The 72,089-nt window shown below is 43.3% G+C and overlaps 1 protein-coding gene across 1 annotated transcript; it reads left to right on the top strand.

Moving 5' to 3' along the window:
* Nucleotides 1-24,754: 24,754 nt before the first annotated feature.
* Nucleotides 24,755-27,866, top strand: LOC119295535 (nicotianamine aminotransferase 1-like). The gene is made up of 8 exons (XM_037573965.1): nt 24,755-25,038; nt 25,127-25,416; nt 26,022-26,370; nt 26,566-26,778; nt 26,864-26,923; nt 27,003-27,158; nt 27,239-27,332; nt 27,522-27,866. The coding sequence occupies exons 1-8, from the start codon at nt 25,021-25,023 to the stop codon at nt 27,659-27,661; spliced, it is 1,320 nt and encodes a 439-aa protein (XP_037429862.1). The 5' UTR covers nt 24,755-25,020; the 3' UTR covers nt 27,662-27,866.
* The last annotated feature ends 44,223 nt before the right edge of the window (nt 27,867-72,089 follow it).

Here is a 72,089-nt window from a genome sequence, read left to right as displayed (position 1 = left end):
ACGATGTACATTATTTACCGTTGTTATTTGAATGATATGTCAAGGCGTATGTATACAAGTAGTCCGATAAGAAAAATAGGACTATTTGACATGTCCTAACCAAGAGCGAGCTGCGTGCGGGTATGTAAAAATAGGTATTGCGATCGTTATCAGAGACCACCTGGGTATTCCCTCGTACGTCAAAGCTTCTTGCCTCCTTGGTGTTTCCGTCCCGTGATGGGTCCGATAATCAGGTTATCAGAAGAGCCTCAAGAAGATAGGGACCTGAAAGAAGGAAAAGGGTGAAGGTATACGGGTCCTGTGGCGGTTGAGCCACATTGTGGACCGCATTGTAGTTGTGCCTCCGCCAATGCCCATGGTATTTTAAGTGTGTAATTATGTATGCGCGGCGCAAATTTCACCGCTTGACTGGGACTAGGACGGAGGCCGAATTGCTAGGCGAGCTCTGGACGTGCCGGACGGTCCTGTTGCAGAGTACAGACTCGCTTGACGGTGTCCGGGGGCTTTATTGCCGAATTGGAGGTCTGCCTAAGGAGGATGCTCTGTACTTCTGTTGCGAGGACCGCGGTGTGCTCCTCCGTACGGATGGAGCGCTCTGTGTTTCCATTGACTGTTATAACCCTGCGAGATCCTGGCATCTTGAGTTTGAGGTAGGCATAATGCGGCACCGCATTGAATCTAGCAAATGCGGTTCATCCGAGAAGTGCATGATAGCCACTCCGGAAGGGGACGATATCGAAGATTAACTCCTCGCTTTGAAAGTTGTCCTGAGATCTGAAGACTACTTCCAGTGTGATTGAGCCCGTGCAACAGGCCTCTACACCTGGTATGACACCTTTAAAGGTGGTTCTGGTGGGTTTGATCCTTGAGGGATCGATGCCCATTTTGCGCACTGTATCCTAATAGAGCAGGTTCAGGCTGCTGCCACCGTCCATGAGGACTCGTGTGAGGTGGAATCCGTCAATGATAGGGTCAAGGACCAGCGTGGCCGAACCGCCATGACGGATACTGGTCGGATTGTCCCTGCGATCAAAGGTGATCGTATAAGAAGACCATGGGTTGAACTTTGGGGCGACTGGCTCCATCGCGTAGACGTCCCTTAGTGCACGCTTCTGCTCCCGCTTGGGAATATGGGTGGTGTATATCATATTTACCATTTTCATTTGGGGAGGAAATTTCTTCTGTCCTCCTGTGTTTGGCGGACGGGGCTCCTCGTCGTCATCACTATGCGGCCCCTTTTCCTTATTTTCGACATTCAGCTTGCCGGCCTGTTTAAATACCCAACATTCTCTGTTGGTGTGGTTGGCTGGTTTACCGGGGGTGCGGTGGATTTGACATGAGCGATCAAGTATGCGGTCCAGACTGGACGGGCCCGGATTGTTTCTTTTAAATGGCTTCTTCTGCTCACCGGACTTGGAGCCACTGAATCCGGCATTGACGGCCGTGTCTTCGGCGTTATCACCATTATTGTGACGCTTGTGTCTGTTCCGCCGAGGCTTGCCATTGCTATATTTGGCGTCCAAAGTGCTAAGATTTCTTGATGTGCAGTTGCTATGAGCCAGCCAGCTGACCTCGCCCGCACAAAAGCGGGTCATAAGTGTCGTAAGGTCTACCATGGATTTCGGCTTCTCTTGGCCAAGGTGTCGGGAAAGCCACTCGTCACGGATGTTGTGCTTAAAGGCCGCTAGGGCTTCAGCGTCCGGACAGTCGACAATTTGGTTCTTTTTAGTTAGGAACCGAGTCCAGAATTTCCTGGCTGACTCTCCAGGTTGTTGGGTTATGTGACTCAAGTCATCAGTGTCCGGTGGTCGCACATAAGTGCCCTGGAAGTTGTCGAGGAATGTGTCTTGCAGGTTCTCCCAACTGCCAATAGAGTTTGCCGGCAGACTATTCAGCCAATGCCGAGTTGGTCCTTTGAGATTTAGTGGGAGGTACTTGATGGCATATAGATCATCGCTGCGGGCCATGTGAATGTGGAGAAGGAAATCTTCAATCCATACTGCGGGGTCTGTTGTCCCATCATATGGTTCGATGTTTACGGGTTTAAACCCTTCTGGGAACTCATGCTCCATTACTTCGTCTGTGAAGCATAGGGGGTGTGCCACGCCTCTGTGCCGGGCTACGTCGCGATGCAGCTTAAATGAGTCTGGTCTGTTGTATTTGCCCCGGCTGGATTTGTATTTAGTATATCCAACATGGCGGTCATCGTCACGCGTTGGGGCGCACCCCCGTGTTCCGTAGATCAATCTTGACTGTCCTGCTTTGTTTTCCAGTTCGTCTCGCAGGTCCTGCGTGTAGCCCCGGGCCTTCATGTTTTTATTTGTTTGGCGACGGGGTGTGGGATGATGTTCGGGCTGATACCCTGCTTTGTCTCGGCCACGAGGTGGCCAGTCAGCCGCATCCTGTGCTGGTAGTGTGGGCTCTAGTGCCTCATCCTCGAATTGAGGTAACAACCTGCACCTCGGGTAGCTTTTGGTTGGGCGCTCGAGTCCATATTCCTCGGCTGCCAGGACCTCAGTCCATCTATCAGTAGATCTTGATCAACTAGAAGCTGCTGCTGTTTTTTCTTCAGGCTCTTTGTAGTGGCTATAAGCCGGCGCTTGAAGCGCTCCTGCTCGACGGGATCCTCAGGCACGATAAACTCTTCGTCGCCGATGCTCACCTCGTCTTCGGAGAGGGGCATGTAATTGTCATCCTCCGAGTCTCCATCCATTGCCTGTTCATCGCGGCTAGCTTGCCATCCTCCCGTCCGGCTTGCTCGAAGCTTGGCTGGGCAGGATTTTTTTCGTCTTCGGCATCATCCGGAGTGCTATTGTCTCTTGTACTAGTATCGCTATTTTTGCTATGGCGGGGCTTAGAGCGGTGCCGTTGATGCCAGCGCTTAGATTGCTTCTCCAGGGGATTATCCTCTGTTGCCTCATCGCCATTGCTTTCTTTGGGTGTGTCCACCATATATATATCATATGATGAGGTGGTTGTCCAGCACCTTGTGGGCGGTGGTTCCTGTTCTTCTCCGGCATCGTCGTCCATACCGTCAATGTCTTCGGGGTCGAAATCAAGCATGTCAGTTAAGTCATCGACAGTGTCTATTAGGTGGGTGGTGGGTGGGTAACGAATTTCTTCGTCGTCCACTTCCCACTCAAGCCGGACATAGTTCGACCCAGAGTCTCCTGACAGGGAGAGAGATTTTAATGAGTTTAGCATGTCGCCAAAGGGCGAGTGCTGAAAGATATCCGCGGAGCTAAAATCCATGATCGGTGCCCAGTCAGGTTCGATGGGCACGGATGCACGCGGTTCAGAGCCTATGGCCGCAGACGAGTCCGAGGGTCCGATGACAAAGACCTCATTGGAGGCGAAGTCTGTGTTCGGCTCTATCGCCGATGAGTGTGCGGCCTCCGTGGCGGGGTCCATCCACCCATCCTCGGATGGCACGATCTGCTCAGGATTTAAAGCCAGGGTAGTGCAGGTGCAATCTCCTGAGCAGCGTCCGATGACAGATCTAAGTCATGCTCATCGCGACTTCTGGGCGCACCTGTCATGGGCTCGAATCCGTCGAAGATCAAGTCTCCGCGGATATCGGCAGTGTAATTCAAGCTTCCAAACCTGACCTGATGGCCAGGGGAGTAGCTATCGATCTGCTCCAGATGGCCAAGCGAGTTGGCCCGCAGTGTAGAGCCGCCGAATATGAAGATCTGTCCGGGGAGGAAAACCTCACCCTGGATCGCATCGCTGTAAATGATTGAAGGAGCCATCAAGCCTTATGGTGACGACATAGTGGAACTCTCAATGAAAGAACCAATGTCGGTGTCAAAACCGGCGGATCTTGGGTAGGGGGTCCCGAACTGTGCGTCTAAGGCTAATGGTAACAGGAGGCGGGGGACACAATGTTTACCCAGGTTCGGGCCCTCTCTATGGAGGTAATACCCTACTTCTTGCTTCATTGATCTTGATGATATGAGTATTACAAGAGTTGATCTACCACGAGATCGCAGAGGCTAAACCCTAGAAGCTAGCCTATGATTATGATTGTTGTTGCCCTACGGACTAAACCCTCCGGTTTATATAGACAATGGATGGGGCTAGGGTTACACAGAGTCAGTTACAGAGAAGGAAATCTACATATCCGAATTGCCAAGCTTGCCTTCCACGCCAAGGAGAGTCCCACCCAGACACGGGACGAAGTCTTCAATCTTGTATCTTCATAGTCCAACAGTCCGGCATAAGCATATAGTCTGGCTGTCCGAGGACCCCCTAATCCAGGACTCCCTCAGCGGGTAAGGCCTTTATTATGCAGAGCAAATACGCGAAGGAAAGATTTCATTTACTGACCTGGATTCAGAGATCTCCAGGGGTGTTTGCGGATCTACCGTGCAGCGTGTCTGACGCCCCAAAATTCTACCAAGCCAAAGAGGGGAGCTCTATGGAGAAGCTGTTCTGGTCGCAATATCTTGCGCCAGAATACCTAGTACCCTTTACCGATCATCTGAAGCAGCTGGTCAAGCTGCATAGGGCGGCCGAACTAGCCCTCAATGATTTGATTATCCGGCTATGGCCTGCTGAAGTGATTCCCAGCAGCTACTTCGGACTCGTGAAGCGGCTGGTTAGTGCCTGCCCTCGGCTTGACGCCATCAAGCGGTCGGTCTGCATCGAAGGTGCGCGGATGGCCTTTGCCCGCGCCAAGGTGCATTGGGCGAAGATGGATGCTGTGAAGCTGATGACCGAACGACCGCCCAAAGGGAAAGAGCACCGCAAGCCCGAGCTATATTATGACAGTGTCCTGGAGGGATCCCGCCTTGTGGCGGAGCAATGTGCCAAGGATATTATATTCCCATAAATGTATGCATGTTCTCCTATGTTGTAATATGAAACAAGGTCGTTATGTAAAATAATGCTTGTTGTTTGATTTATTACCTCCTGTGCGGCCGTTTTTAAATTAATTCTGAGAGTTGGCCAGTCGTCAGCTTCTGCCCCCATGTAGGAAGTACGGGGGTGTTCGGGATAAATCTAAACACTCTTTACTCAAGATTTTTGGTCCTTAAAGGAGGTGTTTAGCGCGAAGAACCAGGCAATCGGACTATAAGGCTTTATCACCCTCACTTAGCCATAGGAGTTTGACAAAAGAAAGGTAGGCGCAGCCCCTAGTGTTCGGAAGACCGAACTTGGGGTATTGTAAAACCCCTGATCGGATAAAAACCAATCCCTCGCATGATGCATTAGTTATCGCATAATGCAGAAGAAATCATTAAAGATTTTGTGACCTCTCGAACAGCTGACCAGCTCTCGCCACATCATGACAGTTAGTTTTTGGCTTTCTCTACTGATGTGCACGTCCGGAAGAACCGGGACATAATCGTTGTAGTTCTCCCTTTACTACCCTAGCCGATACAGCGAAACGTAAGGTAGCAAGCACAGGAGCCGGGCAACCCAACTGTTGACCAAAGACATGATTCGGAGCCAATGCATATAATGCTATAAGTTCGGGGTGGTGAACTGCACTATAAAAGTGTTCAAACTTTCTTGCCGTGTTATGGGGTACAATGAATCCCCTGGTGAATTAAGACGTACCAGAATGTATGGGTGCAATTGATAATAAATAAATAGACAAGGGAAAAATTAAATAATGAGCTGACGCTGGAAATTATTTTTCATTGTAATTTAATTAATACGTCAAGGCGTATGTGTACAAGTAGTGCAATAAGGAAATAAGGCTATTTAACGTGCCACGACCAAGAGCGAGCTGCATGCGGGTATTTAAAACAGGTATGACGATCATTAGCAGAGACCACCTGGGTATTCCCTTGTACATCCGAGCCCCTAGCTTTCTTGTTGTATCCATCCCGCTATGGGGTCCGATGAGCAAGTTTATCAGAAACAACCTCGGGAAGAGGAAAACCCTAAAAGAAAGAGAAAAAGTGATACAGATCCAGGAGCAGTTGAGCCGCATTGTGGACCGAGGTCTAGTTGTGCCTCCGTCCATGCCCATGGTATTTTAAGTGCGTAATTGTGTACACGCGGCACGAATTTCACCGCTTTATTGGGGCCTAGGCGAAGGCCGAATTGCTAGCTGAGCTCTGGACGAGCCGGACGGTCCTGTTGCAGAGTAGCTCGGACTCGCTTGACGGTGTCCGGGGGCTTTATTGCTGAATTTGGGCTTTGCCTAAGAAGGCTAATCTGTACTTCTACTGCAAGGGCGTGATGTGCTCCTCAGTACGGAGGGAGTGCTCTGTGTTTCCATTGACTGTTATAACACCGCGAGGTCCGGGCATCTTGAGCTTAAGATAGGCATAGTATGGCACTGCGTTGAAACAAGCAAACGCGGTTTCGTCTGAGCAGTGCGTGATAACCACTGTGAAAGGGACGATGTCGAAGATTAATTCTTCGCTTCGGAAATTATCCAGGGATCCAAAGACCACTTCCAGTGTGATTGATCCCGTACAACGGGCTTCTACACCTGGTATGACACCTTTAAAGCTTGTTTTGGTGGGCTTGATTCTTGAGCGATCAATGCCCATTTTGCGCATGATACGTCTCCGTTGTATCTATAATTTTTGATTGTTCCATGCCAATATTCTTCAACTTTCATATACTTTTGGCAACTTTTTATATTATTTTTGGGACTAACATATTGATCCAGTTCCCACTGCCAGTTCCTGTCTGTTGCATGTTTTTTGTTTCGCAGAAACCCAATATCAAACGGAGTCCAAACTGGATAAAAACGGACGGAGAATTATTTTGGAATGTTTGTGATTTTTGAGAACTAAAATCAACGTGAGACAGTGCCCGAGGGGGCCAGGAGACAGGGGGTGCGCCCCGGGGAGGCAGGCATGCCCTGGACTCTCCTGGTCACCCCGTAAGGCGGTTGACGCCCTTCTTTTTCCGCAAGAAAGCTAATTTTACGAGAAAAATCTGGGCGAAAGATTCACCCCAATCGGAGTTACGGATCTCCAGATATAAAAGAAACGGTGAAGGGGGAGAATCTGAGAACGCTGAAACAGAGAGATAGATCCAATCTCGGAGGGGCTCTCGCCCCTCCCACGCCATGGGAGACAAGGACCAGAGGGGAAACCCTTCTCCCATCTAGGGATGAGGTCAAGGAAGAAGAAGAAGAAGGGGGGCTCTCTCCCCCTTGCTTCCGGTGGCGCCGGAACGCCGCCGGGGGCCATCATCATCACCGCGATCTTCACCAACACCGTCGTCATCTTCACCAACATCTCCATCACCTTCCCCCATCTATATCCAGCGGTCCACTCTCCCGCAACCCGCTGTACCCTCTACTTGAACATGGTGCTTTATGCTTCATATTATTTTCCAATGATGTGTTGCCATCCTATGATGTCTGAGTAGATTTTCGTTGTCCTATCGGTGATTGATGAATTGCTATGATTGGTTTGAGTTGCATATTTTATTATTGGTGCTGTCCTATGGTGCCCTCCGTGTCGCGTGAGCGTGAGGGATTCCCGCTGTAGAGTTTGCAATATGTTTATGATTTGCTTATGGTGGGTGGCGTGAGTGACAGAAGCACAGACCCGAGTAAGTAGGTTGTTTTGCCTATGGGATAAAGGGGACTTGATACTTTAATGCTATAGTTGGGTTTTACCTTAATGAATCTTTAGTATTTGCGGATGCTTGCTAGAGTTCCAATCATAAGTGCATATGATCCAAGTAGAGGAAGTATGTTAGCTTATGCCTCTCCCTCAAATAGAATTGCAATAGTGATTACCGATCTAGTAACATAGTCAATTGCTTAGGTACAATTTCACAACTCCTACCACCACTTTTCCACACTCGCTATATTTACTTTATTGTTCTTTATCTAAACAGCCCCTACTTTTTATTTACGCTTTCTTTATATTCTTGCAAACCTATCCTACAACACCTACAAAGTACTTCTAGTTTCATACTTGTTCTAGGTAAAGCGAACGTCAAGCGTGCGTAGAGTCGTATCCGTGGCCGATAGGACTTGAGAGAGTATTTGTTCTACCTTTAGCTCCTCGTTGGGTTCGACACTCTTACTTATCGAAAGAGGCTACAACTATCCCGTATACTTGCGGGTCATCAAGACCTTTTTTTGGCGCCGTTGCCAGGGAGTCATAGCGTGGGGTGAATATTCTCGTGTGTGCTTGTTTGCTTTATCACTAAGTAATTTTTATTTGCTATTCTAAGTTGTTCTCTATCTTTAGTTATGGATGTGGAACACGAAATACCAAAAAAATTAGGTGTAGATGCTACTCATGGAAATGGGGAACCTCCTAAAACCCTCGATGCTCATTATGTGAAAGAAATTATGTACTACTTCAATAATCCTGAGAAAACCCCATTCCGTTATGTTATGGGAGACACGTTGGATCAACGTGAATACTTTAGGAATTATCGCTTGACACAAAAAGGGAAACTATTATGGGATCAAATTTCTATGTTGTGTTGGTATGCTCGTCAACTATGCATGATACATGCATGATTATACTTGTTGCTCTAGGATGAGGGCTCCACACCTTCCCTTTTCATGCAAATTCAATGATAATGAAACCTCAGCTTCTTATTCTAATGGTATCTTTGATTACTATGATGTGGAACAAATAGAAGAATTTGTTGCTTTTATGGGTGCTTATGAGGTCGAATCTATGTTTAAAGCGTTTGATGATTGATGATTCAGTTTATAGACCAAAAAATCTTGCTATACTTAGATATTGCTATGAAAATTATGAATACAATTACTATATTAGTGCATTTATTGAGAAAGTCTCCGTTGTCCAAGAAGAGACTAATATTTTGTAGGAAGCTATGGAAGAAGAAATTGATGAAACTGTGAGCTCATTGGATGAAAAAGATGATGAGGAGAGCGCAGAACAAAAGGAGGAATAGCGGATTGATCACCCATGCCCACCTTCTAATGAGAGTAACTCGTCAACTCATACATTGTTTAATTCCCCTTCGTGCTTACTGAAGGATGATTGTTATGATCTTGTTGATTCTCTTGAAATATCCCTTTCCGATGATGCTTGCTATGCTTGTGGCCAAGATGCCAATATGAATTATGCTTATGGAGATGAACTTGCTATATTCCGTATGTTAAACATGAAATTGTTGCTATTGCACCCACGCATGATAGTCCTGTTATCTTTTTGAATTCTCCAAACTACACTATATCGGAGAAGTTTGTGCTTATTAAGGATTATATTGATGGGTTGCATTTTACTACTTTACATGACGATTTTAATAGATATAATATGCATGTGCTTGCTGCTCCTACTTGCAATTATTATGAGAGAGGAATTATGTCTCCACCTCTCTATGTTTCCAACACGATAGAATTGCAAGAAACTGCTTATACTATGCATTGGCCTTTACTTGGTGTGCATGAATTGTTCTTTTATGACATGCCGATGCATAGGAAGAGAGTTAGACTTCGTCATTACTTGATATATGTTACTTTGTGCTCACTACTAAATTAAAAATCATTGTTAATTAAAATTGGCTTTGATATACCTTGGGATCCGGGTGGATCCATTACTTGAGTACTATATGCCTAGCTTAATGGCTTTAAAGAAAGCGCTGCCAGGGAAACAACCCGGAAGTTTTAGAGAGTCATTTATTTCTGTTGAGTGCTTTCATATAGTTTAAAAACAAAAAAATAAAGAGGGGAACCTAAAAACTTTTCAAAAAGGAAAGTGAAAGTAAGAAAGACAAGCATTGTTGAAGTGGGAGAGCTCCTTGAACTTTGTTCATGCTCACAGAAACTTTGTGAATCTTGATTACAGAAAAATTTCGTCAAAAATAATTATCCCCTTGTATAATTCCATTGTATTGTAAAAATAATGTGCCAAGGTTTGCCTTTAGGATGTTTACAATGCTTGTTGGTTTGTATGATGCAGGACAGAAATTTTGGCTGTAGTGCGAGATTTTACATTTTTAACTGGAAAGTCAAACGGTTCTGATTATTTTTGCACTGTCTTTCTGTACAACTTTTTTATTTTTCCTAATTTTGGTAGAATTATTGGGGTAACATAAGTATGGTGGATGTTCAGATTGCTACAGACTGTTCTGCTTTTGACAGATTCTGTTTTTGATGCATAGTTTACTTGTTTTGATGAATCTATCAATTTATATCAGTGGATTAAGCCATGAAAAAGTTATATTACAGTAGACAAAATGCAAAAACAAAATATTAATTGGTTTTCTACAGTACTTAGAGTAGTGATTTGCTTTATTATACTAACGGATCTTACCGAGTTTTCTGTTGAAGTTTTGTGTGGATGAAGTGTCTAAACGAGGAGGTCTCGATATTAGGAAAAGGAAGATAGGCAAGAGCTCAATCTTGGGGATGCCCGAGGCACCCCAAGTAAATATTCAAGGAAACTCAAGCGTCTAAGCTTGGGGATGCCCCGGAAGGCATCCCCTCTTTCTTCAACAAGTATCGGTATGTTTTCGAATTCGTTTCGTTCATGCATTATGTGCAAGTCTTGGAGCGTCTTTTGCATTTAGTTTTCATTTTTATTTTATGCACCATGCTGGTATGAGATAGTCCTTGGTTGATTTATAGAATGCTCATTGCACTTCACTTAAATCTTTTGAGTATGGCTTTATAGAATGCTTCATGTACTTCACTTATATCATTTGAAGTTTGGATTGCCTGTTTTTCTTCACATAGAAAACCGCCATTTGTAGAATGCTCTTTTGCTTCACTTATATTTTTTAGAGCGTGGGCATATCTTTTGTAGAAAGAATTAAAATTTCTTGCTTCACTTATATCTATTTAGAGAGATGACAGGAATTGATCAATCACATGGTTAGTCATAAAATCCTACATAAACTTTTAGATCATTGAATATGATATGTTTGATTCCTTGCAATAGTTTCGCGATATAAAGGTGGTGATATTAGAGTCATGCTAGTGGGTGGTTGTGGATTCTAGAGACACTTGTGTTGAGGTTTGCAAGTCCCGTAGCATGCATGTATGGTAACCGTTGTGTGACAAATTTGAAGCATGGGGTGTTTATTTGATTGTCTTCCTTATGAGTGGCGGTCGGGGACGAGCGATGGTATTTTCCTACCAATATATCCCCATAGGGGCATGCGTAGTAGTACTTTGCTTCGAGGGCTAATAAACTTTTGCAATAAGTATATGAGTTCTTTATGACTAATGTGAGTCCATGGATTATACGCACTTTTACCTTTCCATCATTGCTAGCCTCTTCGGTATCGTGCATTGCCCTTTCTCACCTTGAGAGTTGGTGCAAACTTCACCGGTGCATCCAAACCCCGTGATATGATATGCTCTATCACACATAAGCCTCATTATATCTTCCTCAAAACAGCCACCATACCTACCTATCATGGCATTTCCATAGCCATTCCGAGATATATTGCCATGCAACTTTCATCATCATCATATACATGACTTGAGCATTCATTGTCATATTGCTTTGCATGATCGTAAGATAGCTAGAATGATGTTTTCATGGCTTGTCTGTTTTTCTATGTCATTTGCTACGCTAGATCATTGCACATCCCGGTACACCGCCGGAAGCATTCATATAGAGGCATACCTTTGTTCTAGTATCGAGTTGTAATATTGAGTTTTAAGTAAATAAAATTGTGATGATCATCATTATAGAGCATTGCCCCATGAAAAAAAAGAAAAAAAAGAAAAAAAGGAAAGGCCAAAGAAGCTTAAATAAAAAAGGGGGCCAAAGAAGCCCACCAAAAAGAAAAAAAAGAAAAAAAGAAAAGGAAAAAGGGCAATGTTACTATCCTTTTTCCACACTTGTGCTTCAGAGTAGCATCATGTTCTTCATATAGGGAGTCTCCTATGTTATCACTTTCATATACTAGTGGGAGTTTCCATTATAGAACTTGTCTTGTATATTCCAACGATGGGCTTCCTCAAATGCCCTAGGTCTTCGTGAGCAAGCAAGTTGGATGCACACCCACTTAGTTTCTTTTGTTGAGCTTTCATAAACTTATAGCTCTTAGTGCGTCCGTTGCATGGCAATCCCTACTCCTCACATTAACATCAATTGATGGGCATCTCCATAGCCTGTTGATTAGCCGCGTCGATGTGAGACTTTCTCCTTTTTTGTCTTCTCTACATAACCTCCATCACTATATTCTATTCCACCTATAGTGCTATATCCATGGCTTGCGCTCATGTGTTGCGTGAGGGTTGAAAAAGCTGAAGCGTGTTAAAAAGTATGAACCAATTGCTCGGCTTTTCATCGGGGTTGTGCATGATGGGGGCATTTTGTGTGATGAAAATGAAGCATGGCCAAACTATATGATTTTGTAGGGATAAGCTTGCTTTGGCCTTGTTGTTTTGAAAAGACATGATTGCTTTATTGGTACGCTCGAAGTATTATCGTTTTTATGTCAAATGATAGACTATTGCTTTGAATCACTCGTGTCTTAATATTCATGCCATGATTAGAATTATGATCAAGATTATGCTAGGTAGCATTCCACATCAAAAATTATCTTTTTTATCATTTCACTACTCGAGGACGAGCAGGAATTAAGCTTGGGGATGCTGATACATCCCTGTTGTATCTATAATTTTTGATTGTTCCATGCCAATATTCTTCAACTTTCATATACTTTTGGCAACTTTTTATATTATTTTTGGGACTAACATATTGATCCAGTGCCCAGTGCCAGTTCCTGTCTGTTGCATGTTTTTTGTTTCGCAGAAACCCAATATCAAACGGAGTCCAAACGAGATAAAAATGGACGGAGAATTATTTTGGAATATTTGTGATTTTTGGGAAGTAAAATCAACGCGAGACGGTGCCCGAGGGGGCCAGGAGACAGGGGGCGCGCCCCAGGGAGGCAGGCGCGCCCTGGACTCTCCTGGTCACCCCGTAAGGCGGTTGACACCCTTCTTTTGCCGCAAGAAAGCTAATTTTACGAGAAAAATCTGGGCGGAAGATTCACCCCAATCGGAGTTACGGATCTCCAGATATAAAAGAAATGGTGAAGGGGAAGAATCTGAGAACGCAGAAACAGAGAGATAGATCCAATCTCGGAGGGGCTCTCGCCCCTCCCACGCCATGGGAGCTAAGGACCAGAGGGGAAACCCTTCTCCCATCTAGAGAGGAGGTCAAGGAAGAAGAAGAAGAAGAAGAAGAAGGGGGGCTCTCTCCCCCTTGCTTCCGGTGGCGCCGGAACGCCGCCGGGGGCCATTATCATCACCGCGATCTTCACCAACACCGCCGTCATCTTCACCTACATCTCCATCACCTTCCCCCATCTATATCCAGCGGTCCACTCTCCCGCAACCCGCTGTACCCTCTACTTGAACATGGTGCTTTATGCTTCATATTATTTTCCAATGATGTGTTGCCATCCTATGATGTCTGAGTAGATTTTCTTTGTCCTATCGGTGATTGATGAATTGCTATGATTGGTTTGAGTTGCATATTTTATTATTGCTGCTGTCCTATGGTGCCCTCCGTGTCGCGCAAGCGTGAGGGATTCCCGCTATAGGGTTTCCAATATGTTTATGATTTTCTTATGGTGGGTGGCGTGAGTGACAGAAGCACAGACCCGAATAAGTAGGTTGTTTTGCGTATGGGATAAAGGGGACTTGATACTTTAATGCTATGGTTGGGTTTTACCTTAATGAATCTTTAGTATTTGCGGATGCTTGCTAGAGTTCCAATCATAAGTGCATATGATCCAAGTAGAGAAAGTATGTTAGCTTATGCCTCTCCCTCAAATAGAATTGCAATAGTGATTACCGGTCTAGTAACATAGTCAATTGCTTAGGGACAATTTCACATCTCCTACCACCACTTTTCCACACTCGCTATATTTACTTTATTGTTCTTTATCTAAACAGCCCCTACTTTTTATTTACACGTTCTTTATATTCTTGCAAACCTATCCTACAACACCTACAAAGTACTTCTAGTTTCATACTTGTTCTAGGTAAAGCGAACGTCAAGTGTGTGTAGAGTCGTATCAGTGGCCGATAGGACTTGAGAAAGTATTTGTTCTACCTTTAGCTCCTCGTTGGGTTCGACACTCTTACTTATCGAAAGAGGCTACAACTATCATGTATACTTGCAGGTCATCAGCGCACTGTATCCTGATAGAGCAGGTTCAGACTGCTACCACCGTCCATGAGGACGCGTGTGAGGTGGAATCCGTCAATAATAGGGTCAAGCACAAGTGCGGCTAAACCACCGTGATGGATACTGGTCGGATGGTCCCTTCGATGAAAAGTGATCGGACAGGAGGACCACGGGTTGTATTTTGGGGCGACTGGCTCCATCGTGTAGACGTCCCTTAGTGCGCGCTTCCACTCCCTCTTGGGGATATGGGTAGCATATATCATGTTCACCGTTTTAACTTGGGGAGGAAACTTCTTCTGTCCCCCTGTGTTCGGTGGCCGGGGTTCCTCGTCGTCGTTGCTTTGCAATCCCTTTTCCTTGTTTTCGGTGTTTAACTTGCTGGCCTATTTAAAGACCCAACATTCTCTGTTGGTATGATTGGCTGGTTTATCGGTGGTGCCGTGGATCTGGCATGGACAATCGAGTATGTAGTCCAGACTGGACGGGCCCGAATTGTTTCTATTAAATGGCTTTTTCCGCTGACCGGACTTGGAGCCACTGAATCCGGCATTGACGGCCGTGTCTTCAGAGTTATCGCCATTATTTCGACGCTTGTGTCTACTGCGTCGGGGCTTGCCGTTGCTATCTCTGGCTTCGGGAATGCCAGGTTTACTTGAGGTGCTGTTGCTATGAGCTAGCCAGCTATCCTTTCCCATGCAAAAGCGGGTCATGAGCGTCGTAAGGGTTGCCATGGACTTCGGCTTCTCTTGGCCGAGGTGTCGGGCGAGCCACTCATCACGAATGTTGTTCTTAAAGGCCGCTAGGGCTTTGGCATCCGGACAGTCGATGATTTGGTTCTTTTTAGTTAGGAACCGAGTCCAAAATTTCCTGGTTGACTCTCTGGGCTGTTGGATTATATGGCTTAAGTCATCAGCGTCCGGAGGTCGAACATAAGTGCCTTGGAAGTTGTCAAGGAATGCATCTTCCAGGCTCTCCCAATTGCCAATGGAGTTTTCGGGCAGACTGTTCAACCAGTGCCGAGATGGTCCCTTGAGTTTTAGCGGGAGATACTTGATGGCATGGAGATCATCACCGCGGGCCATATGTATATGGAGAAGCAAGTCCTCGATCCATACCGCGGGATCTGTTGTTCCATCATATGATTCAATGTTTATGGGTTTGAACCCTTCTGGGAATTCGTGTTCCATTACTTCATCGGTGAAGCATAGAGGGTGTGCGGTGCTTCTGTGTCGGGCTACGTCGCGACGCAGCTCGAATGGAGCCGGTCTGCGGTGTTCGGCCCGGACAGGTGTGTATTTGTTATATACGGCGTGGTGGCCGTCGTTGCACGTCGGGGCGCACCCCCGCGATCCATAGATCGATCTGGTTTGTCCTGCCCTGTTTTCCAAATTGTACCGCAGGTCATGTGTGTATCCCTGAGCTGTTGTGTTTCTATTTGTTCGGTGAGGCAGTGCCGGCTGGTGCTCGGGCTGAATTGCCGTTTTATCTCGGCCACACGGTGGTCGGTCAGCCGCAGTATGCGCTGGTAGTGCCAGCTCCGGCGCCTCGTCATCGAATTGAGGTAGCAATTTGCGCTTCGGGTAACTTTTTGTTGGGCGTTCGAGTCCGTATTCCTCGGCTACTAGGACCTCAGTCCATCTATTAGTGAGCATATTTTGATCAGCTTGAAGTTGTTGCTGCTTCTTCTTCAGGCTATTTGCCGTGGCTATAAGCCGGCGCTTAAAACGCTCCTGCTCGACGGGATCCTCTAGAACGATAAATTCTTCATCGCTGAGGCTCACCTCATCCTCAGAGAGAGGCATGTAATTGCTATCCTCCGAGTCGTCATTCACGGCCTGTTCATCGGGGCTGGCTCGCCCATCTTCCTGTTCAGCCTATTCGAAACTTGGCTTGGCAGGGTCTTCATTACCTTTGGCATCATCCGGAGTGTTATTCTGTCTTGTGTCGGTATCACTATTTTTACCATGGCGTGATTTAGGGCGGCGCCGCTGACGTTGGCGCTTAGACTGCTTCTCAGGAAGTTTATCCTCAAATGGATCCTTTTTGTCATCGCCATTGTCTTCCTTGGGTGTATACACCATGTATATGTTGTATGAAGAGGTGGTTGTCCAGCGCCCTGTGGGTGGTGATTCCTATTCTTCTCCGGCGTCGTCGTCCATACCGTCGATGTCTTCGGAGTCGAAATCAAGCATGTTGGTCAAATTGTCGACAGTGGCTATCAAGTGGGTCGTGGGTGGGTAACGAAGTTCTTTGTCGTCCGCTTCCCACTCAAGCCGGAGATAGTTCGGCCAAGAATCTCCTGACAAGGAGAGAGATTTTAATGAGTTTAACATGTCGCCTAGGGGTGAGTGTCGACAGATGTCCACGGAGCTAAACTCTAAGATCGGCGCCTGGCCAGATTCGATGGGTGCGGCTACACGCGGTTCGGAGCCTGTGGCCGGAGACGAGTCCGAGGTTCCGATGACACAGGCCTCGTTGGAGGTCAGATCTGTGTTCGGCTCTAGCGCCGCTGAGTCCGCGGCTTCCGTGGCAAGGTTGAGCCTCCCGTCCTCGGATGGCGTGCTCTGCTCTGGATCTAGGGCCAGTGCGGTTCCATGCATGATCTCCTGCACACAGTCTGATGACAGATTTAGGTAATGTTCATCATGGCGGCAGGGTGCGGCTGTCATGGGCTCGAATCCGTCGAAGATCAAGTCTCCGTGGATGTCGGTGATGTAGTTCAAGCTTCCAAACCTGACCTGGTGGCCAGGGGCGTAGTTGTCGATCTGCTCCGGATGGCCAAGCGAGTTGGCCCGCAGTGCGAAGCCGTCAAATACGAAAATCTATCCGGGGAGAAAAACCTAACCCTGGACTGTGTTGTTGATGGTTGAAGGAGCCATCAAGCCTTATGGTGACGACACAGTGGAACTCCCAATGAAAGCACCAATGTCGGTGTCAAAACCGGCGGATCTCGGGTAGGGGGTCCCGAACTATGCGTCTAAGGCTAATGGTAGCACGAGGCGGGGGACACAATGTTTACCCAGGTTCGGGCCCTCTCGATGAAGGTAATACCCTACTTCCTGCTTGATTGATCTTGATGATATGAGTATTACAAGAGTTGATCTACCACGAGATCGTAGAGGCTAAACCCTAGAAGCTAGCCTATGATTATGATTGTTCTCGTCCTATGGACTAAACACTCTGGTTTATATAGACACCGGAGGGGGCTAGGGTTACACAGAGTCGATTACAGAGAAAGGAATCTTCACATCCGAATTGCCAAGCTTGCCTTCCACGCAAAGGAGAGTCCCATCCGAACACGGGACGAAGTCTTCTATCTTGTATCTTCATGGCCCAACAGTCCGGCATATGCATATAGTCCAGCTGTCCGAGGATCCCTTAATCCAGGACTTCTTCAAACATTGTTAGATTTTCTTCTGAGATAATTCTGAATCAGGAAAAAGAGACAAAGGATTGCAAAATCCTTTGGTGATGATTTCATTGTATACCTTGTGGACGACACACCGAAGTCTATTGCAGAGGCATATGCATCTCTAGATGTAGATGATTGGAAAGAAGTTGTTCATAATGAGATGGACTCAATTCTTTCTAATGGAACTTGGGAACTAACTGATATACCATATGGTTGTAAACCTATGGTCTATAAGTGGGTGTTCAAAAAGAAGCTAAAGCCTGACGGTACTATTGATAAGTACAAGGTGCGGCTAGTGGCCAAGGGCTACATTCAGAAAGAAGGCAAAGATTACTTTGACACCTATTCACCTGTTGCTAGAATGACCACCATTCGACTGTTACTTTCCTTGGCTGCCTCTTATGGTCTTATCATTCATCAAATGGATGTAAAGACAGCTTTCCTCAGTGGAGAGTTGGAAGAGGAAATCTATATGGATCAGCCTGACGGGTTTGTGGTAAAGGGTGAAGAGAGAAAGGTGTCCAACTTGTATGGCCTGAAACAGGCACCTAAGCAATGGCATGAGAAGTTTGAAAGAACTCTGACTTCTGCAGGATTTGTTATTAACGAGGTTGATAGGTCTGTATACTATCTCCATGGTGGGGGCAATAGTGTCATATTATGTTTGTATGTGGATGACATACTGATCTTTGGTACAAACATTAACGCAATCAATGAGGTCAAGTCTTTTCTATCAAAAAGTTTTCACATGAAAGATCTGGGAGAAGCCGATGCAATTCTAAACATCAAACTTATTAAGGATGAGAGTGGGATTACTCTAACGCAATGTCACTATGTTGAGAAGGTCTTGAGCCGGTTCGGCTTTATGGATAGCAAGCCTTTTCCAACACTTTATGATCCCAATGTGACAGTCAGAAAGAACAAGAAAGAAATGAGAGATCAGTTAAGATACTCTAAAATTGTTGGTTCACTCATGTACTTAGCTAGCGCTACAATGCGAGATATCTCTTTTGCTATGAGCAAACTGAGTAGGTTCATGTCCACCCCAGCTGATGATCATTGGCATGCACTAGAAAGGGTCTTGCGCTATCTGAGAGGTATTATGAGTTACGGAATTATTTATTCAGGGCATCCTGTTGTGCTAGAAGGATATAGTCATTCAAACTGGATCCCCGATGTTGATGTACTCTACGCAACAAGTGGGTATGTATTTACTCATGGAGGTGGCGCGGTGTCATGGAGGTCTTGCAAGCAAACCATATTGACGAGGTCAACTATGGAAGCATAATTAACCGCTTTAGACACAGCTACTGTTGAGGCAGAATGGCTGCGTGAGCTCTTGATGGACTTGCATGTGGTTGAAAAACCTGTATCGGCTATTCTTATGAACTGTGACAACCAAACGGTTATCGCTAAAGTGAACAATTATAAAGATAACGCGAAGTCATCAAGACACGTGAAGAGACGTTTGAAGTCTGTAAGGAAGTTGAGAAACTCCGGAGTAATAACTGTTACGTATATTCAAACAGACAAAAACCCGGCAGATCCCTTTACAAAGGAACTATCACGAAATGTGATAGATATTGCATCAAGGGAGATGGGTATGAGACCCATAGATGTTACACCATAGTAGTAACCCAACCTTTGTGATCGGAGATCCCGTGAATTAGGATCTGGGAAGAACAAGCTATTGGTTAACTGAGAAGAGTAATAACTAATGACCATCTCTAAGTGAAGATGCAAAACTCTCAAAGTTGTAAGGCTCAGAGATGTAAGGCAGGTTGGCAACATGCCTTAATGTGGTTCTATTGGCTATAATTAGCAAAGATGTTGTCCTACAAAGCAGTCTTGAAAGAACACACCTATATGAGTTCCGACTGTAAATGTCGCAGTCTATGAGATTTGGGTGATCTCTAGTAAGCTCATGAAGAGACCAGGGAGTATGACGTATAAGCTCCAAACCGCGGGGTAGCCTACTGGTAGCCAGGTACTGGTTAAGACTTTGAGTGAAATCTGTTCACACAAAACTAGCAATTCAAGGCATAGTCCATTGTGAAGTTGTGAATGGATGCAGCTTAAAGTTCTAGGCAGAAGTTCAACTTAGCAGTCTCTGCTGAAACACTGGTATATTAAACAAGTGGTGAGAGAAGGCAAATCTCTAAATGAGTATTTGAGATCTGGTGGAGAATTGTTAGAATTAATGAGCTAGGCCCATAGCAATTTCTGAAGTCTCAAATAGTGGCCCATGTGTAAAATGGTAAGTGGTGATGCTAAAGTTTAGTCCCACCCCGGAAGTTGAAGAAGAGTTGGACCTTTTTATATAGTGAGTTCTCTCCACCACTCTAAGTAGTGTGTTGAGAAGAGAAAGGGAAAACCACACGCGCGTGCTCGCTCGCCTCGCCTCGCCTGGCCGGGCCGGGCCGGGCCGGGGCATGTGACTTGCGCGTGAATGGTTCACGAAATTCGATCTGTTGCCTTGCAGGCGCGCAGCTTCCTTCTGCCGTTTTATTTTTATGTCTTGGCAGACATGTTAATGATTTCTTGTCCCGTTAGTATACGAATTAGAAACCAAGTCGGTTTGGGATTGTGATCATGACACAATACCGCCTCTGGTCCTAATATATATACAGCTACCGGTTGCGGTCAAAGATACACCAAAAACACCTAGGGTTTTGCCTTATCTTGCAACTTGCACCGCCGTCGTAGTCTACTCCATCCCAAACGTCGGCGTGCATCACGTGTGGGAGAGCATGTCTCTGGAACCGTTCGTCCTTGTGATCCTGCTGTTCTATATATTTTCTGAAAAGTCAAACCTCACAAATTTTACTAAATTTGACTTTTTAAAAAATATATATGCACTACATTATGAAATGGGAGAGTATAAATTTGATCAAAGTAGAGATACTCTGACTTAGGACAATAACTATATCTTTCCCTAATAATAAAGCAGCTACGGTTTCTGGTCGTACGTCATCAGCATTTTCACAAAAAGTTCCCTAAAGTTTATGCTATTCAACCTGCAGTCCTCGGCATAAGTCAGCCCGAATCGGTATGGACGAGAGAAAAGAAAAAAAACAGCCTCCCACGCGACCTGCCTCCTCGATCCCATCTCGAGCCCCAGCCCGCCTCACAATACGCCGCCCTCCACCGCTGCGCGCCGCCCGCCCCCGCCGCCGCCGCCGCCTCCAGCCAGCCCCGCGCCGCGCCGCCCTCCGCCGCTGCGCACCGCCCCGCCCTCTGCTGCCGCGCGCCGCCCGCCGCCGCCACTTCCAACCAGCCCCGCGCCGCACCGCCCTCCGCCGCCACCACGCCCCTCGTCGTGTGCCCCCGCCGCGCTAGCAAAGGACCTCGAGGCCTGCTGCCCCGCCTAGCGTACCCACCTCGCTCGAGGTTGGGCGAGCGCAGAAGCAGAGTTCGGGACGGCGGATCGGAATTCATTGACTGGTTCTCTCTTTCCTTCCTCTCCCTTGGATTCGTGGAGGTGGTGGATCAATCTTTCCTTCATGGCGGCGGCGGAGCGAGCTCCGTGAGATCAGGTGGGCTTGCTTCTGGTAATCTCAGTTTTGTTAGTAGCAAGTGGTCAATTTAGTGTTCATTGGCAACAAAAAGAAGTGAATAATATCATGCCATAACTTAGTGGTGCTTCCTGGTCCTGGATAGATGATGTATTGTACTTCTGCATAAGCTAGGAAATCTACAAATTGATTATCTGCGGACTATTTGTTCATGCTTCTCGAAGATCTGAACATATACCATCTTTGCTGATCGATTTTATTACTAACTAGCAGATTCCTCCTGGTGTTTGGGACGTTTTCGGCAGGCTTGATTTACTAGCTACGTCCAAGCAGGGCACTGGATTGATTTCACCAATCAAAGCTAGCTGACTTACTAGCTACATCCCAAGCAGGCCAATACAATATGTTGATCGATTTGGTTGTTCCGGCTAACACATCTGGAGGTCAGGAGGTGTGACATTCACACTAGATCATACCCGGAGTTCTACAATTAGGTATGATTATAACTGGGAAGCTACCCTTCCTGGATAACTATTTTAGTATCTGTTTTTATTTACTAATGAAGAGAACCAAATAAATTGGCTACTGCCATGTTCCTCCCTTAAAAAAAGTTTCTGGTAGATGTGTTTCACAATAATAGTGGTAATACCTAAAGGAGTTCTTGCTGCAAGTTAGCGCATTTATATATTCTTAGGTACCACGTACCTACATTACTGGTTTGCGTTAAGGATTTTGCTACTATCGCCAAGGTATCTACAGAATTACAAATATGATGCAACATGATTTTGCTAATGTCGGTTACAAATATGATGCAACATAATTTTGCTAATGTCGGTTACAAATATGATGCAACATATTTTACTTAGGCTTAAGTATATGAGCAAATAGTTGGAGAGCTACGAAGTAAAGAAATATCACACTCTACAATTCTTGTCTAACTGAACCAAGTTCAGTTTTGAGTGTAGAGAAATGTAATAGAGCAACCATTTCAAAGTTGCATCTAATTTAAGAAAGTGATGAGATGAATGTAGGGCATGCTTATCGAATGTAAATGGACACAATATTCATCCCTTACAACAGGAGTATAGAAGCCTAGACCTTACTGATTCAATGATATGGTGCGTGCAATAGAGGAACTTGATGCAACAGACTACACTCCATTTACAAACCTTTTGATGCAGCATTAGAAATTGTGCCATATGTAATGGAAATGCATTTCTTCCGTTTTGGAAGTTATATTACGAATTTTAGTATGTCTTATAGTTTGTCAATAACCAATGTGTCGTGACAATACAAAAATGATCTTGCATATGAAAACACTAACATGGTACCGGCTATAGATCAATACTTACCATGAATTTCTCCAATCCATACCTCTTTTAGATAGTAGCACAAAAGATGGGAGATGCTACAACACAAGTACATGATGATGGTTGATCTGATATCTCAACGAGGTAATATGGCAGGTCCGGAAAATTTGCGACCCTTAAACATGTCAGTGCATTGTCACAAACCTTCCTTGAAGATAGAAATATGCCAATGACCTTTATCCGATCCCTGAGTTTCAGAGGTAATGGATGAAACAATTGTAGAGTTTGTTTTTCAAATAAAGAACGAAGGGCTAGATTGTCCTGAAAAAGTGATGGCCGCCAAACCTCACAAAAATCAATCGGCCATTAGTTTAGTGGACTATTTTTCAGTCTAATTAGTGGAGACATAGAGAGTGGCAAAAATGTTTTAAAAAAACTAATATAAAAATATGAAATATTTAGTTATTCTCTATATCTGAGAAAGCAATAAAGAACTTTGTGTTAGGTAGTGCACTGCAGGAGTGTGTACCGCGACTATTACTGCACCGCCAATGAAGGCTTGATCTATCCCACAGGTCCACCTTCTTTGCCTTTCCGTTCTTTGAACTGGATCAGCTTTGATATTCTAACATTGATGGAAAATCATTATCATCTATAAAGCAACATTTCATTTTATGATTTTTAGCAGAGGCTACATAGGCCTCCTACACGAAGCCTGCAATTTGAGGCAGTTCTTTCTGCTCCACCTCATGCCCGTGCATTGTTGGTACGCGTATTTGAGCTCGTGTGTGCGTGTGTCTCTGCAACCGCAAAACTAGATACCGAAATCAAGGGATTTGATTGGTAAGTGATGGAAAAAAGGAGAGGAATAGCAGCAGGCAATAGAAGGATTTTTGAAGAGATACTTTTTTCTCTGTAGAATTTGTAACTGTGACCCGATAGTTAATAACTGAAGCCTTGTGTGTGTCTTCTTCTTAAGTTTTGCACAAGCAGCAGCACTAAAATTTACCATGTTCTGTTTTCATTACCCCGCGCTGAAGTGTATATGTATGCTGACCAATGACCATAAACTATACATGATTGGGCAAAGAATCACTCCGGTGCCCCGGAGATAGATGAAGCTTTAACGAAGGGAGAAGATGCTGGGGCTTCCCTTGGTTAGCAGCAATAACCATATCATTTTTGTGTTTATCAGCATAAGCTAATATCTGGAAGCAGGGCTTCTTTACTCTGTAGTCCTGCAATTTTTCATGTTCATGGTGTCACTTTCCCAGTACTCTTCTGTAGCAGTGTTTTGTGCTAAAAAGTGAAAATTTCAACGTTTTGCAGTCACTACCAACAAGTAATAGCACTGACTATTATTTTAAATAGAATATGAAATCGAGCTTTCAGCTGCATCTTTTAGCATCCTAGCACTCTCATCAACTTCAGATTTACCACTGGTGTCACTTTTCTCAAGAAATCTGGAAAGAAGCAAGGATTGTCAAGTAAGATAAGTCTGCTTACAAAACTTTGCCTACTGGAAAGTAGATAAGAGACTCATGAACTAAGAAGACATGCCTACATATTATACATAGCAGGCTTCTGACTTCTCTGATTCTTCGAGCCTTGCGGTTGTGAAACATCTATGCTAGGTCGCCACCTTCATTTGATTAGGTACATTCAGATTCAGTTTGTTTATTACTTTATGGATGCTTCTCTTCTCATTACAGTGCTGGGCAATTTGATGAGAAATTATCTTCTCTTTGATGGTCCAGGTTCAGCGTTCACTGCTATGAAAGAAGAAGGCACAGATTTGCCTTGTGGAATTGCCAGTAGAATGGCAGTGAGAACGAGTAAATATCTATGACAGGCAATACATTATTTTGAAGCTACATGGAAAGCAAAAATAGAATCTTCTCTGTTGCAGTTGGGAACATGTCACATGACTACTGAGCTGGCATTATTTGCAAATTCTATTAGTTGACAATGTTGATGTGTATCTTTGACACCATTCAATTTGAACCACCAAATAATAGAAGTTGTTCGATTGGTAAAATATTTTTGGGTTTCTAAGTACATGCTTATTTATTTTGTATCCACTGTAACGCATGGTCTTCTATGCTTTTACAAAATTTCAACCACTAGAAAACCACTAAAATTTGTATGCCCCGTTGTAACGCACGGGCCCTTGTGCTAGTACAGACTAAAAAGAACTGGAGGGAGCAATAACATTTTATATTTTATATTATGAAACGGAGGAAGTATTCATCAAGAAGCAGACTAGTGAAAAACATGGGTTGCTTGAGAAGTGGATCAATCGATCAATCAATCAAACCGTGTATACGTAGGTGGAGGTGATATCCTGCGGTGTGAGCTCTATCTTGTGACACGACACACGTATTGCTCTTGGCTTTTGCATCCATACATGCCTCTACTTGTAAATCTCTCCCTCTCTCTTGCTTCCACGGCGTGCGTCCGCGTCTCTCTCCAACAGAGTCCTGGCTGCAGTGAAAGCCCGGTGCGGAAGGAGCTAGCCAACAAACTCCGAAACGCTTGCTGGTTCTGACCATCACTTGTGCATCTGTGAGCCACGGAAGCGCTACAAATACGCGCCGTACGCCTCGTGACTAGCGACGACACAACCCTCACGTACGCCTAGATCTCATCTCTTGTTCTCTTCCATTCGTTTCCTCTCTCTCTCTCTCTCTGTGTTGTGTGCAGAGTCTGCTCTCATGGCGCCGACTGCCCAGGTACCACCTCCCTCACCAACCCCCGCTGTGAAATGCGAACCTCAGTTATTAATGTGCATGCCTCATTTCCTGTTTCTTGGTTCTTCAGATTGCGGCGCATGAGCGACTTGGAGGCTGCGCGTGCGCGTGCAAGGCGGCGGTGAGGTGCCACCCGGCGCTGTCGTCGGAGGGGAAGGCGTCCATCAGGGGAGTCGTCGGCGAGCTGCTCGCGGCCGCCGGCAAGGACAAGGGCCTCGTCTCCCTCGGCGTTGGCGACGCCTCCGCGCACGCCTGCTTCCGCCGGGGCGGGGAATTCGCCGCCGACGCCGTCGCCTGCGCCGCCAGGTCCGGGGACTTGGACTGCTACGCGCCCTCCTACGGCTTCCCCGCCGCACGCCGGTCAGTCCCGTTCGTCTAGTGATAGGATGTTTCTTCCACTTGACTAGCCAATCAAATTATTCTAGTTAAGCAACATTTAATTCCAAAACTTTTTAGTAGAGGTTTCGTTGGTTGCATCGAAATACTAGTAGAACTCTCACATCATCTTGTTTTTCTTCCATTTTGCAACACCTCCACATTCACATGGCGTTTGCCCATAACAAAGACGTTACGATATGTGGTACGACCTGCTTGGCTCCTCGCCACCTGGACTATCAATATCTGTCAGAAAGTTCTAACTTCCAACTCAGTTGTACGAGTACTACACTGCACCCTTGATAGCTGTACAAACAGGATATGCAGACCACATGCCCAACAAAGCTAACCATTCCAAGCCGTTCATGTCACTGGTGCACCTTCACTGACCAATCTCTTTCAGCTTTACATTTTTCCCAATACAACAAAACTTTGACAGAAATCCTGTAAACCGAGACGCCCCCGAGAGTTTGCATTCTAAAGATGATGAAAACGATGTTTACTTCATATTTCTCTTGACAAGATTTTACCAAGCTTGATGACATCCCTGGTAATTCTTTCACTGACGCAAGGGACATTCTTTGTAACAGCGCGGTCGCCGACCACCTGTCTCTGTCTGCCGGCACACACCACCGAGTCCGGGAGTCTGACGTGTTCATGACGGTCGGAGGTACAGGCGCGATCACTGCCATCACCACGGTGCTCGGTGGGGCTCCAGGGGCTAACATCCTGCTGCCTCGACCGGGCTTTGCCCCCTATGAGGTAGCCTGCGAGCTTGTCGGTGCCGAGCCTCGGTTCTACGACCTCCTGCCCCGGCAAGGCTGGGAGGCCGACCTTGCAGGAGTACGTGCCATGGCTGATGGCGCCACAGCAGCCATAGTTGTCATCAATCCAAACAATCCTTGTGGCGTGGTCTACTCTACGCAGCATCTTCTCCAGGTGACCATCGGACGGCAGAGTTCACGAGCACAGCTTGCTGCGTCCTGAAAACTGAAATCACAATGATTTTCATTAACAAAAACCTCTAAAGAATCAGGCTCCTACAAACACTGAATATTATGAACAAATGTACCTTCATGTACTCTGAACATGCATGATTTACTGGCATAGCACTGACCATCCCTTGATCTATAGATTGCTGAAACTGCAAAAGAGTTGGGTATTCCAGTAATAGCGGATGAGGTATATGCACATATGGTCTTTGGTGCCAGCAAGTTTGTGCCCATGGCCTCATATGCACACATCGCACCAGTTATCACTATTGGAGCCATCTCAAAGAGATTCATGCTACCAGGATGGCGTCTCGGTTGGTTGGCATTCTGTGATCCTAATGGTACAATCAAGCATGTAAGACACTAGATTCTTCTCATGTTTCTCCATTGCTGGCTATATGCATTCATGTACGCAGATCCATAATTTTGTTCTTTTAAAGGTCAGAACTGCAACTGAGATGCTACTGAACGTGACTTCAGGACCAGCCTCGATCATTCAGGTCAGGATCCTATTACGAAACAATGTTTAGCCTACACAAACGAATTTGCATTAATTCATTTAGATCTTTTGACACACAGGCAGCAGTTCCCAAGATTCTTTTGGATGAACATGACGAGTTCCATCAGAATGTTGTGAACTTGCTAGAGTCTGCTGCTGATGCTCTCTACGGAAGAGTGAACCAAATTGAAGCTCTTCAATGCTACTCAAAGCCTCACGGTTCAATGTTCATGATGGTTGGTTCAAAGTTGCACTTGTCTTTGTATATAATGATTAATTATCCTATCTTTGAATTGATGATCAAAAAATTATGCAGGTTGAAATCAACACTTCACTTCTGTTCGGCATTGCAGATGACATGGACTTTGCTCGCGAATTGATCAAAGAAGAATCAGTTCTTATTTTACCTGGTATAATACACCAAAATCTCCGTCTTTCTCTTACTAGTATGACCTTATAACCTTTCTGAACTGCTAGGATGTGGTAAGCAATACTGGAAGTTCCAAAAATGGTTGATCTTGTAGTGGCTTCTGTATTCTTAAGTACTAGTCTTGTTCTATAGATTTATAATTTCAATTTCTGTCCTTTCTGATTTCCAGGTTCTGTCCTTGGGTTCAAGAACTGGGTTAGGATATTCTTTGGGGCACCTGTTCATCTAATACTGGAAGCCTGCGATAGGATTGAGTCATTCTGCCAGAGAAGGGCAGGTCAAGCAAAACTATTGAAAAAAAACTTCTGAAACCACCATGTAGGGTTTTTGTTAGCTCAGTAACATTTATATGGCTTCTGATTTCAGTTCTCAGATGCATATTTTATGTCATACAGCTGAAATTTGTATATAGAATCTGAGGAACAGTTACCAGATAGTGTGTAGCAGAATAAAAGTCTGCAACAAATTTACAGCATAAAGGTTATCTCAATAATAAGCATTCCTTAGTATTGCATAGTATCTAACAAAATGAATTTATTATGTCATAAGTGTTCTCTCTTCATCTGTTTAACATGACACATTCAGATTTATTTATAGAGCCGATCCAACAGGCATGTAAGGTATGTACAGGACAGGTTCTCATTATCCTATCAGATCACTGAGAACTGCAAAGATATATTGTCAGTTATTAATTGTAACATGCCATAAAATGCAGACATTGAACAAAGACCAGCTCAATTCCAGGAAAACATGCAAACACAGATATAGAAACTCAACTTCATTTATAGTACCAAACGGTTCGTCATATGGCAAAAGTAGGTAGTAAAATAAGTGGAAGCCTGGTTATTCTTATTTGTTCATGCTCAAGCAAGCGAACAAAAGGCGAGTAAAAGAGTTCTCTGTTCACCGGCTACGAGCAGCGTAGACAAAGGAAGCGGCGGCGATAACAGTCGTGGTAGGGCACAGCCATGTCCACGCGCTACTCTTCCCCCTGTGCCGCGCCTCAGCGACTGCGAGATGCAGCTCCTCAAGCTTCCCATTCAGGCTACCGATCTGTCCTTCCTTGTTTAGTGCTTCTGCCTTCAATACCTCAATGTCACGGTCCTTCTCAGCATTGTAGCTATCAAGCTCCCCAAGGTTCAGCCTCAGCTTGTCTCCTTCAGATTTCTCCTTGCCAAATGCTTTCAGAAGCGCATCCTTCTCAGCTAGGAGCGAAGAATACTTATTCTTGAGATCATCACAGTGAACACGTTGATTCGCAATGGTACCGTTCAGCGCATTCAGCTTAGCCATCAGCTTTGTAGCCTCAGCATCTTTCCGATGGGCAGAGGCCATGGCAGCGTCCTTATTGGCTTGAATTTTTTCTACCCTCCTCTTCAGCCCATCCAGTTCCCTCTCCAACTTGGTCTTCTCAGTAGCAAATGCAGCCGCAGCCGCTTCATTTGTTTTCCTCATCTCGTTAATCTCATTGCGGAAACTATCCACGTCAGCCACCACTATGTTATACTTGCTGGTGGCATTTGCAGCATCGATCTGGAGCTTCTCCACCTCCTTCTGCGCAGCATCTAACTCTGTCTTGCTAGTCTCCATCTCCAACTCCATTTCCCTGTTCCTAGCCTGGGCCACCGAAAGCTTCGCTTCCAAAGACTGGATCTTCACCTCCATTTCCGCCTCACTGGATATCAGGCTGTCCAACTGCTTTGATTTCTCATCAAGCTTCTCCTTCATTTCATGCCTCCATATCTCTGTGCTCTTTTTGTAATCATGGAAGTTTCCCTCCACTTCTGCCTTCAGAGCATTGACACTGTGAGCCGTGGTACTCATTTCCCCCAATTGCTTCTGCAATTCGCCTTTCTCTGCACACAGCTCAGTGCTCTTCCCCGCCAGTTCACCAACAGAGGCTTCCAATTTGGTGACATTTTCGGACGCAGACGCGGCTGCCGCCTGCTTCCCGCGGAGGAGCTCCTCGAATTGAAGTTTCTCCACTTGGGCCTCCTCCAAGCGCGCTGCAGCCTCGACCCTGGCATCCGTCTCGCGAGCCACCCTCGCCTCCGCGACCTGGAGCGATTGCTGGGCGTCGGCTATGTGCCCGCGCAGCGCCGTGCCATCCTCGGCGGCAGCTTGGAGGGGGGCAACAAGGGCAGGCCGGAAGACCACAGGCTCCAGATGGGCGAGTGCGCTAGCATCAGCAGAGCACTGGTCGACTTGCGCGGTGAGCGTGACCACCAGCCCCCGCGTCACCACCGCCTCCTTAACGAGCGTGCCGTTGAGCGCCTTGAGTTGTTCCACCTCATGCTCCGGCGACGAGTCCCGCCTCTCCTTCGGGACCTGGTCCTCCGACCCCGTCTTTGCTGATGGCTCGCCGCTGTTGGCTGCCTCAATCGAAGGCGGCGGGTTCGCGTCGGCCGGCACCGCTGAATCCGGTGGCATCTCGTCGCCAACTGTAGGCGTCGACGGGTCTCGATTGGCCGCTGCCGCAGAATCCACCGGTGACTCGTCGCCATCGGCCGCCTCAACTGGCGGCGGCGCAGCATGTTCTCCGTTGGGAATCGCCGCAGATTCCGGCGGCGGCTCATCGTCCCCAACCGGATTGGGCATCGGCGGCTGAATCGCGTCTCCGCTGGCCGCTGCCGAATCCACCTGCTGCGGCTCGTCGCCGTTGAGCGCTACATGGGAGGGGGCGGCGGCGGCGGGCGCCTTCTTCTTCTTATTCCTGCCCTTGCCCATCGCTAGGTGTCGGTCTCTCCCTAGGGTTTGCGTTGCGACCACCGGAGATTACGCCATGGGCGTGCTTATTAATACAGGAGAAGAGATTTAGCGAAACTGACCCGTGGGTCGGGGCAAGTACGTGCCCGAACCGTCAGTGGCGCGGGAGCGGGAGGGGTTTGGAGGTGGTGAGTGCGTGCGGGAGGCCAAGCGCAACCGTTGGGGCGCGTGAGGTTTGAAAGGAAACCATCCCATGGTGGGGGAACGGACGGTCGGGATGCACCGCAGGCTTATCGCGTTCTGCGCCGCACGCGCATGGAGACGAGCAGCCTGGCCTCGCGGAGAGGTCGCCGTCGCCGCGCAAACCTCTTTTTACTGGTGCTGGATGTACCGGTGCTAAATCCACCTTTAAATTCTTAGAGATTGGTGCACATTGTCTACTTGCATACTAATATTTCTCTGTATTTTGTTGAACATCATCATGTATGAAATGTTTTGTCAATTTTTGTCAGCACTTTTTGTCAGTACAATGCATGCACTTTTTGTCAGTACGATGCATGCATGGCTCAGACATACTCTCCTTCTCTGGCTCCCATAACAAAGGTACCCTTTTAAATTTCATTTGACATTTTCAACCGTTAATTTCTTTTAAACCAAAATTACATATGTGAAATATTTTATATATTTGATCTCCGGGTGTCAAGACCTTTAGAACAAGATCAATTTTGGATACATTTCAAATACATTTAATTTTCAACGTTTCAGTTAACTTATTTCACTCTATATATTCTGTGTGAAACTGCTTATTTCAGTGTTCAAAACTTATTTCACTCTATATATGGAACATATGAAACATGTTATTTCACTCTGTGTGAAACTGCTTATGTTAATCAGATTTAAAAATAACATGTTTCATACATTTCAAAAAGTAGCTATTTTCATAGATCTCACTTAGTTCAAAAATCCAATTTCACTAATTTCATAGATTTTAATTATTGCAGATAAATATGTGTTTGAATGATATTTTTTATATGAGTGAAATAGTTTTTAAATTGAAATATTATTTTTGTGACAAATCCTTATTTATTTCTGTATATTGTGAGTGTAATGTGTTTTCTGAAACTAGTGAAATGAGCTGAATCTATCTTTTGTAACGAGTAAAATCACTTTTTGAAACAAGTGAAATATAGTATTTCAATTGACTGAATGTAATGTGTTTTCTAAAATAAGTGAAATTAGTTTCTTGAAACGAGTGAAACAAAGTTTGAAAATAATGTTTTTTGTGATGTGTGAAATAAGTTTTTAAAACGAGTGGAATATAGTACTTCGAATGAGTGAATCTAATGTGTTCTCTGAAATGAGTGAAATAAGTTTTTTCAACTGAGTGAAGAACTATTATTTTGAAATAATAAAATCAAATTTTAAATGAGTGAAATCCGTATTTCAAATTAGTGAAATAACTTTTTTAGAATGAGTAAACTCTGTTTATTGAAATGAGTAAAATCGTATTTTTTTAATGTGAAATTAATTGAAACAGTAAAAATTCAATCTAGCAAAATTATATCCAAGACCGGTCTTGTTTTAAAGGTCTTATCACCCTGAATTCAAATGTACAAAAAAAATTCATTAATGGAAATTTGGTTCATAAGCTATTAACCATTCAAAATATGGCCTGCAAATAAAATGCAACTACTTTGTTTGGGGGAGAGAACCCATGCGCCGTCCTTTTAACCAGTCACCAACTAAGTCACATCTAAAGCTGCCACACATCTGACATGCACAGATGTATTCCTTTGTCTACTGTTTGTATTGCATAGTAAATTATTTTTACGTTATACACAAAAAGCTGGCACGAATCTCAGAGAAAGCAACTGAACGACAGATTCTGTACCGGTAGCTCTCGACTCCGGTAAAAAAACTTAGTCAGCCGTCGCCGTCGCTTCTTTTTCCCCACATCGCGCGACGGGTGGATCTCGATGCACCACCCGTCGCATGCTCTCTTCTCTTCGGCATGTTCGCCGTCGCCGTGCACTGGAATGTTCTCGCCGCCAGCGACAGCCGTTCCAGGCAGTTGCACTCGCGGTAAACATATAGGTACAAGTATACTATACTATTATTATTGTAAAAAAAAGATTGACGGTAAATATATTTTATTCCTCAAATCTATAATACCTAAATAGTTCATCCCCACTATCTTATTTCTCTCAACACGCAGCATATCCACATCATCAGCCCACTACCACCAATTATTTTGACATGTAGACTTCCACGTCACTACACCATGGGAGCATTTTTTCTTAAAATTGTTTAGTTTAATAGGGATGGTGCATCAAACCGAACGCGACCACTATTTCTCTCCTTTTCTAAGTAACTGATACGTCTCCAACGTATCTACTTTTCTAAACACTTTTGCCCTTGTTTTGGACTCTAACTTGCATGATTTGAATGAAACTAACCCGGACTGACGTTGTTTTCAACAGAACTGCCATGGTGTTGTTTATTGTGCAGAAAACAAAAGTTCTTGGAATGACCTGAAAATCCACGGATATAAGTTTTGGAAAATATAAAAAAATACTAGCGAAAAAATCAAGGCCAGGGGGCCCACACCCTATCCACGAGGGTGGGAGGCGCGCCCTCTCCCCTGGGCGCGCCCCCCTGTCTCGTGGGCCCCCTGACGCTCCACCTACCTCAACTCCAACTCCATATATTCCGTTTGGCGGAGAAAAAAATCAGAGAGAAAGTTTCATCGCGTTTTACGATACGGAGCCGCCGCCAAGCCCTAATCTCTCTCGAGAGGGCTGATCTGAAGTCCGTTCGGGGCTCCAGAGAGAGGGATTCGTCGCCATCATCATCATCAACCATCCTCCATCACCAATTTCATGATGCTCACCGCTGTGCGTGAGTAATTCCATCATAGGCTTGCTGGACGGTGATGGGTTGGATGAGATTTACCATGTAATCAAGTTAGTTTTGTTAGGGTTTGATCCATACTATCCACTATGTTCTGAGATTGATATTGCTATGACTTTGCTATGCTTAATGCTTGTCACTAGGGCTCGAGTGCCATTATTTCATATCTGAACCTATTATGTTTTCATGAATATATGTGTGTTCTTGATCCTATCTTGCAAGTCTATAGTCATCTATTATGTGTTATGATCCGACAACCCTGAAGTGGCAATAATCGGGATACTTCTCAGTGATGACCATAGTTTGAGGAGTTCATGTATTCACTATGTGCTAATGCTTTGTTCCGGTTCTCTATTAAAAGGAGGCCTTAATATCCCTTAGTTTCCACTAGGACCCCACTGCCACGGGAGGGTAGGACAAAAGATGTCATGCAAGTTCTTTTCCATAAGCACGTATGACTATATTCAGAATACATGCCTACATTACATTGATGAACTAGAGCTAGTTATGTGTCACCCTATGTTATAGCTATTACATGAGGAATCACATCCGACATTATTATCCATCACTGATGCAATGCCTACGAGCTTTTCACATATTATGCTTTGCTTATTTACTTTTCCGTTGCTACTGTTACAATTACTACAAAACTATTATCTTTACTTTTGCCACTGTTACCATTACTATCATACTACTTTGCTACTAAATACTTTGCTACAGATACTAAGTTATCCAGGTGTGGTTGAAGTGACAACTCAACTGCTAATACTTAAGAATATTCTTTGGCTCCCCTTGTGTCGAATCAATAAATTTGGGTTGAATACTTTACCCTCGAAAGCTGTTGCGATCCCTTACACTTCTGGGTTATCAAGACTAATTTCTGGCGCCGTTGTCGGGGAGCATAGCTCTATTCTTTGAGTCACTTGGATTTATATCTGTTGATCACTATGAGGAACTTGAAAGACGAAAGAACTAAGATTTTGCCCTCAACTACGAGGGGAGGTAAGGAACTGCCATCTAGCTCTGCACTAGATTCTCCTTCTGTTATTAGTAAGCTTGCACACCTAAACCTGCTACTGCCATGAATTCTAATATGTCGCATGTTATTGATGATGCCACTTCTGCTATGCATGATACTTATGATGAAACTACTTCTGTGTGTGATACTACTTTGCCATCAGGTGAATTTCTTGATGAACAACTTGCTAGGGTTAGAGATAATGAAATTATTGAAGATGCTATTATTGATGATAGTGATGATGAAAGTTCTCCCCCTAATTATTAATTACCTATTGTTCCTGAGGGTTATGTTATGGACGAGGAAGCTGCTAGAGCTATCTTTGCTTGCAAAGATAGATACGATCTTAAAAAGTTGTTAGCTAAATGGAAGCAGCAATCACTTAATGCTAGAATGAAACCTGACCCCGCTTTTGCTACTTCACCTATCTGTGTTACTAATAAGGATTATGAATTCTCTGTTGATCCTGAAATAATTACTTTCGTTGAATCCGATCCTTTTTATGACCTTGAATCTGAAACTGTTGTGGCACATCTTACCAAGTTAAATGATATAGCCACCCTGTTTACTAATGATGAGAAGTCTCGCTATTATTATACCCTTAAGATATTTCCATTCTCATAAAAGGGTGATGCTAAGACTTGGTTTACTTCTCTTGATCCTGGTTGTGTGCGTAGTCCCCAGGATATGATTTATTACTTCTCTGCTAAATATTTCCCTGCTCATAAGAAACAAGCTGCCTTGCGGGAAATATATAATTTTGTGCAAATCAAAGAAGAGAGTCCCTCACAAGCTTGGGGGAGGCTTCTCCGATTACTTAATGCTTTGCCTGATCATCCTCTTAAGAAAAAATGAAATACTTGATATCTTTTATAATGGACTAACCGATGCTTCCAAGGACTACTTGGATAGTTGTGCTGGTTGTGTTTTCAGGGAAAGAACAGTCGACCAAGCCGAATTACTTTTGAATAATATGTTGACTTATGAAAATAATTGGACTCCTCCTGAGCCAATTTCTGAGGCAATTCCTGAACCAATTGAGCCAACTCCTGAGCCTATTCCTAAACCCACTCCGAAGAAGAGGGGTGTTCTATTTCTGAGTCCTGAAGATATGAAAGAGGCAAAGAAATCAATGAAAGAAAAAGGTATTAAAGCTGAAGATGTTAAGAATTTACCACCTATTAGACCGCCTGTTGAAGAAACACATTGTCTTGACCTGACACAGGTAGTAAAGGTAAATTCTCTCTATAGATATGATAAATTGGAAATCCCGTCTACTAATTTCATAGCCCATGCTTAGATGACTTTGGTGACTTTATGGCTAGACAAGAAAGTTTTAATGCTTATGTTGGTAGAGAATTAAAGAATAATGCTTTAGAGATAGGAAGCTTGAGGGATTATATGGCTAGAGTTAAAGGTGAACTTAAACTCATTAGCAAATATGCTTCTATGGTTACCACTCAAGCTGAGCAAGTACTTAAAGCTCAAAGTGATCTGCTTGATGAATTAAATAATAAATATGACTTTGTTGTTAGAGTGGCTACTAGAACTGGTAGAATGACTCAGGAACCTTTGTATCCTGAAGGCCACCCTAAGAGAATCGAGCAAGATTCTCAGAGAAATAATTTAGAGGCTCCTAGTTCTTCTGAAAAGAAGAAAAAGAAAAATGATAGGACTTTGCATGCTTCTAGTGAACCTGTTGTCGACACACCTGAGAATCCAATGAAATTTCTATCTCTGATGTTGAAACACAATCAGGTGATGAACATGAACCTGGTGATAATGTTAATGATAATGTTCATGTTGATGCTCAACCTAGCAAAAATAATGATGTAGAGATTGAACCTGCTGTTGATCTTGATAACCCACAATCAAAGAATCAACGTTATGATAAGAGAGATTTTGTTGCTAGGAAGCACGGTAGAGAAAGAGAACCATGGGTTCAGAAACCCATGCCCTTTCCTCCTAAACCATCCAACACAAAGGATGATGAGGATTTTGAGCGCTTTGCTGAAATGATTAGACCTATCTTCTTACGTATGCGCTTAACTGATATGCTTAAAGTAAATTGATGTCTACTACACAACCTTCTTCTTGTAGACGTTGTTGGGCCTGCAAGTGCACAGGTTTGTAGGACAGTAGCAAATTTCCCTCAAGTGGATGACCTAAGGTTTATCAATCCGTAGGAGGCGTAGGATGAAGATGGTCTCTCTCAAGCAACGCTGCAACCAAATAACAAAGAGTCTCTTGTGTCCCCAACACACCCAATACAATGGTAAATTGTATAGGTGCACTAGTTCGGCGAAGAGATGGTGATACAAATGCAAAATAGATGGTAGATAAAGGTTTTTGTAATCTGAAAATATAAAAACAGCAAGGTAACTAATGATAAAAGTGAGCATAAACGGTATTGCAATGATAGGAAACAAGGCCTAGGGTTCATACTTTCACTAGTGCAAGTTCTCTCAACAATAATAACATAGATAGATCACATGACAAGCCCTCAACATGCAACAAAGAGTCACTCCAAAGCCACCAATAGTGGAGAACAAACGTACAGATTATGTAGGGTATGAAACCACCTCAAAGTTATTCTTTCGGATCGATCTATAAAAGAGTTCGTACTAGAATAACACCTTAAGACACAAATCAACCAAAACCCTAATGTCACCTAGATACTCCATTGTCACCTCAAGTATCCGTGGGCATGATTATATGATATGCATCACACAATTTCAGATTCATCCAACCAACATAAAGGTACTTCAAAGAGTGCCCCAAAGTTTCTATCGGAGAGTCAAGAACGTGTACCAACCCCTATGCATAGGTTCCCAATGTCACGAAACCCGCAAGTTGATCACCAAAACATACATCAAGTGGCACATGATATCCCATTGTCACCACAGATAATCACGGCAAGACATATATCAAGTGTTCTCATAAAAGACTCAATCCGATAAGATAACTTCAAAGGGGAAACTCAATTCATCACAAGAGAGTAGAGGGGGAGAAACATCATAAGATCCAACTACAATAGTAAAGCTCGGGATACATCAAGATCGTGCCATCGAGGGAACACGAGAGAGAACACGAGAGAGAGGTCAAACACATAGCTACTGGTACATACCCTCAGCCCCGAGGGTGAACTACTCCCTGCTCGTCATGGATAGCGCCGGGATGATGAAGATGGCCACCGGTGATGGGTTCCCCCTCTGGCAGGGTGCCGGAACGGGCTCCCGAGAGGTCTTTGGTGGCTACAGAGGCTTGCGGCGGCGGAACTCCCGATCTATCTTCTGTTCTGGAAGTTTTAGTGTACGTAGGTATATATGGGTGAAAGGAGCACGTCGGTGGAGCCACGGGGGCCCCACGAGGCAGGGGGGCGCGCCCCCCACCCTCGTGAGCATCTCCCGTATCTTCTGACGTGGTGTCCAAGTCCATCAGGTGGGTTTCCTTCCAAAAATAACTTCTCCAGTTGATTTCGTTCCGTTTTGACTTCGTCTAATATTCCTTTTCCTCGAAACACTGAAATAGGCATAAAATAGCAAATCTGGGCTAGGCCTCCGGTTAATAGGTTAGTCCCAAAAATAATGTAAAAGTGGATAATAAAGCCCAATATTGCCTAAAATAGTAGATAAAGTAGCATGGAGCAATCAAAAATTATAGATACGTTGGAGAAGTATCAAGCATCCCCAAGCTTAATTCATGCTCGTCCTCGAGTAGGTAAATGATAAAAAAGAATTTTTGATGCGGAGTGATACTTTGGCATAATTTCAATGTAAATCTTCTTAATCGTGGCATGAATATTCAGATCCGAAAGATTCAAGACAAAAGTTCATATTGACATAAAAAGAATAATACTTCAAGCATACTAATCAAAGCAATCATGTCTTCTCAAAATAACATGGCAAAAGAAAGTTCATCCCTACAAAATCATATAGTTAGGCTATGCTTCATTTTCGTCACACAAAGATGTTCCCAACTTCTATACCCCCGATGACAAGCCAAGCAATTGTTTCATACTTAAATAATCTCAAACTTTTTCAACCTTCACGCAGTACATGAGCGCGAGCCATGGATATAGCACTATGGGTGGAATAGAATATGATGATGGGTATTGTGTGGAGAAGACAAAAAAAGAGAAAGACTCACATTGACGAGGATAATCAACGGGCTATGGAGATGCCCATCAATTGATGTCAACATGAGGAGTAGGGATTGCCATGCAATGGATGCACTAGAGCTATGAATGCTCAACAAAAGAAAACTAGTGGGTGTGCATCCAACTCGCTTGCTCATGAAGACCTAGGGCATTTGAGGAAGCCCATCGTAGGAATATACAAGCCAAGTTCTATAATGAAAAATTCCCACTAGTATAAAAAGACAACTTATGAGACTCACTATGTGAAAAACATGGTGCTACTTTGAAGCACATTATATGAGACTCACTACATGAAGAACAAGGTGCTACTTTGAAGCACAAGGGTGGAAAAAGAGATAGTAGCATTGCCCTTTTTTTGGGCCTTTCCCTTTTTCTTTTTTTTGGCCTTTCTTTCTTTTTTTCTTTTTTGGGCAATGCTCTAATAATGATGATCATCACACTTCTATTGATTACAACATAAGGATTACAACTCGAAACTTAGAACAAGATATGACTCTATATGAATGCCTCTGACGGTGTACCGGGATGGTGCAATGAATCAGGAGTGACATGTATGAAAAATAATGCATGGTGGCTTTGCCACAAATACGATGTCAACTACATGATCATGCAATGGCAATATGACAAAAGTAATGTATGTCATGAATATGATGATGGAAGTTGCATGGCAATATATCTCGGAATGGCTATGTAAATGCCATGATAGGTAGGTATGGTGGCTGTTTTGAGGAAGATATAAGGAGGTTTATGTGTGATAGAGCGTATCGTATCACGGGGTTTGGATGCACCGGCGAAATTTGCACCAACTCTCAAGGTGAGAAAGGGCAATGCACGGTACCGAAGAGGCTAGCAAAGGCGGAAAGGTGAGAGTGCGTATAATCCATGGACTCAACATTAGTCAAAAGAACTCATATACTTACTGCAAAAATTTAGAAGTCATCAAAAATCAAGTACTACGCGCATGCTCCTAGGGGGATAGATTGGTAGGAAAAGACCATCACTCGCCCCCGACCGCCACTCATAAGGATGCACAAGCCAGGTACACTTCATGTTTCAAATTTATTACACAACTTTAACCATACGTGCATGCTACAGGACTTGCAAACTTCAACACAAGCATTTCTCAAATTCACAATTACTCAACTAGCACGACTTTGATATTATCACCTCCATATCTCAAAACAATTATCAAGCATCAAACTTATCTTAATATTCAATTCACTCAAAAGAAAGGTTTCACATATCTTGAATACCAAGTATATTAACATTAAGCAAATTACCATGCTATTAACGACTCTCAAAATAATCTAAGTGAAGCATGAGAGTTCATCTATTTCTACAAACTATAACCACCGCCGTGCTCTAAAAGATATAAGTGATGCACTAGAGCAAATGACAAACTACTCTGAAAGATATAAGTGAAGGTCAAAGAGTAGCTAAATAATTATGCAACTATGCGAAGACTCTCTCTCATTTAATAATTTCAGATCTTGATACTTTATTCAAACAGCAAGCAAAGCTAAAGAAAACTACATTGCAAGGATAGCACAACTCATGTGAAGAAGCAAAAACTTAGGCTCAACCGATACTAACCGATAGTTGTTGAAGAAGAAAGGTGGGATGCCTACTGGGGCATCCCCAAGCTTAGATGCTTGAGACTTCTTGAAATATTATCTTGGGGTGCCTTGGGCATCCCCAAACTTGAACTTTTGTGTCTCGTTAATTTCTCTCATATCATGGTTTCTCTTTTTATCAAAAGCTTCATTCACAACAAACTCAACAAGAACTCGTGAGATAGGTTAGTATAAACCAATGCAAAACCTTATCATTTTCTACTGTAACAAATCACTTAAATAATTATTCAACATTGCATACTAAATGCCTCTGCATATTTAATACTCCTATCCTCAAATAGAATCATTAATCAAGCAAACATATGCAAACAATGCAACCATAACAGCAATCTACCAAAACAGTACAGTCTGTAAAGAATGCAAGAGTATCAATACTTCCCTGACTCCAAAAATTAAGAACTAAAACTCACACTGTAATAAATTTATCAGAGCTCATTATGCAAAAGATTCAACATTATACCATTCTCTGACTTTTCTAGGGAACTTTTGCAACAGCAGTAAACTTTCTGTTTTCAAACAGCAACATGTATACTAGCAAAATAAGCATGGCAAAGGCTATCCTTGACTTCTTTATTGAAACTAAAGATGCAAAACATTATTCTAAACAGCATAAAGCAAATACTAACAAAAGAAAATGACGCTCCAAGCAAAACACATATCATGTGGTGAATAAAAATATAGCTCCAAGTAAAGTTACCGATGAACGAAGACGAAAGAGGGGATGCCTTCCGGGGCATCCCCAAGCTTAGGCTCTTGGTTGTCCTTTAATATTACCTTGGGGTGCCTTGGGCATACCCAAGCTTAGGCTCTTGCCACTCTTTATTCCATAGTCCATCGAATCTTTACCCAAAACTTGAAAACTTCACAACACAAAACTCAACAAGAAATCTTATAAGCTCCGTTAGTGAAAGAAAACAAAACCACCACATTGGTACTGTAATTAACTCATTATAAATTCATATTGGTGTAATATCTACTGTACTCCAACTTATCTATGGTTCATACCCTCTGATACTACTCATAGATTCATCAAAATAAGTAAACAACACATAGAAAACAGAATCTGTCAAAAACAGAACAATCTGTAGTAATCTGTATCAAACGTATACTTCTGGAACTCCAAAAATCCTACCAAATTAGGAAGTCCTACGAAATTTGTATAGAAATCCAGAGCAAAAAGAAGCAGGTCAGAAGCACGTTTCTGTGAATTAACAAAACTAATTTACTGGGTGGAAAAGTTTCTGATTTTCAGCAGGATCAACACAACTATCACCGTAAGCCATCCTAAAGGTCTTACTTGGTACTTTATTGAAACAAAAGCTATAAAACATGATTAATACAGTAGCATAATCATGTGGATACACAAAAACAGTAAAGATAAATATTGGGTTGTCTCCCAACAAGCGCTTTTCTTTAATGCCTTTCTAGCTAGGCATGATGATGACAATGATGCTCACATAAAAGATAAGAATTGAAACATAAAGAGAGCATCAAGAAGCATATGACTAGCACATTTAAGCCTAACCCACTTCCTATGTATAGGGATTTTGTTGAGCAAATAACTTATGGGAACAATAATCAACAAGCATAGGAAGGTAAAACAAGCATAACTTCAAGATTTTAAGCACATAGAGAGGAAACTTGACATTATTGCAACTCCTACAAGCATATGTTCCTCCCTCATAATAATTTTCAGTAGCATCATGAATGAATTCAACAATATAACCAGCACCTAAAGCATTCTTTTCATGACCTACAAGCATAGAAAATTTACTACTCTCCACATAAACAAAATTCTTCTCATCAATAGTAGTGGGAGCAAACTCAACAAAATAACTATCATATGATTGAAAATTAAGATCAAGATGACAAGTTTCATGGTTATCATTATTCTTTAAAGCATACGTGTCATCACAATAATCATCATAGATAGGAGGCATGCTTTCATCATAGTAAATTTTCTCATCAAAGCTTGGGGGACAAAAAATATCATCTTCATCAAACATAGCTTCCCCAAGCTTGTGGCTTTGCATATCATTAGCATCATCGATATTCAAGGAATTCATACTAACAACATTGCAAACATGCTCATCATTCACGTATTTCATGCCAAGCATTCTATGTAATTCTTCTTCTAGCACTTGAGCACAATTTTCCTTTCCATCATTCTCACGAAAGATATTAAAAAGATGAAGCGTATGAGACAAGCTTAACTCCATTTTTTTGTAGTTTTCTTTTATAAACTAAACTAGTGATAAAACAAGAAACAAAAAGATTCGATTGCAAGATCTAAAGATATACCTTCAAGCACTCACCTCCCCGGCAACGACGCCAGAAAAGAGCTTAGTTGACGGGGTGTGAGTGAGTGCCCTTTTACCTAGCCTCCCTGGCAACGATGCCAGAAAAGAGCTTGATGTCTACTACACAACCTTCTTCTTGTAGACGTTGTTCGGCCTGCAAGTGCACAGGTTTGTAGGACAGTAGCAAATTTTCCTCAAGTGGATGACCTAAGGTTTATCAATCCGTAGGAGGCGTAGGATGAAGATGGTCTCTCTCAAGCAACCCTGCAACCAAATAACAAAGAGTCTCTTGTGTCCCCAACACACCCAATACAATGGTAAATTGTATAGGTGCACTAGTTCGGCGAAGAGATGGTGATACAAGTGCAAAATAGATGGTAGATAAAGATTTTTGTAATCTGAAAATATAAAAAACAGCAAGGTAACTAATGATAAAAGTGAGCGTAAATGGTATTGCAATGATAGGAAACAAGGCCTAGGGTTCATACTTTCACTAGTGCAAGTTCTCTCAACAATAATAACATAGATAGATCGTATGGCAAGCCCTCAACATGCAACAAAGAGTCACTCCAAAGCCACTAATAGCGGAGAAAAAATGTAGAGATTATGTATATCTATCCAAGAAGAAAGACCTGGTAAACAATTATGCTACTTGACCAATGGATAAAGTATAGATCCCATGGCTGGCTACTATTCAACCCTGGCATTGGGGATCAGGAACGGGGTAAAGTACGGACTTTGGCTAAGGAATAACACCTTAAGACACAAATCAACCAAAACCCCAATGTCACCTAGATACTCCATTGTCACCTCAAGTATCTATGGGCATGATTATACGGTATGCATCACACAATGTCAGATTCATCCAACCAACATAAAAGTAATTCAAAGAGTGCCCTAAAGTTTCTATCGGAGAGTCAAGAATGTGTGCCAACCCCTATGCATAGGTTCCCAATGGCACGAAACCCGCAAGTTGATCACCAAAACATACATCAAGTGGCACATGATATCCCATTGTCACCACAGATAATCACGACAAGACATATATCAAGTGTTCTCATAAAAGACTCAATCCAATAAGATAACTTCAAAGGGGAAACTCAATTCATCACAAGAGAGTAGAGGGGGAGAAACATCATAAGATCCAACTACAATAGCAAAGCTCGGGATACATCAAGATCGTGCCATCGAGGGAACACGAGAGAGAGAGATCAAACACATAGCTACTGGTACATACCCTCAGCCCTGAGGGTGAACTACTCCCTCCTCGTCATGGATAGCGCCGGGATGATGAAGATGGCCATCGGTGATGGGTTCCCCCTCCGGCAGGGTGCCGGAACGGTCTCCCGAGAGGTTTTTGGTGGCTACAGAGGCTTGCGGCGGCGGAACTCCCGATCTATCTTCTGTTCTGGAAGTTTTAGGGTACGTAGGTATATATGGGTGAAAGGAGCACGTCGATGGAGCTACGGGGGCCCCATGAGGTAGGGGGCACGCCCGGGGGGGGGGGCACCCTCGTGAGCACCTCCCGTATCTTCTGACGTGGGGTCCAAGTCCATCAGGTGGGTTTCCTTCCAAAAATAACTTCTCCAGTTGATTTTGTTCCGTTTTGACTCCGTCTGATATTCCTTTTCCTCGAAACACTGATATAGGCATAAAACAGCAAAACTGGGCTGGGCCTCCGGTTAATAGGTTAGTCCCAAAAATAATATAAAAGTGGATGATAAAGCCCAATATTGCCTAAAACAGTAGATAAAGTAGCATGGAGCAATAAAAAATTATAGATACGTTGGAGACGTATCATAAATCCTTACACTAAGTACATGAAGGATATCATCACAAATAAAAGAAAGATACCGGAAGCTGAAATTTCCACCATGCTTGCTAATTACACTTTTAAAGGTGGAATACCAAAGAAACTTGGAGACCCCGGGGTACCAACTATACCATGCTCCATTAAAAGAAATTATGTTAAAACTGCTTTATGTGATCTTGGAGCCGGTGTTAGTGTTATGCCTCTCTCTTTATATCGTAGTCTTGCATTGAATAAGCTGACACCTACTGAAATATCTTTGCAAATGGCTGATAAATCAACTGCTATACCTGTCGGTATTTGTGAGGATGTGCCTGTTGTGGTTGCAAATGTCACTATCTTAATGGACTTTATTCTTGATATTCCCGAGGATGACAGTATGTCGATTATCCTTGGTAGACCCTTTTTGAATACTGCAGGGGCTGTTATTGATTGCAACAAAGGCAATGTCACTTTTCATGTTAATGGTAATGAGCATACGGTACACTTTCCGAGGAAACAACCTCAAGTTCATAGCATCAATTCTTTTGGAAAAGTTCCAACTATTATTATTGGAGGTTTTGAATTTCCTCTTCCTACTGTCAAGAAAAAAATATGATATTCTTATTGCTGGGGATGTTCATATCCCCGTTGAGGTAACTTAGTGTTATTCGAAATTTCTCCAGTTCCATGTTATTCGGAATGAGTTTGTTAACAAGACTTGATCAACCTTGTTAGTGGATTCATTTTGATGATCATGAGATGGATGAAACTAGAAGGCACAACCTTCTGTACCCTCTTTTTACTTTCTGTTATTTAGAATAAATAAAGCAAAAATAGTATTATCTGTCTGTTTTCTGATTTATCCGTGCAATAAAAAATATCCCGAAAATAAAAGTGCTCCAAATGCCCTGCAAATTTAGTATGATTTTTATGGAATATTTGAGGATTTTAGGCACTGAAAACACTGCAGGAGGGGCAAGCACCTGGCCACGAGGGTGGAGGGCGCGCCCACACCCCCTGGGCGCGCCCCCCTGTCTCGTTGGCCCAGGGTGGCCCCCTCTACTTATTCCTGCACCCACACACTCCATCTTCTTCCCAAAAAATCCCCATCCAGCTCAAGCACGAGTTCTAGCTCATTTTACTGCAATTTTCGATCTCCTTGCCCAAAGCTCCATTCACAAAACTGCTTTGGGAGATTGTTGCTTGGTATGTGACTCTTCCATTGGTCCAATTAGTTTTTGTTCTAGTGCTTTATTCATTGCAAATTTTTGCTGCATAGGTGACCCTGTTCTTGAGCTTGCATGTCAAATTTATGAGGCCCCAAGTAATTCTAATGCATGATATAGGCTCTAGGCACTTGTAGGAGTCGTTGCTACCAATCTTGTTTAGTTTTATTCACTTTTATTTTGAAGTTACTAAAATTTCAGAAATTTTCAGAAAATGTTAAGGAGATTTTTGAGGGGCTCTTCTAGCCAAGGCTCCCAAGAAAAACAAGCTAAAGAGAAGGAAAAGGCCAAGTATAATCTTCCTCGCATAGCGGAAGTACGGCCGTGTGAATGGCCTTGTGACGATTTCTTGAGAGATGCCGGGATTTATGAAGACTTTTATTCTTTGATCGAGCATGCTAGCCTCACCGATTTCCTCCACGACCGGATCAATCAGTATCTCTTACTCACCAATACTTTCATGCAAAACTTTTATTATTATCCTAAGAAGTCACCGCCTTTAGTATCATTTCATTTATATGATGAATTCAGGGAAATGTCTTTACGTAATTTTTGCGTGGTATGTAAAATACCCTTTGAGGGTAAATTAGATGAACCACATCGTAAAGATGTGGATGGCTTTGTCAACACCATTACTGAGGGGATCCAAAGAAGGGGTCTAATGCGAGAATCTCTAGCATACACTTTCCTGTTTTATGCTACTTTGCCATATTTGCTAGTCAATGCTTAATTGGTCATGGAAATAGTGGAAACTTCAATGTTCTTGATATTATTATTCTTCTCCATGCCTTGTTTGGTGATAATAGTTTTAGTATGGGTGTCGTTATTGCTAAACGTCTAAGCCTAAATCATACAAAAGGCCCCATCTTTGGAGGTATCTATGTTGCACGTCTTGCTAAATATTTTGAGATACCTATTAGGCACCATGAGAAAGAGGAGACAATATTGCCTCCTTACATTTTAGATTACAGGAGCATGGTAGCGCATGAGTTTATTGTTGACAACGAAGATAACATGCTTCTGTATAACCTGAGATTTAATAAGAAACACAATGAGACTATTATTCTGCCCGCGCCTCTGTTGTTTGATTTGACTGCAATTAATTATCTTGTCATGCCGGAAGAGGTGTACACTCATCGAGGCCAAGCATCCACTCCAAAACCTGTGCCTGAGCCGGAACCTTCACTGGATCTTTATCGTGCATCATCTTACCAGTGGGATCCGGAGGAGATGGCCAGCTAGTGGTATCCTGATTACACCCCTCAGTACACCGGGGAGAGTAACCGCGGTCCATGGCAATAGACCAACTTAGGCCAAAAGCCTAAGCTTGGGGGAGTACGTATTTCTCACCGACTTTACATTCATGTTCACACACTACTCTAGTTGTCGGTGCTCATACTCTTTCATTGTATTATCCATGCTAGTTTAATTTTCTTTTTCTAGCTTTCTTCCTGTGTGTTTGATAAACCTTGAGAAAAACTGATACGTCCATTTTGCATCATGCTTTTATATCAATATTTATCGCATTATGGGCTGTTATTACACATTATATCTCAATACTTATGGCCACTCTCTCTTATTTTACAAGGTTTACCATGAAGAGGGGGAATGCCGGCAGCTGGAATTCTGGCTGGAAAAGGAGCAAACATTGGAAGCCTATTCTGCACTGCTCAAAAAATCCCGAAACTCCACGGAAGTTATTTTTGGAATTAATAAGAATTATTGAGCGAAAGAAACACCAGAGGGGATCCACACCCTGGCCAGGAGGGTGGGGGGCACGCCCACCCCTACTGGGTGCGCCCCCTGTCTCCTGGGCCCCCTGGTGGCCCTCCGGTGCCCATCTTCTGCTATATGAAGGCTTTTACCCTAGAAAAAATCGTGGGCAAGCTTACAGGACGAAACTCCGCCGCCACGAGGTGGAACCTTGGCAGAACGAATCTAGAGCTCTGGCAGAGCTGTTCTGCCGGGGAAACTTCCCTCCGGGAGGGGGAAATCATCAGCATCGTCATCACCAACGATCTTCTCATCGGGAGGGGGTCAATCTCCATCAACATCTTCACTCGCACCATCTCCTCTCAAAACCCTAGTTCATCTCTTGTATCCAATCTTGTATCAAAACCACAAATTGGTACCTGTGGGTTTCTAGTAGTGTTGATTACTCCTTGTAGTTGATGCTAATTGGTTTACTTGGTGGAAGATCATATGTTCTGATCCTTAATGCATATTATTACTCCTCTGATTATGAACATAAATATGCTTTGTGTTACGTTTGTTCCTTAGGACATGGGTGAAGTCTTGCTATTAGTAGTCATGTGAATTTGGTATTCGTTCGATATTTTGATGAGATGTATGTTGTCTTTCCTCTAGTGGTGTTATGTGAACGTCGACTACATGATACTTCACCATTATTTGGGCCTAGGGGAAGGCATTGGGAAGTAATAAGTAGATGATGGGTTGCTAGAGTGACAGAAGCTTAAACCCTAGTTTATGCGTTGCTTCGTAAGGGGCTGATTTGGATCCATATGTCTAATGCTGTGGTTAGGTTTACCTTAATACTTCTTTTGTAGTTGCGGATGCTTGCAATAGGGGTTAATCATAAGTGGGATGCTTGTCCAAGTAAGGGAAGTACCCAAGCACCGGTCCACTCACATATCAAGTTATCAAAGTACCGAACGCGAATCATATGAGCGTGATGAAAACTGGCTTGACGATAATTCCCATGTGTCCTCGGGAGCTCTTTTCTCATTATAAGAAATTGTCCAGGTTTGTCCTTTGCTACAAAAAGGATTGGGCCACCTTGATGCACTTTATTTACTTTCATTGCTTGTTACCCGTTACAATTTATCTTATCACAAAACTATCTGTTACCTACAATTTCAGTGCTTGCAGAGAAAACCTTACTGAAAACCGCTTGTCATTTCCTTCTGCTCCTCGTTGGGTTCGACACTCTTACTTATCGAAAGGACTACGATAGATCCCCTATACTTGTGGGTCATCAAGACTCTTTTCTGGCGCCGTTGCCGGGGAGCGTAGCGCTTTTGGTGAGTGGAACTTGGTAAGGAAACATTTATATAGTGTGCTAAAATTTTCTGTCACTTGTTACTATGGAAACTAATCCTTTGAGGGGCTTGTTCGGGGTATCTTCACCCCGACCAGAAGAGCAAAGAGTTGCTCCTCAACCTACTGAACCTACTGAAAATATCTACTTTGAGATTCCTTCGGGTATGATAGAGAAACTGCTAGCTAATCCCTTTGCAGGAGATGGAACATTGCATCCCGATTTACACCTTATCTTTGTGGATGAAGTTTGTGGATTATTTAAGCTTGCAGGTATTCCCGATGATGTTGTCAAAAGGAAGGTCTTCCCTTTATCTTTGAAGGGAGATGCATTGACATGGTATAGGCTATGTGATGATACGGGATCTTGGAATTATAAATGATTGAAGTTGGAATTTCACTAGAAGTTCTATCCTATGCATCTTGTTCATCGTGATCGTAATTACATATATAATTTTTGGCCTCGCGAAGGAGAAAGCATCGCTCAAGCTTGGGGGAGGCTTAAATCAATGTTATATTCATGCCCCAATCATGAGCTCTCTAGAGAAATGATTATTCAAAAATTTTATGCTCGGCTTTCTCCCAATGATCGCAACATGCTCGATACTTCCTGTGCTGGTTCTTATATGCTGAAGACTATTGAATTCAAATGGGACTTATTGGAAAGAATTAAAAGCAACTCTGAAGATTGGGGTTCCGACGATGGTAAGGAGTCAGGTATGACACCTAAGTTTGATTGTGTTAAATCTTTTATGGATACCGATGCTTTCCGTGGATTTAGCGCTAAGTATGGACTTGACTTTGAGATAGTAGCTGCTTTCTGTGAATCTTTTGCTACTCACGTTGATCTCCCTAAGGAGAAGTGGTTTAAATATAATCCTCCCTTTGAAGTAGTAGTTGCACCTATTACAATTGAAGAAAATACTGTCACTTATAGTGATCCTATTGTTCCTACTACTTATGTTGAGAAACCTCCTTTTCCTGTTAGGATAAAGGATCATGCTAAAATTTTGACTGTTGTTCGTAAGAGTAATACTAGGACTTATACACCTCCTGAGCAAATCAAAGTTGAACCTACTATTGCTATGGTTAAAGATCTCTTGGATGATGATTTAGATGGGCATGTTATTTATTTCTGTGGTGAGACTGCTAATATTGTTAGGCCAGATACTAAGATACATAGACCTGTTGTAGGCATGCATGTTATTTCTGTTACAACAGGAGATCATTGTTATCATGACTTATGTGATATGGGTGCTAGTGCTAGTGCAATACCCTATGACTTATATAGAGAAATTATGCATGACATTGCACCCGTTGAATTGGAAGGTATTGAAGTTACTATCAAGCTTGCCAATAGAGATACTATTTCACCAATTGGGATTGTTAGAGATGTTGAAGTCTTGTGTGGGAAGGTTAAGTATCCTGCTGATTTTCTTGTTCTTAGTTCCCCACAAGATGACTTTTGTCCCATTATTTTTGGTAGACCCTTCTTGAATACAGTTAATGCTAAGATTGATTGTGAAAAGGATACTGTTACAATTGGCTTAGAGGGTATGTCTCATGAGTCTAATTTTGCTAAGTTTCGTAGACAACCTCGTGAGAGAGAATCACCTAGTAAGGATGAGATTATTGGTCTTGCTTCTATTGCCGTGCCTCCTACTGATCCGTTAGAACAATATTTGCTAGACCATGAAAATGATATGTTTATGAGGGAAAGAAGGGAAATAGATGAAGTGTTCCTTCAACAGGAACCTATTCGGAAACACAACCTACCCGTTGAAATTCTAGGGGATCCCCCTCCACCCAAGGGTGATCCCGTGTTTGAACTCAAACCATTACCTGATAATCTTAAGTATTCTTATCTTGATGAAAAGAAAATATATCCTGTTATTATTAGTGCTAACCTTTCAGAGCAAGAAGAAGAAAGATTATTGAAAACTCTCAAGAAGCACCGGGCTGCTATTGGATATACTCTGGATGATTTCAAGGGCATTAGTCCCATGTTATGCCAACACAAAATTAATTTTGAGGACGATGCCAAACCAATTAGAGATCCTCAACAACGATTGAATCCTAAGATGAAAGAAGTAGTAAGAAAGGAGATACTAAAGCTCCTTGAGGCAGGTATAATTTATCCCGTTGCTGATAGTGATTGGGTAAGCCCTACCATTGTGTTCCTAAAAAGGGAGGTATTACCGTTATTCCTAATGATAAAGATGAATTGATCCGGCAAAGAATTATTACAGGTTATAGGATGGTAATTGATTTCCGTAAATTAAATAAAGCTACTAAGAAAGATCATTACCCTTTACCTTTTATCGATCAGATGCTAGAAAGACTATCCAAACACACACATTTCCGCTTTCTAGATGGCTATTCTGGTTTCTCTCAAATACATGTGTCAGCGAAGGATCAATCAAAAACTACTTTTACTTGCCCTTTCGGTACTTTTGCTTATAGACGTATGCCTTTTGGTTTATGTAATGCACCTGCTACCTTTCAAAGATGTATGATGGCTATATTCTATGACTTCTGTGAAAAGATTTTTGAGGTATTCATGGATGATTTCTCCGTTTATGGATCCTCTTTTGATGATTGCTTGAGCAACCTTGATCGAGTTCTACAGAGATGCGAAGACACTAGTCTCGTCTTGAATTGGGAAAAGTGTCACTTTATGGTTAATGAAGGCATTGTCTTGGGGCATAAGATTTCCGAGAGAGGTATTGAAGTTGATAAAGCCAAAGTTGATGCTATTGAAAAGATGCCATGTCCCAAGGACATAAAACGTATAAGAAGTTTCCTTGGTCATGCCGGTTTTTATAGGAGGTTCATTAAGGACTTCTCTAAAATCTCTAGGCCTCTTACTAATTTATTGCAAAAAGATATTCCTTTTGTCTTTGATCATGATTGTGTAGAAGCATTTGAAATACTTAAGAAAGCTTTGATCACTGCACCTATTTTTCAGCTAGCTGATTGGAATTTACCATTTGAAATTATGTGTGATGCTAGTGATTATGCTGTAGGTGCTGTTCTAGGGCAAAGAGTCGATACGAAATTGAATGTTATCCAGTATGCTAGTAAGACTCTTGATATTGCCCAGAGAAATTATGCTACTACTGAAAAAGAGTTCTTAGCAGTTGTGTTTGCATGTGATAAGTTTAGACCTTGTATTGTTGATTCCAAAGTTACTATTCACACTGATCATGCTTCTATTAAATATCTTATGGAAAAGAAAGATGCTAAGCCTAGACTCATTAGATGGGTTCTCTTGCTCCAAGAATTTGATTTGCATATTATTGATAGAAAGGGAGCTGAGAACCCCATTGCAGACAACTTGTCTAGGTTAGAGAATGTTCTTGATGACTCACTGCCTATTGATGGTAGCTTTCCCGATGAACAATTAGCGGTCATTAATGCTTCTCATACTGCTCCTTGGTATGCTGATTACGCTAATTACATTGTTGCTAAATTTATACCACCTTGTTTCACATACCAGCAAAAGAAAAAGTTCTTTTATGATTTAAGACATTACTTCTGGGATGACCCACACCTTTATAAAGAAGGAGTAGATGGTGTTATTAGACGTTGTGTACCTAAGCATGAACAGGAATAGATCCTACGCAAGTGTCACTCTAAATCATACGGAGGACACCACGCTAGAGATAGAACTGCACATAAGGTATTGCAATCTGGTTTTTATTGGCCTACTCTCTTCAAAGATGCTCGTAAGTTTGTCTTATCTTGTGATGAATGTCAAAGAATTAGTAGACGTCAAGAAATGCCTATGAATTATTCTCTTGTTATTGAACCATTTGATGTTTGGGGCTTTGATTATATGGGACCTTTTCCCGCCTCTAATGGTTACACACATATTTTAGTTGCTATTGATTACGTTACTAAGTGGGTAGAAGCTATTCCAACTAGTAGTGTTGATCATAACACTTCTATTAAAATGCTTAAAGAAGTTATTTTACCAACGTTTGGAGTCCCTAGATATATTATGACTGATGGTGGTTCACATTTTATTCATGGTGCTTTCCGTAAGATGCTTGCTAAGTATGATGTTAATCATAGAACCGCATCTCCTTATCACCCGCAGTCTAGTGGTCAAGTAGAGTTGAGCAATAGAGAGCTCAAATTGATTTTGCAAAAGACTGTCAATAGATCTAGAAAGAATTGGTCCAGAAAACTTGATGATGCATTATGGGTGTATAGAACTGCATACAAAAATCCTATGGGTATGTCTCCGTATAAGATGGTTTATGGAAAAGCATGTCACTTACCTCTTGAACTTGAACATAAAGCATATTGGGCTATCAAAGAGCTCAACTATGACTTCAAACTTGCCGGTGAGAAGAGGTTATTCGATATTAGCTCACTTGATGAATGGAGAACCCAAGCCTATGAGAATGCCAAGCTATCAAAAGAAAAAGTCAAACGCTGGCATGATAAAAGGATACAAAAGCGTGAGTTTAACGTAGGTGATTATGTGTTATTATTCAACTCTCGTTTAAGATTTTTTGCAGGAAAACTTCTCTCTAAATGGGAAGGTCCTTACGTTATCGAGGAGTTCTATTGTTCCGGTGCCATAAAAATCAACAACTTAGAAGGCACAAGTCCGAGGGTGGTGAACGGTCAAAGAATTAAACATTACATCTTAGGTAACCCTATCAATGTTGAAACTAATATTACTGAAACCGTAACCCCAGAGGAATACATAAGGGACACTTTCCAGAACGTTCCAGACTCCGAAAAGGAATAGGTATGTGGTACGGCAAGTAAACCGACTCCAAAACTATTCTAATGGCAATTTTTATCTGTTTTGGAATATTTAAGAATTTTAGAAAGAAAGAAGTAGTCCGGGAAGGACACGAGGCCTCCACGAGGGTGGAGGGCACGCCCACCCTTGCTGGGCGCACCCCCTGTCTTGTGGCCACCTCGTGTGTCTCCCGGACTCCATTTTCTTGCACATTAGTATTTTGGTCGGTAAAAATTCATTATATAATCTCCCGAAGGCTTTGACCACCGTATCACGCAAATCTCCTCTGTTTTCGTTTTGAGCTGTTTTTCTGACAGATCTAGAACATCATGACGTCTCCAAGCGCTCCCAAGGACAAGTTTTTCGAGAGGGTTATCAACCCCTATCGCGTGGAGGTGCTGCAACACCCTCAAATCATTGAGATGCGTGAGGGGGTGCTGCACATCCGCGATGTGGAGGGACCAAGGCATACCGGAAGCGTGGAGACAAAGCTCGAAGCCATGGAGCAACAAGTTTTCAAGTGCCAAGGGATGGTGGAGCGTGGACTCAATGCCAACCAGATGATGATCACGGAGTTCAACAACAACCACAAGCTAGATGCCAAGGTCATTGGGGAGACCATCTTCAAGCTTCAAGAGAAAATCGAGCACCTCCAAGCCCAGATCTATGACTTGCAAAACCAAAACTATGAGTATGAATATAGATTCAAGAGGATGAGTTTGGCTGCAGATTTAAGGATCCCGGAGACTCGATCGTCCTTCTATGATGGTGAGCCTATGCCTTGGAAGATGGACGACAAGCCTACATCATCAAAAACTCCTACTTCACCACCTCCGAGGACATAATCACATGGGTATGGGCACTCCCCTTGGCAACTGCCAAGCTTGGGGGAGGTGCCCCAGTATCATATCACCATCACACTCCTATCTTTACCGTTTTATTTAGTTTGATCCTTTTAGTTGTATCTTGATCTAGTAGATTGAAGTTTCGGTATCAATTAGTTTTGAGTTTTGCTTTGTGATCTCTTTATGTAATCGAGTCCGTGAGCTATCTATAATAAAGATTAGTGTTGAGTCAAGGGCTTTGCTTTTGCTATGATCTTGAGAAAGTAGAAAGAATAAAAAGAATAAAAGAGTTCATATTGATCTTATGGATAGTAATGACTTCACACGTAGAAAGTATGAGGCATAAAAGTTGTTGAGAGTTGACAAACGTAGTTTTGGTCATCGTTGAAATTAATAGGAAGTAATAAGGAAAGAGAGGTTTCACATACAAATATACTATCTTGGACATCTTTTATGATTGTGAAGCACTCATTAAGTATGACATGCTAAAAGAGTTGATGTTGGACAAGGAAGACAACGTAATGGTTTATGTTCTCTCACATCTCAGTTAAAGTATATTGTCATTGACCTTCCAAACACGTTGAGCTTGCCTTTCCCCCTCATGCTAGCCAAATTCCTTGCACCAAGTAGAGATACTACTTGTGCTTCCAAATATCCTTAAACCCAGTTTTGCCATGAGAGTCCACCATACCTACCTATGGATTGAGTAAGATCCTTCAAGTAAGTTGTCATGTTGCAGGCAATAAAAATTGCTTTCTAAATATGTATGACCTATTAGTGCAGAGAAAATAAGCTTTATACGATCTTGTTGTGGAAGCAATAAAAGCGACGGACTGCATAATAAAGGTCCACATACAAGTGGCAATGTAAAGTGACGTTCTTTTGCATTAAGATTTTATGCATCCAACCCTAAAAGCACATGACAACCTCTTATTCCCTCTGCGAAGGGCCTATCTTTTACTTTATGTTTTTACTTTATGCTTGAGTCAAGGTGATCTTCACCTTTCCCTTTTCATTTTATCCTTTGGCAAGCTCCTCGTGTTTGAAAGATCTTGGCGCCCCCTGTCTCCTGGGCCCCCTGGTAGCCCTCCGGTGCCCATCTTCTGCTATATGTAGGCTTTTACCCTGGAAAAAATCATGGGCAAGCTTACGGGACGAAACTCCGCCGCCACGAGGCGGAACATTGGCGGAACCAATCTAGAGCTCCGGCAGAGCTGTTCTATCGAGGAAACTTCCCTCCGGGAGGGGGAAATCATCACCATCATCATCACCAACGATCCTCTCATCGGGAGGGGTCAATCTCCATCAACATCTTCACCAGCACCATATCCTCTCAAAAACCCTAGTTCATCTCTTGTATCCAATCTTGTATCAAAACCACAAATTGGTACCCGTGGGTTGCTAGTAGTGTTGATTACTCCTTGTAGTTGATGCTAATTGGTTTACTTGGTGGAAGATCATATGTTCAGATCCTTAATGCATATTATTACTCCTTTGATTATGAACATGAATATGCTTTGTGAGTAGTTAGGTTTGTTCCCGAGGACATGGGTGAAGTCTTTCTATTAGTAGTCATGTGAATTTGGTATTCGTTCGATATTTTTATGTGATGTATGTTGTCTTTCCTCTAGTGGTGTTATGTGAGCATCGACTACATGACACTTCACCATTATTTGGGCCTAGGGGAAGGCATTGGGAAGTAATAAGTAGATGATGGGTTGCTAGAGTGACAGAAGCTTAAACCCTAGTTTATGCATTGCTTCGTAAGGGGCTGATTTGGATCCATATGTCTAATGCCGTTGTTAAGTTTACCTTAATACTTCTTTTGTAGTTGCGAATGCTTGCAATAGTGGTTAATCATAATTGGGATGCTTGTCCAAGTAAGGGCAGTACCCAAGCACCGGTCCACCCACATATGAAATTATCAAAGTACCAAACGCGAATCATATGAGCGTGATGAAAACTAGCTTGACGATAATTCCCATGTGTCCTCGGGAGCTCTTTTCTCATTATAAGAAATTGTCCAGGCTTGTCCTTTGCTACAAAAAGGATTGGGCCACCTTGCTGAACTTTATTTACTTTCATTGCTTGTAACCCGTTACAATTTATCTTATCACAAAACTATCTGTTACCTACAATTTCAGTGCTTGCAGAGAAAACCTTACTGAAAACCACTTGTCATTTCCTTCTGCTCCTCGTTGGGTTCGACACTCTTACTTATCGAAAGGACTAGGTAGATCCCCTATACTTGTGGGTCATCAAAAACAAAAAAAAAATTAGTTAGTTTAATTTCCATGCTTGTAGTAGTAATTAAAATGAAAACCCCAAAAGATTTCTCGTTCTTCTTCTTGCTTGTTGGGAGCTTTCCGGTGTAAATAGTTTTATTTTCTTTTCTGTCCTTTGGGGGTCGAGAGTAGAACACCATATTGAAAATGTTTAGTGGCTCTCATATGCATGATTGTTTATTTAACTAGAGCCCATATTACTCTGTCTTCTCTCTTGAGTTGAATGCTTGCAGATTCCAGCTTAGTCCATTGTACGTGCACTATTGTTATTATCCACATCGTTCGGTCATGCAAGTGAAAGGCAATAATGATGATATATGATGGACCGATTGAGATGAGAGAAGCTGGTATGAACTCGACCTCTTTTGTTTTTGTAAATATGATGAGTTCATCGTTCCTGATTCAGCTTATTATGAAGTAAACATATTTGCAATGACCATTAGAGATTATAGTTGCTTGTGCCATGCTTGATTAGCTATGAGTTATAATGGTTTACCTTGCGGGCCAACATGCTATTAAAATGATTGTGATGTGGTATGATGGGATGGTATCCTGCTTTGAATGAATTGAGTGACTTGACTTGGCACATGTTCACGCATGTAGTTGAAACAAATCAACATAGCCTTCATGATATTTATGTTCATGGTAGATTATATCCTACTCATGCTTGTACTCAGTATGAATTAATTTTAATGCATGTTCATGACTGTTGTCGCTCTCTCAGTTGGTCGCTTCCCAGTCTTTTGTTAGCCTTCACCTGTACTAAGCGGGAATACTGCTTGTGCATCCAAACTCCATAAACCCCAAAGTTATTCCATATGAGTCCACCATACCTTCCTATATGCGGTATCTACCTGCCGTTCCAAGTAAATTTGTATGTGCCAAACTCCAAACCTTCAAATGAAATTCTGTTTTGTATGCTCGAGCAGCTCATGTTTCAACTAGGGCTGCCTGTATCTTCCATGCTAGGTGGGTTATTCTCAAGAGGAGTGGACTCCGCTCCTCATTCATGAGAAAGGGCCGGTAACCGGGATGCCCAGTCCCATGATCCAAAAAGATCAAAGCAAATAAATATAATTAAAAAAACTCCCCCAGGGTTGTCGTTAGTTGGAGGCACTCGTTGTTTCGGGCAAGCCATGGGTTGATGCTTGTTGGTGGTGGGGGTGTATAAACTTTTACCATTCTGTTTGGGAACCGCCTATAATGCATGTAGTATGGAAGATATAGCCATCTCATAGTTGTTGCGTTGACAGTGAAAGTATGCCGCTCAAAATGTTATTCATCTCTATTTTAAAAATTGAGCTCTGGCACCTCTACAAATCCCTGCTTCCCTCTGTGAAGGGCCTATCTATTTACTTTTATGTTGAGTCATCATCCCTCTAATTAAAAAGCACCCGCTGGAGAGCACACTGTCATTTGCATTCATTATTATTGGTTTATATTGGGTATGACTTGACTGGATCTCTTTTACCATGAATTACAATGTTTAGTCAGTCCTTGATCTTTAAAGGTGCTCTGCATTTATGTTTTGCGGTCTCAGAAAGGGCTAGCGAGATACCATTTTGTTATATCATATTATGATTGTTTTGAGAAAGTGTTGTCATCTGAGTTTTATTATTATGGTTCGCTAGCTGATTATGCCATTGATATGAGTAATTGTGAGACCTAAGTGTTATTGTGAGTATGGTTAGTTCATAATACTTGCTGAAAACCTGAATGCCGGCTTTACATGTTTACAACAACAAGAGCAAACAGAGTTTGTAAAAGTTTTTCTTTATCACTTTCAGTTTATCAACTGAATTGCTTGAGGACAAGCAAAGGTTTAAGCTTGGGGGAGTTGATACGTCTCCAACGTATCTACTTTTCCAAACACTTTTGCCCTTGTTTTGGACTCTAACTTGCATGATTTGAATGAAACTAACCCGGACTGACGCTGTTTTCAGCAGAACTGCCATGGTGTTGTTTATTGTGCAAAAAACAAAAGTTCTCGGAATGACCTGAAAATCCACGGAGATAAGTTTTGGAAAATATAAAAAGATACTGGCGAAAGAATCAAGGCCAGGGGGCCCACACCCTGTCCACGAGGGTGGGGGCGCGTCCTCCCCCCTGGGCGCCCCCCTGTCTCGTGGGCCCCTGACCCTCCACCGACATCAACTCCAACTCCATATATTCCGTTTGGCGGAGAAAAAAATCAGAGAGAAAGTTTCATCATGTTTTACGATACGGAGCCGCCGCCAAGCCCTATTCTCTCTCGGGAGGGCTGATATGGAGTCTGTCCGGGGCTACGGAGAGGGGGATTCGTCGCCGTCGTCATCATCAACCATCCTCCATCACCAATTTCATGATGCTCACCGCCGTGCGTGAGTAATTCCATCGTAGGCTTGCTGGACGGTGATGGGTTGGATGAGATTTACCATGTAATCAAGTTAGCACTACAAAAAATACACTTCTGTGATGATACTTGTTTGTCACAGTAGGTCGCGTTTTTCGTCATGCATGTACATCCATGACGATTTTATGATAGAATCAAGATAGTCATACCTATGCTGTCGTAGAAGTGTTCCATGACATTACCAAAATTATCATCACGGAAGTGTCCACTTCCATGACAATAAATCGCGCGTCACAGAAGTGCTTTCGTCAAGGGTGACCGACACGTGGCATCCACCATAACGGAACGCCGTTAAGCTATCAGGTCCGGTTTTGGATCCGATAACCCGTTAACAGCCCGGACCAATGGGGATTTTCCACGTGTAAAATCATCATTGGCCGCAGGAAACACGTGTTGCCTCACCGTTGGGACAGATGTCATCCACTCATTGGACAGGAGGTGCCTATGATAGGTCGACATGTGGCACGACCCAACAGTGGCCCATTCCGGTGAAAAAGGCCGGCCTAGTAAAAGTTAGCAGGCCGGCCCATATAAGGCCTACTTGTGTCAGGTCCATTTAAGCCCATGACCCATACGAGATGTGCCAATTCAGCCCGTCAATGGCCCGTTAAAGATTTGACACCATTGCAGCCCATCGTCAGTTCGAGACCATTAAAAGCCTGCTATATATTTGGTGTCAATATCGGCCTGATGAGATTTTGGCCTGTTAATGACCCATTTAATGGATGGGCCAATTTTTAGGATGTACATCTTTTGGCCTTTTAGCGACCCATTTAAATGTTGGGCTAATTTCCCCCCGGTGTGTCTTTCATCCTGTTGACGGCCCATAAATCTGATGGGCCATTTGTAGTCGGACCTGAGTTTCGGCCTTTTAGCGGCCCATTTAAGTGTTGGGCCAATTTCTGGCCCGGTGTCACTTTGGGCCTGTTGACTGCCCATAAATCAGTTGGGCCATTTGTAGTCGGACCTGAGTTTTGTCCTTTTAGCGACCCATTTAAGTGTTGGGCCAATTCCCGGCCCTGTGTGCCTTTCGGCCTGTTAACGGACCATAAATGAGTTGGGCCATTTGTAGTCGGACCTTAGTTTTGGCCTTTTAACGGCCCATGCCCTTCATGGTCCAATACCAGCCCGGTTTCTCTTTCGACCTGCTAAAGGCCCACAACTCAGTTGGGCCATTTACAATACAACCTGACTTTCGGCCTCTTAGCGGCCCATGCTCTTCATGGTCCAGTACAAGCCCGCTGTCTCTTTCGGCCTGCTAAAGGCCTACAGTATAGTTGGGCCATATGTAGCCCAAACTTAGTAACGGCCTGTCAACGGCCCGTGAAATAAATTGGGGCCACCTGTTGCATGCTTCGATGTCAGCTTGTTAACGGCCCGGGAGGTAAGAGGGCCGACCATTAACTTTCGGCCTAGTAATGACCATTAACTTAATGGGCCCACTAAAGTTCGTACATGTCTTTAGGCCAAATTAGATAATTTGAGCCCATTACGACGAGCAATTATGCTCAGGACCAAAACCGATCAAGCAAAGGTACGGCATACAGGGAATAACGTTGCACATCCAGCATATATTACAGGAAATTACATCCACTGGGAAATCAAAGATTGATGCCAGTGCAAATAAATGAGCAGAACCTAACCATCTACAACATCACAATCTGCAACCTCAGCACAGATGACGCCCATAAGCATGTGGGCAAGTTCTTGCTGCTTTGCTACACTTTCTCTGAAAACATTGATCAGTTGTTGTGTCGCATGACTCTGCACCTCTGATTCATCCACCATTTCCATCATTGTTTTAGCCATTAATTTGTTCACAAACATACATTTATTTCGTTGCATTTGAGACAGAGGATACTGAACAGATTCAGATGGCGATTTTGGCAGGCTTGTATTATTGATAGTGGAGAGTGTCTCGACCACTGCATCATAACATAAATTAGGACGGGAACCAAACAGATTAATCATGAGTTATTGCCATATTACCTGGCCTAGATTTACTGGAAAGAAACAATGGGGTTGCCTTGCTGTTTTCAGAGTTTGTCTTCTTATCTTCAGCAGCCTGCACAAAATTAACACACTAGCATTGCTATCATTGGCCAAGTCAGATAATAGGAAAGCAACATTGACACAACGAACATTTGGGCAACTAGCCTACACCAAATTAACACAATATGGCACATCTATCATCAGCCAGGCAAGGTAATACGAAAGCAACATTGACACAATGAATGAATGGGCAACCAGAGAAGCACTACAATTCAGTAATGTGCGTGATATGAGATAGTACATTCATGCAGCTCAGTATGCAAAACTACCAGGCAGGTTTCCTTACAAAAATCAACAATGGCGCCTTTAACATTTTGTTACAACTAATTTTAGATCAGATAAAGGTTAGATTCACGCCGATTAACAAAATACATGCTGATGTAAAAATATAGTGATATACAATAGGTACTTACATCAGCATTGGAGCACAGAGAATTCCCGCAAGATATTTTCCTCGAATACGATCCCAATGGAGGAAGTCTTCTATCGTTTAACCTTATTTTCTAAAAGAGAGATGGGTAAGAAACATGTAGAAAATATGATCAGAATGCTATAGAATTTGATGATGCAAGGATACGCACACGCTTCTTAGAATGGAGTTGACATTCTTTTGCTGGACATGAGCGGACTAGTTCTTTCGCCACTGGAATCTGCTTATTATCAGTGGGAGTTGGGTTTCTCTGTGCTGGAGCAGTATCTATGAAAAATGGAGTTGGTTTATTATCTCCTGGCATTTGGATCTTTTGCAAAGACCTGGTTTGTAACCCTTCAGATTCTAACATAGCCGTCTTCCCCTTGCATGCCTTATATAGAAGAATGGTGATTCAGTTATAAAACATGCTACAACAGAGATGGAATAGGTACTGAAGAATAGAAAGGCATGACATATTCACATATATTCCCTCCATCCAGAAATAAATGGATGGGTCTAGGTGCATTTCAGTTCTAGATACATCCAGTTTTATCCATTTCCGCGACATGAAATCCGGACGGAGGGAGTATGATGTAAGAGCTAGGGATACGATAGGACAACACAATAAAAAAACACTAAAAAAATCCACTGCAGAACCAAAGTATTCAAACCCACTCATATGAGATAGTACACTCATGTAGCTCAGGATGCAAAACTACAGACAGTTTTCCTTACAAAAATCAACATTGTGGCCATTAATCATACATTTTGCTACAACTAAATTTAGATCAGATAAAGGTTGGATTCACGCTGATTAAAAAAATACATGCTGATGTAAAAATATAGTGATATACAATAGGTACTTACATCTACATTGGAGCATAGAGAATTCTTGCAAGAATCTTTCCTCATAAACGATACCATTGTAGAAATTCTTCTATCTGTTAAGGTTATTTTCTAAAAGAGAGATGGGTAAGAAACATGTAGAAAATATGATCAACATGCTATAAAATTTCATGATGCAAGGATACACACACACTTCTTAGAATGGAGTTGATATATTTTTGCTGGACTGGAGCGGACTAGTTCTTTGGCCACTGGAATCTGCTTATTATCAGTAGGAGTTGGGTTTCTCTGTGCTGGAGCAGTATCTATAAAAACTGGAGTTGGTTTATTATCTCCTGGCATTTGGATCTTTTGCAAAGGCCTTGTTTGTAACTCTTCAGATTCTAACATAGTCATCTTCCCCTTGCATGCCTTGTATAGAAGAATGGTGCTTTAATTATAAAACATGCGACAGCAGAGAGATGTAATAGGTACTGAAGAATAGAAAGGCATGACATATTGACATGTATTCCCTCCATCCGGAAAAAAATGGATGTGTCTAGGCGTATTTCAGTTCTAGATACATCCTTTTTATCCATTTCGGCAACATGTAATCCGGACGGAGGGAGTATGGTGTAAGAGCTAGGGATACGATAGAACAACACGGCAAAAAAACACTAGTTGAATGTAAAACTATATGCTAGCGGAATACGTACAGAAATAACTAAGGCAACATACACGTGTATGATTGGGAAAATAAGATGGCATTGCAACAGAGCACTAGAACAACACTTCAATGTAAAAAAACATGGTATGGTAGATAGATGAAGTACATACTCATGAATAACAATGCATAAGATATTCAGAAGCATGATGTCCAAATTAAGCAGATGGCATTGCGATAGAGTAGAATGACAGTACTTGAATTTGAAAACATGTTATCATTAATGGAATAGGTACTGAAAAACAGGAAGGCATGACATATTTACATGCATGATCAGCATGCTAAGCACATGGCATTGAAATAGAGTAGATATACTCCAGGACATTATATGCATGTTGTACGCATATCACAGGCCGAGTTAGAGCAAGGACCTTGTGGGGTGAAGAGGATTCATCATCCTTCTGCAAGTCTTCTGAAGAACTGCCTTTACATGTTCCATCATATTGGGTATCATTGACATCAAGTTTATTGGCCTTTACATTGCTCTGTGAGGTTCTTGTGGATATATCAGTGTGTGCAATTATATCTGACATGCATGGAAGACAACTAATAGTTAGATTTATGTAATGAGTGCCTATAGGAGACGACAGAAATAGTAGGACTGGGGTTAACTGGCAGCAACAGGTCTCATAAACTAAAGGGAGAACACAGATGAAAGCTACAGAATATGTATCGTTTGTACTCGAGATTAACTAGATGGCACACAAAAGTATTAAAGAACAACATAGGTAATACTAGAAGTGGTACAATACTATAATCACCAGCCTGTGGGATAGCATTGGCTGATGGATGATAACTATGGAACAACGTTACCAAAAGAACAAGTATCTTAGCTGAACTATGGAACAACGTTAACTCCTGAATAAGACCTGTAAGAGATCAGCATGAATATACAGTGAAATGTGATGATCTATTTTCCATGCTTAGATGAATAACAAAGCCATAAATGTTGCACACAGGTAAGATGAGGGTACAACCTATCTGGCTGCCATCCATAGGAGTGAGCATCATGTGCTGACTTGTCGATGGCCCTGCAGTTGTTGTGGCTGTCCATGTCGAGCATGCACATTCGATGCAGGGAACTGTTGAGTGGGGACTATAGCTCCCTTCTGGTGTATGCTTCCCTTGTTGGAGCAGCTGCGGTGAGTCAAAAGACGGTGTGTCTGAAGATGCAGATAACACATAATGTTAAGAACGACATATCTCTTTGATCTGAAGAAATACACTAAGAGATCAACAACAAGGTATGAGAGTGGTCACACGTCTGTTGACTGAAGACTAAATTGGGGTCACACGATTTTATTTTATTTTGGTACTGTCCGATCTAGGCCGGATGGCTTGATGGCCGTCTTGTGCCTCCTGGCTGACACTGTTCGGAATCTTCCCTGAAGAGCCAGCGACCAACGGCAGAGCAACCTGCCTCCGCCGTCCATGGCCCCGGCCAAAACCCCGCTCCCCGCCCCACTGCATTACCGTGGTTGCGCCGCCCCCGGGCCAATCCACAAAGACTCCCCGTCATCTAGATTCGGCGGCGGCAATACCTTCAACCCATGCAACTCTAAAAGATAGCCATCTAAGCACTGCTTCCGCGGAGAACTTGCGGCCCCGCACCCTTACGTTAGACACCAACCAACCGGCAGCCTAGGAGCTCCGCCGCCTCGAGGGGTGCTGCTTCCCATTGGGAATCAATTGGCCCATAATAAAAATTCAGACAACTGACGCCTAAATAAAGTGATTTGAGATGAGAGTGTGACCTATCTGGCGGCATGGTGAAGTAGGCAGGTCCAGCTGCCGAGTCGGTGATGCCGGTGCGGTTGCGGTGGCGACCGGCATCAAGGAAAGAGCGATGTCGTGACGGTCGACGACTACGGGGAAGCAGCGCCAGGACTCTGGACGGATCCGAAGTTGGAGCCGCTCCGGCGCCGTGAACACGGCGGGGGTGAATCGGTTCTGGTACGGTTCACGCGGCCGTCGTCGAGGCAGCACCAGCAGCACGGAGTAAGAGGCACACGGCCCAGTGCACGACGGCAAATGGATAGCGTCTCCGGTATTAGGGAGGAGGGTGGCTGTGAAATTGGTGCGGTGGGGGGCGCCATGGAGGTGGGGCTGAGGTTTCGCGGCTCGGGAGAAGGGAGCTTCCCGGGGAGAAGGTGATTTGGTGCCCACGAGGTATGAATGGGGGCGGGCGGCGAGGGGGGGTGGGAATTGGGAGGGGCGTGGAACCATGTCTTACGGACGCATTTGTCTGAAATGTGAGGGGGAGTTACAATTCTACCCTTGGCTATAGGCTTCTCGGCTTGGGTCTGTGTACTGAGGGTCGGGGATAGTAGAGTAACTTTGCTTCTCCCAAATAGTGGGCGGGAGCGATTTTGGGCGAGGAGGGCGTGTTTTGAACTATAGTGGGCGCAAGCGATTTCGGGTGAGTAGAGCGTGTTTTGAAATAGTGGGCGCGAGCTATTTTGGGCGAGGAGAGTGTGTTTTGCCGACCATGGTTTATGAATTATTCGGCACATGTCATTTCGGCCGAGGAGAAGGCACGCTTGGATGAATTTACGAACCTACCCTTGATGTACAATGGGCCAATTGATGCGTGTCCCAAATAGGACGGTAATTTCGCGTCTCCCATTTATTTGCTCGGGCGAATTCCACCGAGCAGAGAGGATGTTTAACGGTTCGTTCAAATTTTGGGAGAATGAGCATCCACGTCTACCTTACCAAGTCGATTCGAATCAAATTTTGAAATATTAGCTTGCCACTTCTTTTTTAGATGGAGAGATGATGCTCGGGAGTAATGTGTTTTTACATGCTCGTTGCTAGCGATTTACTATATGACAAATAGTTGACCCACTCAAAAACGCGAATCAAACCCAAAATGAAATATCTCGATTCAATGAAATAGCTCGTTCAGTAGGTCAAAATAGTGAACTAAATCCAAAATTGAACACCTCAATCGAGTAGCATGTTGTACAGTATTATAGTACTCCATGAACATGTTGAAATCAAATTAATGAACTTGTTTGATATACGCATATATCCGTTCATTTGCGGATTGCATACAACATGTTCTCCAATTTAAATATTTGAATGCAAGTTTATATCGGAACATGGTTTATATCAGTCTTTGATGCATAAAACGCGACCTCCCCCTCTCCCGGACTCCTGTTCTCTCTCTCTCTCTCTCTCTCTCTCTCTCTCCGACAATCTTCAATTCTGTCGCACGCATCCGACACAAAAACCTTGATGGTCCCTCTCCCTTTCTCTCCATCTCTCTCTCTCTGTGTGTGTGTGTGGGGGGGTCTTTCTAGTTCGCATGCATATATACACCATCTACAGGTCTCTCTCGCACACTATGTATGATACTCTAGCTAGTACAAGCTAGATATCTTGGGTGCACTCATCGTAAGCACACAAATTCCTCGACTCTTTGCCCGTAACTCTCTCATGCACCACTATGTCGTCTCGGAGCTCTTTCCCCCCTCTCTCAAACTCTGCATCCACCTGGGTCACACATACACATGCATATGTCACTCGCTCTCTATAGTCCCATCTAAAACTCTATCTCTCTCCCTCGTTCTCTCTCCATCTCACACGCACACACACACAATCTCATGCCCAACTAGCCAAGTATGATGGTCTCTCACTCAATTGTAGGCACACACAGTCCCCCCTATATGTATATGACTAGCTAATGTTAGTCTCCATCACAAACATGTGCATGGTCTATCTCGATTTCTCTCGGGGCATCTTTCTATCGCGCACGCACTCCCTCGATCTCCCACCCATATAGTCCCCTCACGATCTCGAGGGGATCTCTCTATCACAAACACACCCTCTCTCCCTCCCCATGCGTCCATGCCATCCATGTGTCCCTCCCGACCTTTGTTCCTTGTTAGCCAGACCTCTATTGGACATGTGCTACAGGGGTGTCTCTCTCCGTTGCAAACAATCACACACTAGCTATCTTCATGTATCTCCTCGCCTCGCTTTTCCATCTCGGAGATGCATGCGTGATATGTTCGCATTAGAAACGAAAAAACACACACTCTCTCTAATTTATCGTTTGTTGTCACTTTCTCTTTCACACACATACTCTTTTTGCACACTTACTCATTCTCCTTCACACGCACTTGATCTGTCTCGACTGAGGCACTCTCCTCGGTCCATAGCATATAGATTTATTGAAAAGTCAAACATCACAAAGTTTGGCCATGTATGTGGAGAAAAAGAATTACATCTAGTACGGCAAACATATACCATTAGATTCACCATGAGATGTAGTTTTATATGATGTATCTTTGGTATTGTAGATATAAATAACATTTGCGTAAACCTGATCAAAGTTTCCAAAGTTTGACCTCTAAAAAGTTTACATGCACTGCATTATCGAGCAGATGGAATATCTCTTTCCCCCTCCCCAGCTATCTGACGCACCACTCAGCCTTATCGGGGCTCCTCAATCTCTCTCAAACTTTATTGGTCAGTTTGGTTCGTGAGCTGACCCTCATGCCTTGATGGCCGGTACTGCCTGGTGTGAATGTGAGATGTAAAATATTTCTGCCTGGCCAGGCTTGTGTGGTGCTGAAGCATTTGGTTCATGCCTGGGCCAGGCAAAGCATCAACATCCCATCAATCAATCCATGCATCAATTATCTAATGCTAATATCCATCCATGTTGCTGTTAGCCTCGTGGCCGCACGACCAGGCATGGCCAGGCGTTCGAAATCGGTCGCCTGGGCCAGGCTACTTGCAGTGTCTGGAGTTCAGCCAGGCTAATTAAAGTGCAAGGGAACCCATGCCAGGTGGGCTTTCTTTTTCACAGGGTAGCAACCAAACAAGCGTGCATGAAATCCAGCCACAACCCCAGGCCAGGCAAAAGATGCTCAGGACGCAAGCCAAACTGGCCTTATATCTACCTGGTTCACACATACACATGTCTCACTCGCGCTATACATATAGACCCATCCAACACTCTCCTCCCTTGTTCTCTCTCCATGTGACACGCACCCCCCTAAGTACCATAATCCCTCACTCCATCATAGGCGCAAGCACTCCCCCCTCCTAAGTATGAATATCTCTTACTAGCCATCAGGAACACACGTATTGTCTCCTTCCATCCATACGTCTATCTCGATATCTCTCGGGGCATCTTCTATCGCGCACACACCTTGTCACTCGATCTCCCACCCATGTAGTCCCATCACGATCTCCAGGGGATCTCTCTATGACAAACATACACTCTCTCCTCCCCATGTCTGCATTTTCTCCGTACTTCTCTCTCGACCTCTCTCCCTTGTTTGTCAGACCCCTCTTGGCCACGTGCTAGGGGTCTTGCTCTCTCGGTTCCAAACAACCACACACTATCTCCTCGCCTTGCCTCCGTTATCGAAGATGCATGTGTGATATGTTTGCATAAGACACACACACTTTTTCTCTACTTTTATTGTGTGTTGTCCATGTCTCTTTTACACACGCACACACACTTTGTTTCTCTCTCTCTCTCTCTCTCTCTCTCTCTCTAGTTAGGGACTCTGTCACATCCATAAGCATATGGATGTTTTGAAAAGTCAAACCTCAGAAAAGTTTTACCAGGTATATGTGGAGAAAAACATTTACATCTGGAACGATCATTAGATTCATCACAACATGTACTTACTTCATACTATCATTTATCTTTGGTATTGTAGATATAAGTAATTTCTTTATAAACTTGGTCAAAGTTTCAAAAGTTTGACTTAAAAAAAATGTTGGAACTACATTATCAAACGGAGGGAGTAGCTCTCTCTCTCTGCTATCTCTCACGGGCCTCCCCTCTCACTCGAACTCTCTATACCGACGGATTATACGCTCACTGTGTCAGCGTATAGCTCCGTATATTGTTTAGTTGACCGGTCAACCAATCCACATGCTGCCTTGTCAGCTCGTGTTCTGTATCTTCGTGTGCTGGCCCATGTGGCAGTGGGTGAAAATAAGTAAACTAGAGGCCCATCTGACACGTGGTGAAGTAAACAAAGTTGAAACCACTCGGGGTATCACCCCGCACGCTAGTAAATTGAGGGCACATTGAGGACAAACTTCTTGCGCGTGAAGGATGCACTCGCGCAGAATTCACCATTGCGCGGCGGCATGCATAGAAGGACGCACTCGCGCACACCCAACACACAACACACACCAGCACACGTGTACGCCGGCGTCACCGCCGGTTGATATGGACAGCGAGGCAACCAACAAGCAGAGGCGGCTCGAGCCAAAACCACATCCGGTGAGCCTGGACTTCATCAGCAGCCTCCCCGACGACATGCTGCTCGTCATCATCGGCCTCCTCCCCACCAAAACTGCCATTCGAACCGCCCTGCTCTCCCGGCGGTGGCGCCCCCTCTAGCGCTGCGTCCCCCTCAACCTCACCGTCGATAGTTGCCTCTGCGATGGGGATTGCAAATGCATGGCCGCAGTCTTCAAGATCCTTTCATTGCACCCTGGGCCAGCCAGACGCCTTGACATCCGCATGTTCAGTACCAACTGCAAGGTCCAACCCAAGTTCGACGAGTGGTTCTTATCCCCCGCCCTAGATCAGCTCGAGGAGCTCAGCTTTGAAGCTAGACGATGTCGCTCTCTTCCGCTGTCCGCGCTCCGCCTCACACCAACGCTGCGCCACGCCAGCCTCAGCTCCTGCTATCTTCCCCAGATTAATGCCGCACCCGCCCTTATTCTCCCTCAACTCAAGCATCTCGACCTCTTCAACATTGTCATCTCAAAGAAGGCTATCGAGCACCTGCTCTGCAGCCGTACTGCGCTCGAGTACCTTCGTCTTGAGCAGATCCACGGGTTCATTAGCCTCCACATCGCCTCGACAAATCTCCGATGGATTTATGTGTCTTGCTGGCCCCGCAATAAGACATCAATTGGGAAGATTTCACTCCAGCTGTTCCACGTTATGGTCATTGAGAATGCGCCTTTCCTTGAGAGATTGCTTGTATCGGATCTAGAAGGTCCAACAAAAATAAGGGTCATTGACGCGCCGAAATTGACAGCGTTGGTGTACTCGTCTGCCAAATTCTATGAACTCTTTATTGGATCCATAATCGTTCAGGTATAACACTCATCTTCTTCTCCGTCTTCTTGAAATTCACATTTTTAAATTTCTTCTTGATGTATTTACGACCGTCTTCCAGAAAATGATTCCCACAAGCTTGACCCAGTCCATGCGCACAGTGAAGATCTTAGCACTAAAATCTATCGGCCCCAATCTGGATCAAGTTGTTGGATTCCTTACATGCTTTCTGTGCACGGAGAAGCTACTCATCGAGGTGAAACTTATTTCCTATAAGTAAACGGTAATCACAATGTAGCTCAATTTTTTCATAATTTTTCCAAATTACGATGACAAGTGTCGTGTTCAAAACTGCATCTACGCACTGCACCCAAGAAATGTTTTTAGTACCTTTTCTCACGTGATCACCTGCATCATTTTTATGTTGTACTACTATAGTAGCCTAGGCTAGTCATAGTGGAAAGTAACTTAGACTACTCCAGTAACTCTATGGTTACCCTAAGAGCAAGTACTACCTCCGTTGTGGTTTACTCTTCCAATTTTGTAGTATCAAAATTTACCATAGATTCAACTGACAAAATGTTAATGCATGTCACTAAGAACTTTATCGTTGGATTCGTATTTGACCATAATTTCAAATGGTGTAATTTTTAGTGACATGCATTGGCATTTTCTTAGGTAAATCTATGGTCAAAATTTTATACTAAATACGAGGTAGTATTCCCTCCGTCCCAAAATTCTTTTCTTACATTTGTTTAGATACAGATGTATCTAACACTAAAATGTAACTAGATACATCCGTATTTAGACAAATTTAAGACAAGAATTTTGGGACGGAGGGAGTACATAAGTGGGCTATGTAGGCCAAAATATGTGCCAAATTCACTTGTGATGCATTTGGCATCGATGCCCCTCCATTGCTCACCTGGTGCCCCAATCTGGATCACCTACTTTGCTCCGGTGCCAAATTAACTCACGCAATGAAAAAAAACTGCGTGGGAGAGAAAGAGGACCAAGGCAATAAAAAACACTTGTTTGGGAGAGTGAGAGGCTGGTGTAGTTGGTTTGATTGATTTATTTATACATGTGGGTCTGTGTCCACAGCGGTGCCAACTCTCTCACATCGCGAGAGTGGTGCCAAAATCTTTTGATTTGACATCGATGCGTATTATGTGGCATACTTTTGCGAAATATGGTATCGGCCACATAGTGGAAGGCAACAAATGCCCAAGCTCTTCACGTGCTCCTAGTTAAATGAGAGGAAACAGAAAGAGAGAGAGAGAGAGAGAGAGAGAGAGAGAGAGAGAGAGAAATAATATCACTAGCCAGCCAACCCTATCGTATGAGTGAATGATATTGGTACCTCTTGATGACATGGCAATCTTATGCAGCCAGCTGCTCTAATATGTTCTCTTCTTTTGCAGATAAAAAAAGACCCGAAAGTGAAAAATGTGCTGCACTATAACAATCTCATCGAATGCCTTGATCTCCATCTTACAGAAATTGATTTGATCGACTACCGAGGCAACACATATGAGATTAAATTGGCCAGGTTCTTTGTTCTGGAGGCAAGTGTGCTCAAGGTAATGAGGTTTGGCGTTCTCTGGCGCAAAAATGAATGGCGTGCTGATCACCGCAAGCGTCTAATCCTAAATGACAAAGTCTCCGCAGAAGCTGAATTTGTTTTTGAAACATCAAGTGGCCAGAGACTCGAAAACTTATTTGCCCATTAGTGACTTGTCAGGGCGGTGGATTTTAGTTTGTACGATAATGCTGCATCCACCTAAAGTAACGAAAGTTCTTACGTAAACTTCCTAGTAATTCCCTCTTCATAGGTGCAACATTACTCCTAACATTTGTAATATCAGTTTGAAACTTGTAATATTGCCGTGTCCTATTCCTGCGTTTTCAAAATCCTGCGAATCAAACAGGTCCTGAGTTGGTGATGATGTTGTGCCTCCCATCTTTCACCAATAGCCATCGGATCTAGATCTGAAGCATACAAACCAAGCTTCTCCATTTTTGCAAAAAGATGCCCGCACTTGTTCCCTATTTACAAACAACTCCTTGTCTCTCACAATCAACCTTATCTCCTCCCCACCACATCTAGAAGGCCGTGGAAAAATCTGGCGCGATGGCCGCTGCCGGCGCCGTCCACCCCCAAACTTGGTGTTCCGTGCAATGCACGGGCATCTACACACGGGAAATTATGTCGAACATGGCTAGTTGTAAGCAGGCTAGCTCTACAGCCATGATGATAGTGACTGCAGACGGTGAGGCTGACTATGGTATGTCGAACACGGCGCCTATACTCAGGTGTCATCTCCGGCGCAGGGTCTTGTCACTTCATTGTGAGGAGCAGCACGTAATAATTTGACCAACGGGTAGTACAGTGCTAGTACTCCTACTACTAGTACTAGTAGCACCACCGTCTGGATTTAGTAGTACTACCACGTCCATGTGGATTTTAGTATTTGACTAGCAATATGTAGTAATGCATGTCACAAAAAATGTACTACTCCCTCTGTAAATAAATACATGGTGTTTTATTCCTATCGGCGAGAGAACTTAATGTTTTTTTGCTAACTAG

This window comes from Triticum dicoccoides, chromosome 4B, assembly GCF_002162155.2.
Source record: "Triticum dicoccoides isolate Atlit2015 ecotype Zavitan chromosome 4B, WEW_v2.0, whole genome shotgun sequence".
NCBI lineage: Eukaryota > Viridiplantae > Streptophyta > Magnoliopsida > Poales > Poaceae > Triticum > Triticum dicoccoides.
The sequence above is the reverse complement of the archived record's forward strand: the minus strand, read 5'-3'. Positions and strand labels throughout refer to the sequence as shown.

Coding starts and splice junctions, on each gene's coding strand:
- LOC119295535 (XM_037573965.1), top strand. Junction 26,371..26,565: donor CTACGCAGCATCTTCTCCAG/GTGACCATCGGA, acceptor CTTGATCTATAG/ATTGCTGAAACTGCAAAAGA. Junction 26,779..26,863: donor CTAATGGTACAATCAAGCAT/GTAAGACACTAG, acceptor GTTCTTTTAAAG/GTCAGAACTGCAACTGAGAT.